The 60948-nt window shown below is 44.5% G+C and overlaps 2 protein-coding genes across 2 annotated transcripts; one reads left to right on the top strand and one right to left on the bottom strand.

Moving 5' to 3' along the window:
* The first annotated feature begins 2332 nt into the window (after positions 1–2332).
* LOC142196198 (cell division cycle-associated protein 7-like) lies at positions 2333–7307 on the top strand. Its single transcript, XM_075266417.1, has 8 exons — positions 2333–2578; positions 3010–3090; positions 3798–3959; positions 4512–4652; positions 6094–6243; positions 6577–6736; positions 6799–6866; positions 6951–7307. Exons 1-8 carry the CDS (start codon positions 2333–2335, stop codon positions 7305–7307), a joined length of 1365 nt encoding a protein of 454 aa, XP_075122518.1.
* A 13257-nt stretch (positions 7308–20564) lies between these two features.
* SP1 (Sp1 transcription factor) lies at positions 20565–36140 on the bottom strand. Its single transcript, XM_075265805.1, has 6 exons — positions 36017–36140; positions 35376–35464; positions 24933–26337; positions 23389–23557; positions 22385–22584; positions 20565–20958 (listed from the first exon to the last, which is right to left on the bottom strand). Exons 1-6 carry the CDS (start codon positions 36021–36023, stop codon positions 20642–20644), a joined length of 2187 nt encoding a protein of 728 aa, XP_075121906.1. The 5' UTR covers positions 36024–36140; the 3' UTR covers positions 20565–20641.
* Between the last annotated feature and the right edge of the window lie 24808 nt (positions 36141–60948).

Raw genomic sequence — 60948 nt, 5'->3', positions numbered from 1 at the left:
TCCCTATCAGTATGTCTTTTTTGGAATATGGGATGGAAATCCATGCAAACACGGGGAGAACATACAAACTCCTTGCAGATGGTTTTTTGTCCTTGGCAGGATTTGAACACCAGGGCTCCAGCGCTGCAAGGCTGCAGTGCTATCCACTGAGCCACCGTGTGGCCCCTTTCACTTCTCAACAAATTCTACAATAATGAACATGAGGTTCTTAGTATACATATTGATCAAGGTGTATAAGCCCACTAGCCACTACACGGCGACCTCTTTATAGTGGGTCCCTACACTACTGGGTGCGACACTGAGCAGTGACCGCCACCACCACAATACAGCACCCACAGGGAGAGCGACCCAGCAGCCCAGCAACAGCCTTGCCACCAGGCTAATCCCCCAGACTCTGGGCCACATCGCCCCAAAGGCGCCACACAGCACTGCACCATGTGAACAGATCACAAATATATTCACCTTTCCATATGGTGTCAGCCAAAAGACTTCAACACGTGAACAGATCTCAAAGAATTCACCTAACCATATGGTCTCAGTCAAAAGATTGGGCCAGTAGATGGCTTCCTTAATGTAAAAACACCTGGGCCAAAAAGGAGGAGCGCTGGTACCAAGGCTAAACAACAAAAATGGAGGGGACAGAAATGGTATGCAAACAATATCCAAAAAGAAAAAAAAGACATGGACGGCACATCCCAATCTTTTACATTGATCTTAGTATACATAATGATCAAGGTGTATAAGCCCACTAGCCACTCCACAGCGACCTCTGGTGGCAGGGGTGTTACTGGGCTACTCTCCCTTTGAGCGCTGTATTGTGGTGGTGGCGGTCACTGCTCAGTGCCACTCCCAGGAGCATAGGATCCCACTATAAAGAGGTCGCCGTGAAGTGGTTAGTGGGCTTATACACCTAGATCAATATGTATACTAAGAACCTCATGTTCAGTATTGTAGAATTTGCTGAGAAGCACAAGATCAATGTATAAGATTGGGATGTGCGGTCCATGTCTTATATTTTCTTTTTGGATATTGGATATGTGAATGTCTCCAATTTAATCAATGTATTAGGCTGCAGAAAATGCTGCATGTTACTCTTAACAGAAATGCTGTTTTCCCCATAGATTGATATGTGTTAGGGGAAGAAGGAACAGGGAAGGGGAGACTGCAAAACCTAGCAGAAGATCAGTGAAAAATACTAATGTTTTTGAGATTGTGTTTTGTGCTGCATATTTTTCGGCAGTATATTTTATTTGTTTTTCCACTATATGTGGCTTTAGCCTAAATTCAGGCAATCGTGCTGGAGAACAGCTGTAAAAAAATGGACAGGGGTGACCGTTTTCACGGATCCCTAATACATTTGAGAGCACTGAGGGATTCAGACATAAATAGGACATGACCTATTTTTTGATGGTGTGTTAATGCAGAACATGAAACAATCAGCCATGTGAATAGCCTCCGTTAACATACAGTGAATTTAATGTAGTTGGGTGACGGCCGTTAAAAAACCTGTCATGTGAATGTAGGCTTAGTCTCAGGGTGAACTGAAGTTAGGGTGTGGTTGCGGTATTTATATTTCCTATAGTCCTACAGGCCATAATGTACAGCCCAAAACACACCTTGTCTAATGTCGGCTTCTTCAACCAGGTAGGAAATGGTGCCACCTAGTGTCTGATCTAGAAAATGCAGACATGCCATCACTGTGATTAGTGAGCAGCTGCTGACAATAACTGAGGGTCCTGATTATGGGGCAGGGTCTGTGCTTGTGTATAAGGTCAGGTAGTCTGGTGTATAGTGACTAGTTTCCTCTTAAGCCAGGGTGATTGTAGTGCCGAGGCGAGCCATACCTGTACATACAATTTTCTTCATGTTTGTGCTGGTTTTGTGTCTCCTTCTGTTTGTTGTGATTCATTTTTGGTATCTCATTGAAGGTGTAAGTAATAGTAAAATAGAGATAGTGGAAGACTGAGGCGTCTTCACAAGGTCCACCTAGGACTTTATATGTTTCATTGTGAAAGGTGCTCTGGACAATGGAAACCTCTTCAAGCTTTGTTCAGATTAATGAGTTTTTGGTGGTGTGATGGGATTTGTCTCTTCCAGCAGGCACAGGGCTGTGCTATATCAGTTCACATGAATGGGGATAATACATGACTGATATTGGGGATCTATCTCCAGTGGGCTTTCAAATTATAGAACATGTCCTACTTCTGTTGGTTTTGATGGATCGCTCAATGGACTGTATATGTAAAATATATATATATATATATATATATATATTTATATTATAGTTCACAATAGTGATGGCATAATATATTTATTTTTTTAAAAGAAAACCATGCCTAGAAAGTCCTCTACAGTTTCTGTTCCCCAAAGAAGCCACAAATACTCACTCAGGGTGTCACTGAAGAAAGCAGACTACCTCCCTGAACCCAGCGAGGCTGAAGACTACAAATGCAGTTCCTCGTCTTCTGACTCTGAAGTGGAGCAACCATCAGTGGTACACTCAAGGAATTCTGAGGAAGATGAACCAAATGAATTCTTACAAAGGAGAGCCAAGAACATCAAGGATAACAAGGCCATGGTTGGTTCCAGCAAATACTGTTGTTACTAATGAGTAGACTTGATGATTCTTGGGTTTTCCAAGGATCTGTCAAAGTTAATTGATTTCATTAGAAGGCCATTCATGCTATTGTCTTGAGTGTGAAAGTGTCTGCTGTGAACCATGGACCTAGGAGAGCCCTCTCCTCTCCAGTGTGGGTCCTGCGTATCACACTTACGGTATATCCAAGAAATGGGGAGCAAATGCTAAGTTAAAATGCTTCTTTATTAAATGCTATATTATCTGCTGCCAGTTCATGTAATCCCTGTATTACATGAAATACCTCCATTAACTGCGTGTACAGAAGTAAGCACACCATGTATTTTGTAGAACGTAGAGATGTTCTGTATAGTCGTCTAGGTCAGCCCTGATCTCTAGATATAACCACAGCTTCTGTTCTTGGCATTTTACAGCTTGCAAAACTTATGGCAGAATTGGAAACTCTCCCGGGATCTCTGAAGCCAGGGCCTACTGAGCAGAACAGAAACGCCCAGGTATGACTGACCTGTGAGCTACAGGATTTTGTACAACTGATATGTCTATAATCTGGTTGCATGTGTGAGGCCATAGGACACCAATTTTTATCATGCTTCATACTGGACTCTCTGCCAGTCTCTCCCCGTGTTACTATAGACTGTTGTACTAAAATTCCCTGGTGATACAAAGGCCCATCCTTACTATTTGACAGGCAGTGACTGATGCTGAATGATTAATCTGGCGGATCTTTAGATTGACAAGGCTGCATTTATACCACCTTTTTGTTGCTAGAATTTTTCATCCCTACTTTGGTGCGTTTAAGCCGAACCCCCTTGTCAAGTATGTATGTAGTCCAACCTACCCTGTTTCCCAGAAAATAAGACAGTGTCTTATATTAAATTCTCTTCTGAAATATATGACCTGTCTTATTTTCGGGGATGTCTCATGGAGCAGGGGACAATCGGCAGTCATGCTGGCGCTTCCTTAGCGGAGCTCCGGCATGACTGCCGATTGTAGGTGGTTCAGGAGGTGAAGGGGGGTGTGGTGTCTTATTTTCGGGGCAACAGGGTAGATGTGCCATAGATGCTCTGTTTTTGACGGTGTTTAGTCATATCCACAATAGTAACCCAAAAACTTAGAGCACATATCAAACTTTTGCCCCAGTTGCTGCTAGTTTTCGAGCATTCATTGTACAGTAGCCTGTATGTCATAATTTTTACTTTAGAAGTACAAAAGACGTCCACGTGACTCTCTTGCTAAAGTCACACCTAGGAGGAATCCAGATAGAGCCACTCGCCGTGTGACCCGCTCTATGGGAGGAGTGCGGCCTGAGACTCCAGAAAAGGAAAGGACTCAGCAAAGTCTTGAGGATTACCTGCTAGAAGAAGTAAGAACCTGAGAGCTGCTGACTTCTCCCTGCCAATCTTTAAAATGTCATTGACCTGAGACTAGTGAGCTTGGTCTGCTACTGTTCCTGGTTTGTGGGCAGGGGTGTAACTAGCAAACACTGGGCCCCATAGCAAACTTTTGATGCCACTGGCGCTCAAGTACTGGTGCAGATTTCTGCTATAACTCACTATCTTTTGGCTTGTAGCAAATTTTGACAGACCGAAGTGTCCTTAGCCCACATTGATTTATGCACCTCTTCTGTAAAGTGGGGTGCAGAAAGCGGTAGGTCGTAAAAGCCCCCCCCCCCCCCCCCCCCCACACACACACTGTCTTACAACAGCAATCACAGATCTGTTTTGTGATGGGTAAACCACCACAGTCATCTGTAAAAACCTCATAGCCAGTAACCTTGTCTAAAAATTGTTTTTTTTTTTGTTTTTTTTTTAAATTTTCTTTCCACAGTACTGCCATGTGGCACAAAATTGCTAGTCGTAGATCCATCTGCAAGCTAAACTTTACGCATTTTGCTTTGTCTTCGTTCTTATAACAGAGGGAGCCAGTAAGAAGGCGATCTGCTCGACTCAGCGGTCATACCATTCCCCATGTTGTGCGACCAGTGAAGGATATCACAGAAGATGAATTGAATAATATCGCTGATAACGTGAAGGAGAAGGTGTACGACGCAGTGCATGTGAGAACCATTAACTGCTGCAGTCAGTCTCCCCTTGTGGAAGGGATCAGACTGCTTAGCCCAGTGGTGCTCAACCTTTCTAATGCCGTGACCCCACAGTACAGTTCCTCATGTTGCGGTGACCCCAAACCAAAAAATAATTTTGGTGGCTACTTCATAACTTAAAGGAATTGTGCAGGATTTAAATTTACCTTGCTTTATCAAGCAGATTCTTTATTATGCACCCTGGGATTCTGGCCTGGTTCTGAGTCCCAGCTCACATGATAGGAACCAGCCCCCAACTCCATCCCCTCCTGATGTAACTGGTGGCGGGGAGTTCACACTAGTGCAGCTGTCCGCCCTTTGTGAGTCTGTCGAAAAGCCAGACAAAACTGCTCGGGAACGGCTTGCCGGCAGTCAGTTTAAAAACTTATTTGAAGGGGTTTTTTAAAGCAAACCGCCGATGTCCATATGCAGCCTCTCCACCGTGAAACCATGCATGTCCTACTGTGTCCCTGTGGGGGGGGAAAAAAAAAAAAAAAAACTTTCACCGTGGAGAGGCTGCTTACAGACACTGGCAGTCTGCTTTAAAAACCCATTGAAATGAATGGGTTTTTAAACCGACCACCGGCAAGCTGTCCTCAAGCAGTTTTGCCTGGCTTTTCGACGGCCTCAAAGGGAAGACAGCAACACTAGTGTGACGAATTCTGAACAAACTCTCGGGTGAGGACCTTAATGTCAGTCCAGCTGCCTCACTAAAGTTTCTTCTGCATCCTCTCAATCTGCAGCCTATATTATGCCCCACAGTGGCACAATAGACTGTTACTAGAGGTTACATAATAGAGGTTACAGAGGCCAGAGTGGACCCTTCAAGCTCTATTATGCCCCACAGTTGCACACCCATGAACTATTATACTCAGGGGGTGGGGGGTGTATCTGACCCCCGAATATAATAATCGGAGCCCCAGGGGAGGTGAGGGAACATAATAAACACTGTCACTCACCTCTCCGGGATCCGATGTTAGTCCCAGCAGGCTTTGGGCCTATATGGTAATGTCCCAGATGTCACGTGGTCTGGGATATTACCATACAGGCCCAAAGCCTGTGCTAGCAGTACCATAAGGCCCCAAGCCTGCGCTAGCAGTAACAGGCTATTACTACTAGCACAGGCTCTCCTTGCGCTGGTTCAGAGAAAAAAAAAATTGCCCAGGACCAATTCCCCCCCCCCCCCCCTCTTCTGAACACTTACATAGGCAACTTTGCTAACATTGTATATCTATCCACACAATGGGTCCTCTGCATCTGATCAGTGGATAACACACTGATCCTACATCTTCATCTGCTGCAGGGTCTCCTCTGTGAGCAATGTATAGGAGACCTCATAGCATCTAGTGTCCTCAACCAGGGTGTTTTTTTTTTTTTTTTTTTTTTTTTTTGTTTTTTTGTTTTTTACACCACATAGGGTTCCACGTGTCATCAGTGCCGACAGAAAACTATAGACACAAAGACAAATTGCCGCAACAAAGAATGTCGAGGCATCCAAGGACAGTTCTGTGGACCTTGCCTAAGAAACAGATATGGAGAAGACGTGCGCCAGGCCCTCTTAGATCCTGTAAGTAAAGTAGAATCTCCCAATGCAGGCAGAATCTCAGGGAGTGTGGGCTTTGTCACACAAATCAATATATAATATTATAACTTATGGTGCAATGAATAACTCTAGTGACAAAATTCTAGCAAGTATGCCCTATTCTCTTCCGTCTTGTTGTGTAAAAAAAAAAAAAAAAAAATGGTGTTGACTGTCTCCTGTGCAGGATTTCGATGTTCTTGGTACCAGACTACATCAGTGTTTTGTCACCATAACTAATAACTTGGTTATAAGGCACATAGCTTTACTACAGCCTGCATTAACATTGACTTTTTATATTATATCCCTTATCATTCCTAGAAATGGACTTGCCCTCCATGCAGAGGAATCTGTAATTGTAGTTTTTGTCGCCAACGTGATGGACGCTGCGCAACTGGCATCCTCTTTCCTGTCGCCCGTTACCATGGCTACAATGACGTTCACTCCTATCTTAGCGGGTACCGATTTTTAGGCCGTACAAGTACCTCCTATATAACCGGACCTAAAGGCATGGCTTACTTGTCTTTGTTTTGTTTCCCTCAGCTTGCAAAGAAAAGGAGAGGCGAGTGACTAAGATGGTAGAAGATCTCAGAAGGGAGGACGCTCTTGCTGTGTTGTTGTTTTTATGTGTTTTAACTTAAAGATTAATAAAGCTGTTTTTTCTTAATATATTGTCCATGTTAAATATTGTCCAGCACTTATTTATGATCCCTTCCAGTAGGGTAAAAGTGAATGACGCACACAAAGGTTACAAGAAGTTTAAGATGCAAAGGAAGAAGGCCTCTTCTAAAGTCCCAAATCCATTCATTAGATTTGGACCTCCAAATATGGTTCTAAAGGTAGACCTCTTCAACCATGGCTCTAAACTGATCCTCAGAGGGATATTTATTAAGACTGGCATATTAAACGTCTTCATGGTGCCAGCAGAACAGCTGCCTCCTCTGAGGCACATCCCTCTTTATAAAATGGGCAGTTCTTCCATTGGGTGCTTGATACAAGCTGGCATAGAATACAGCACAACTCCCACGTTTGCTTTTATGAAAGCGGCGTAGGAGACAAATGCAAGTTATAGCAATATTTGTCACAAACCCTTTTAGGCTGGGGCCCCACGGGACGTAAACGCCGCGATTTGCCCACAGTGTAGAGTGGCTACTGCGCATGGGCGAGACAACTGACACTGAATGCACTTTATTTTCATTCCATTCCTGCACATGTGCAGTGGTGATCACTACACGCTATTGTGGACTTGTAGTCCTCTTTCACTTGTGTCTGGGTTCTATCAGGTATCTAAGCTAATGACACTTTTACACCTGTCTTTTATTGGCTCATTAAGCTGTATTGTGTCTTTGTACACTTTGGAGATATGTCACTTATCTTTACATATTTATATATCTTATGTCACGTTATCATATATTGTGTTTTTTCACTTTGATATGACACATGGCTATGCTAATTAATTCTTGATAAATTTTGTTGACACTATATATATAATGCGCGCACACACACACATATCACTGTTGTAATACTTGAAACCGGCTCTTGGAGCAGAAACGTCGCAGTATGAGGCAATAAACCTCCTTCACTTTTTTTTTCACAATTTTTGGTGTGCCGTCTGCTTTTTTGGAGTTATATTGAATGGGACAAATCCTTTTCCCATTGGTGAGCACCCTATGCCTAGACTGGTGCAGTCATATATAGGTTTTGTGATAATTATATATATATATATATATATATTTGCAGCAAACTGGTTTATTTAAAATAAACAAGAAAATAAATAAACCTTGACTTCAGGCACAAAATGAGCAAAACAAAATACAGCCTTAACTGCAGACAAAAACAAAATAAAAACCTGCTCGTCTGAGTCACTAGCTTAATAGAACGGATAATCTAACTATACAGATGGCTTACTTCCAGGCACATGAACAAAAGAGGAGCAATATAGTATCACCTGACTCAGGATTACAGGACAGAACCCTACACCTCCTCTCACCCCAGGGAACTGCCCTGAAATGCAGGATCTGCAGCCTTTTTGTCCCAGTAATGAGCCAAGGATCTACACCTGGGCTGAGGCCTACTCTAGATCTGCCCTGGACCATACACATGTCAGAAACCTGGGGCTACTATATCTGGACTCCAGCACTTCGCCTGTCACCTTCTCACATACACCCCCTTCCTTTGTTTGGACCTGTAGAGGCAGACACTTTTGACCCAAATACAATTGGTCCTGGATAGAACATCGCCATTTCCCTGCAGCTTGCCTGCCCTGTGTTGCACAGTGAGCTTAAAGTTTTGCAGGGTCAGAAACCACCTGGCGACTCTGGCGTTTCTCCTCTTAGCGTGGCACATCCATGTTAGATGGAAGAGGTCAGTGACCAGCTTAAAGTGTCGGCCCAGGAGGTAATACCTTAGGGATTCCAGGACCCACTTAATGGCTAAGCACTCCCTCTCCACAATGCTATAATTTCTTTCAGGTGGTGTAAGCTTACTACTCAGGTAGGTGACATGGTGCTCTTTCACCACCCACCATTTGGGACAGCACTGCGCCTAACCCTACATCCGAGGCATCAGTTTGAACCACAAACTCTTTGGTAAAGTCAGGTATGACAAAAACCAGCTGTTTACAGAGGATTGACTTCAATTCTTGGAATGCCTCCTCAGCCTCTTCACTCCATTTGACCATGACAGAATTAGTCCCCTTAGTTAGGTCTGTCAATGGGGCTGCAATAGTAGCAAAATTTGGGATGAACCTGTGTTAATAGCCCACAAATCCCAGGAAAACCTTTACTTGTTTTTTATTTAAGGACCGAGGCCAATTTTGAATTGATTTACCCTATACAGAAACTCCTTGTCTGCCCCTGGATACTGGGGTTCACCATTTATCACCTTTACATTTTCTTGGCATGAGCCAGATTAGGATCTCTCATTTGAACAGTCCCAAAATTGTGAAGGGACATCTCGAGATCCGGCATCTCGGGAACTCCCTCCTGACCTTCCGCATCACCAGGTAACACAGACAGGGGAAAAATTTTTACCATCTTGGATCACTCCTACAGCTGGTGTTTCCCTGTCAGGATCAAAGGGTTCAAGGTTAACCTTAGGCAAGACATCATCAACATTTGTAGGACGTGGTAGCCTCTGTTTTTTCCACATATCCCAAAACAGTGGAAAGTGCCTCCGTATTATCACACTATGCAACAGGGACTTAACCACGTCCATTTTGTGAGAGGCAGTGCCAGAGGTAGTTTTTATGGTGACCTCTTCAATAGGATACTATGTACACACAAGACCCCAATAGTTTGTCCATTGTACAGCTTCATGGTGCATCAGGGTTACCAGGCTCCCAGAGTCCAGGAGAGCCAGTACTGCATGCCCTGCTACAGTGACATTGCACATCTGTGGTTCAGTTGCAGTTTCTGCCGAAGAAGCAGGTTGTGCAAATAGGGACACCCGCCTGGACCTGCTGCGGTCCATGGGCTCAGTCGTCAGGGGACAGTAGGCAGCAACATCACAACATCTGAGATGGTATGGATCTCCATTTTGAGACTGGGATTTAAAGTTCACAGTCCCCACTGCCTGGTTCCTCTCTGAACGTCCTCCCATCACAACCTTTATCACCCCCACAGTAGTTAGTACAATCTTACCCATCTTGAGAGTAACAGGTCTAGGAGACTTCTGCAGAAGATTTTTAATTCAAATCGGCACGCCGCACAAAAAAGGTTGCCTACCCCTGCATTAGCAGATCGGGAAACAGAATGGCCCAAATGCAGATGTGAACCGGGCCTCTGTATATTGAGATGTTAAAGTCCTTTAAAAAAAAAAAAAAAGGATAGCAGCATCTGAATAGCTTTTTTAAGGCTATTCAGGCATATGAATATCAAAAAAACTTGTTATTCAAATGTAGAGCCCCTTTAAAGGGGTTGCCCAGGAATTACAGTTTTCTGCAAGAAGGAAGGTGAAAAATAAGAAAAAGAAAACCCATACTCGCCTGTCCCTGGTCTCTAGGTAAGAAGAAAGGGTTATTTTTTATAATGCGGGCACTGAGGGATTTGGAACAGGGCGATTTGGGACACTAAAGTCCCGGACCATAAGGACCTGTGGGTAGTTTATTGTCCTAATTCGACCTGATAGGTTCCCTTTAAGGTGTTCCTGTACAGTGGGGCCCCCTTACTATTTTGCTATGTGGCCCTATGGATACTTGTTACACCCCTGCAGTTACAATCCACTGCAACATGTTTAACCCTATAAATGCTGCAGTCATCAGTGAATGCAGCGCCTATTGAGTGTAACAGTGGGAGGATGGTGTCATTACTTCTTGTGGCCGTCCCCATAAGACTATATATCAATCTGTCATTTATTTAAAACTCAAAGTTTTTCTATTTTCTGACTTAACCCATAGAAAACAAGCCTGTCTGCAGTTCTAGCGCCCTCTATGGAAGAACCCTGTGTATGTGCCAGTTAGCTATGCTGTGTCCAGTGTAATCCAATGGAGGGCCTCTGGACTGGTCTATAGTGACAATCTCTTAAGAAAATCAGCTGAAGTGGTTACCTTCCACCTCTGCTTGTATACACCGTGTTTTGTGCATGCATTACCCTATGTGTAATGTATATAATGTGTGAATTAGGACTTGCCAATAGGCGATGAAGAACGTGCAACCTGCAAAAAAAAAAAAATAACACAAAGACACACAAACACTCACATATACACACACAGAACAACAGACAATCCAATACAAAGAACAATAATATGCCTGTGCGGCTGTAAAGTAAAGAAAATCCAAAACGCTCCTTGGAAATCAATCACAAGTCGCTGCGCTCCTCCTATAACACTGACTGGCAGCTGAGAATTCAAACCACAATCTGTGCAGGTGCCAGGACTGAGCAGTCTCATGCCAGTCACATAAACACTGGATGGAGTTGGTTTGCAAAGATTTCAATGCCACATTTAAAATATATATTATGGTGTGCCTCAATAAATTAGATAATCATCAAAAAGTTGTTTGTTTTTCTATTGTAATTTAATTGAAAAAGTGACCCCCATATATTATATTGAGTCATTACATTTCCAAGTGTTTCTTTCTGTTCATGTTGAGGATTATGGCTGACAGCCAAGGAAAACCCAAGAACCATTATCTCAGAAAATTAGAATATTATATAAGACCGACTGTAAAAAAAAAATTATTTAACACAGAAATGTTGTCCAAATGAAAAGTCTGTCCAGTAAATGCCCTCAGGTGCAAGCAGCACTATTCTCTCCAAATGATTCGCGCGGACACAGAGCGGCATCCACACGGACCCATTATAGTCTATGGGGTTCATGTGTTTTTTTTTAGCTAACCGCTTTTTAATGCGTATAGGTTTCTGTACGGGGGTTCCCAACCAGACTCCCTGAACGGAATACCAAACGCAGATGTGAACCAGGCCTAACTCTTATGTCTGCTTTCCTGACAATATTTGATATGCTGTAGGATAAAAGCTCGCAGTGCCGGTCCCTTATTATATGCAGGAGGTGGACGAGATAACAGTGACATTTCACCCACTATAATAGTACTTAGGAGAACGGAGATCAACGCTAGAGAAGGAGCGGTCAGGCAGCTTTTATGTGAATGGACTGAAATCCTTGAGGCTGAAGAAGACCTACACAGCTAAATTTTATATAAAAACATGGGTTTTTTTAGACATTAAAAGTTTACATAACCTAATGTAAAACAAAATACCAAAAATTGCAGGGCACTTCGCACACAGCACAAGGGCATGTGAAAACCCTAAAGGGCAATACTAGTGTAAAAACACCTAACATGCTATATGATATAATATAGAGGCACTTAGTTATACAAATTTGATCAAATAGTATGGAAGCCCACCTGCCATGACAAGGCGACTTCATTTATATGGGAACCCACACTAAACAAACAGACATACCTCTCTTGGACTTGGTCAGGTCTACAATGTGAACACAGGGCAAGTTATATAACAGTATGACAAGTGGCATTGAGCTCTATTATGCCCCAGTCTATTGTGCCACTGAGGGGCATAATATAGGCTGTATGGGCCGCTGTGGGATATATACTGTGTGTATATATATATATATATATATATATATATATATATATATATAAAACTATATATATATATATATATATATATATATATATATATATATATAACTATATATATATATATATATATGTATATATATAAAACTATATATATATATATATATATATAAAACTATATATATATATATATATATATATATATATATATATATATATATATATATATATGGGTTGGGTGCGTGAAGAAGTGAGGAGTCAAAAATGCCTGTGTTGCAAACTTTATAGAGTCAAGTCACAGCTGGAAGAAGTGGTCATGGCGATCCAAAGGGAAGAGACGGGAAATGTGGGGAGACGTCTCTTGTGAGTATTACTGCACAAAATATTACTGCACTGTATTTATTGTAATGTTACCGCTAGCACCCCCGCAAGACAATTTGTATGAATATTCTGAATATTATTCCTTATGCATCTATTTGATTATAAAGCTTATTATCTGGTTTGTAAAGAAACTCGCCAGAAAGAGGTATAAACCTGGGACAGCGGGACTACAGGTTGTAAGGGTGGTTGGGCACACACTGTCAAACATGACGGTGAAGGTATCCCTCTGACGGTGTTAGATTGATAGGTATATAAATGGTATAACATCCATGGGAAATGAGGTGAAATTTCCAAAAAGTCCTCAGGAACTGACTAGCAGCTCCTAATATATCCTTAGTTTGGGTTATATGGTTTACCAAAGGTGGGAAATGTAGAGGATGCCAGCTTGTGCTTGTAGCCATCTTAGGGCCCGTTCCCACGAAGTAACGCGACGCTCATTCTGACACGTAAACACGTGTCAGAGTGAGCGCTTCAAAACAAAATCCCATTGACTTCAATGGGTGCCGTCTTATGCGCTACACATTGAAATCAATGGGAGGCTTTTTAACCCATTGATTTCAATGTGTAGCACGCGTAAGATGGCACCCATTGGAGTCAACGGGATTCTGTTTTGAAGCACTCACTCTGACACGTGTTTATGTGTCACTTCATGGGAACGGGCCCTAACATTTCTTTTTTGGGAGCTGCCCAGAGCTCATCCCCTCCTTGCAGAAAACATATCTATAATGGGATGAAACGTCTTGTCTTTACCTATGTTACAACTTTATACCCAATCATGTTATGTTAAGTATACTAATCGCACCTTCTCTTTGCCTATGCAATGTATAACCACATCTACAATGTATAAAAACCTCACCCATCTGCCATTAAGATTAGAATCCATGTCGGTCACAATCAAACTGTGCGAGTGTGTTTCTCGGAGTCGGCTCATATGCCAATTGTACTCATAGTACTCATTCAATACAGATTGCGCTCACACTCCTTATTGCTCTCCTCTTGTCATCAACGAAGTGCTAGCCATTACTTTACACCACTACAGTATATAGGTGCACATTTGCATGCCTTTTAGTGGTATATGCTTTAAGACAATAAATACTGTGTAATGTATGTCTAAACATGGTGTGAACCTAGTCCAAATGAGGAATTTTGCCTGGAAGAACCTCTCCTTTCCCACTTTCTCTTTTCCTACATTGATCCCATGAGCTTTTGGCTTGTACACTAGATGACAGTTCTGCTCAGTAAGCTCTTCATAGCACATATAACAGGAAACGTGCAGCTATTGTCATCCACACCAAGCTCTGTCATGCCTGCTCAGAAAAGATTAGAATAAATGCTTTCTTGGCCAAGAGTATAAAGTATATGATGAAATCAAAAAAGACAAGCTTTCTTAAAGGGCTTTTACACTTTTATAAATGTGATAGGCCATCAATATGAGACGTGTGTACATAGAACTAGAAAACCCTTTTTGGCTGAGGCCTCACGTTACCGAAACGCAGCTTTTTTTTGTTGCAGATTTTGCTGCGGTGTTTTGAACCAAAGCCAGAAGTGGATTGAGCAGAAGGGCGAAGTATGAGTTGACTATAGATTTCCCATTTCTTTTGTTTCCATACTTGGCTTTGGCTCAAAAAACCACAATAAAAAAAGTGCTGCAGTTCCACAACGTGGGGTTTAGCTTTTAAGTTGTCAAGCGGAAGTTATTAGAGGGACTCCTTATAGAATGTCAGGAGTCCATCATGTCAGAATCCTTAGGGCCCATTCACACAACGGTAAATGAAGAGGAATCCCTCCTCATTTACTGGTGCAGGACAATGGCATTCAGTCCAGATGAATGGGCCTCAGTAGGGAGTCTCAAGCCACATCAGCCATGGCAAGATCGAGCAGGATGCTAATTTTTTTCAGTGTACTGCTGCGATCTTTGCCCTCCATTGAAACAATAGGAGGCAGAATCTAGGCAGAATATGCCATTGGTATGTGAACTGAAGCGGCAAGGGATCGGTGAGAGATATTTCAGTGTTTTGTTTTGTTTTAAATTACCCTTAGAAAAACCTTTCAAGGTCACATTTGTAAGGATTCTAAACATGTCCTACAGTCAGTTTATATTTGTAAGTAAATCCTACTTTCATTACAGGTAGATTGACCCAAATGTTGTTAGGGTATCAGCACACAACAGTGTTTCATCCATGAAATTCGGTCCGTGCATTAGCCAGATTTATAGACTTGAATTCATGCTGGGAGGGGGACACTAAGGGTTGGTTCATATCTGCGTTTGTATTCCATCCAGTTAGAGTCTGCATGGAGACCCCCAAACAGAATACAAACGCTCTGCTGTAAAAGCACACGGATCCCACAGACTATAATGGGGTCCGTGTGCTTGCCGCGCACAAATCATTTGTGCGGGCAGTGTGCGGCAAGCACACGGACTCCATTATAGTCTATGGGGTCCGTGTGCTTTTACAGCAGAGTGCTTGCAACTGCATTTGTATTCCGGTCGTGGGGGGGGGTTTGTCTCCATGCGGACTCTACCCGGATGGAATGCAAACTATCAAGACTGTATGAAACCATCAAAGATCACCAGGAGTCCCACTCCCAGCGTGAAGTTCAAGCTGGTATATCTGGCTAGCACACAGACCACGTCTCAGCTGAAATATGGTCGTGTGCAGCTACCCTTAGGGTGAATTCACACTGAGTAAACGCTAGCTTATTCTGAACGTAAAACACGTTCAGAATAAGCGGCGTCTAAAGCAGCTCCATTCATTTCTATGGGAGCGGGGATACGAGCGCTCCCCATAGAAATGAATGGGCTGCTTCTTTCACTCCGTGCAGTCCCATTGAAGTGAATGGGGAGTGCCGGCGTGTACGCTCCGGCATGAGCAGAGCTTGCCGTATACGCCGGCACTCCCCATTCACTTCAATGGGACTGCACGGAGTGAAAGAAGCAGCTCATTCATTTCTATGGGGAGCGCTCGTATCCCCGCTCCCATAGAAATGAATGGAGCTGCTTTAGACGCCGCTTATTCTGAACGTGTTTTACGTTCAGAATAAGCTAGCGTTTACTCAGTGTGAATGCACCCTTAGTCTGAGTCATTACACTCACAGTCAGGCCAGGATTTGTGGCCATTATACAGACAAAAAAAAAAAAAAAAAAAAAAAAGGACCTTATAAAACTTGTAGTAAACTTGGCCTCAGGCTAATTCAAATGAAAATTAAAAACTATGTTAAAGGGAAACTGGAGAAGTCATCTCTTACAAGAAAATTACATTTTTGTAAGAAAACTCCTACCAGTTCTAACAGTGTTGAAACCGATCTCCACCAGACATGATTTATGAAAAAGGAAGCCATGCTTTAAAGGGGGGGGGGGGGAAGGTTGTCCAGGGGTTTGTTTTTTTTTTTTGTATGGGGGGCAGAATAGGTGAAATTCCCCCCATATTAAACTGTTCCTTGTTTTTCTGGTGTCTTCCATCGCAGTCCTGCTGCTCTCAGAAGTGACCGCTGAGGCCAATCTGTGGGTTCAGGAAGCCTTGACTTGGGATGATCTGTGTCCTTAGACAGATTGGCAGCAGTGGTCATGTGCGGCGGGGACGTCTGCCAAGACGAGAGCAGCAGTACTGGACTGCAGTGGGAGACGCGGAAGCACAAGTGGCAGGCAAGTATGACTTTGAAAAAAATAAATAAAAAAAAAAAAAATGCTCATCATCGACAACCCCTTTAAGGGTTACAGAATGTTGGACCTAAACATACGATAAAAGTGGAAACTCGTTTTGAAATGGTTATGGTTTGGTTTACAGTAAATTATGGTTTTTGTTGAGAAGACCAAATAGGTTGTGTCATCAATGAAACAAAAAACTACTGTAGAGTAATAAAAACCCAGCAGGTTGGATAGAGCTCAGAAGAGACTTTATTAAAAACAAAAAGTGTAATTAAGTTTACAAATGCGTTATAAACTACAGTAATTGTCACCTTTGTACAAAAGAATGGTTTTAAAATGTTTCCCATGTTACACCAGGATTTAACAAAAAAAAATAAAAAAAAAATCATAGAACATTACAAAAATTTCATTATAGTCTAGCTTGTATTTATTGCCAGTGTTAGCGTTTTAGGCACGGTTTATACATTCCCAGAGGTTTTAGAAAAGTTAATGGCTTGAAGAATATTGCCCCAAAATAAAAGTAAGCAGAGGAAGAGACTAGATCAGATTAGATTTAGGAAAGCATTAAAAAAAAAAAAAAAGCCACACAGAGGAAATAAACATTATCTACAATTCATGCCATTAGCTTAGATTCCAATGTTTGCATCGCTGACATCTCACCCATGTACCTGATCTATTAGGGAACAAGGGGCCTGGACCCCAGAACACACCAGCACGTAATCCTAATAGCAACCCGCCTGACAGTCAAATTACACCAGACTAGTAAATCTTTGCCTTTCGTCATCCATGACACGATGGGGTGTGCTCAGACTGTGGAAAATGAAGAGGCATTTGAGGCTCAGGTTCTCTTCATTTTCCTGATCAGCCCCAGATAAATGAGGCTGATCAGCTGTCTCACACCGCAAGGTAGGTGGCAGATCAGCTGAAAAATCTGCAACTACAGAGGACATTTTTGTGTGTCCTACTCCGATCTTTGCCTCCCATGTTTTTCAATGGGAGGAAGACTCAGATTGGATTTTTAGAGAAGATAGATGCCAAATCTGCCTCAAAATGAGCACCAAATCCCGCCATGTGAACACATCCCAATACTTGAAACCTTGATTATGTTCCAACATTACATTCTCCTGGAAATCCCGTTCCATGCAGACACTACGCCCGTCCAAGGCAGATCTCATCTCCTAGACCATCACATCATCATGGACCACAACTTTGGCACAGTTACTCCTCTCAAGTTACTTTTTCAGTAAGCCCATTTTCAGACAGGTATTACCATAACCACAAGTCTACTACAGCCCTGCACTCACAGGCTTGTAATATCCATTAGAAGCTGTGAATTTGGATTAGTCTAGGAAACCAGTTTGTAGCATGGGTGTAAAAATACCCCCTGTAACATCTAAAAACACTGTCCACCTATAACAATTACTCTTCTTCATCAAAGTCATTGCTTCCCAATTCATAACCTTATAAAGACAGCCTAAGTCGGCCACTACATAGCACAGCTCACCCACGTTCGGTATTGTGCATTCTTTCAAAGGTTGTCCAAGATGAGAAAAACATGGCTACTTTCCTCCAGAAACAGAACCACAGTGGCCCAACTGTGCCTGGTTCAGTATTCAAGTGAACAGCAGTCACCTCATTTACATCACATGGAATTACAATAGAAGATAACACCTCTATAGATAAAACCACAGCCATACATGTCACAGCTTATCTACTCCCCCCTCCTCCACTGAGCAAGTCTAGAAAACTCCCCCATAGATTTCAATGAGTTGGCTTCAGATTGTTGCTGCCTATGCCTTTAAAGGAATATCAATAAAATCAAATTGTGTAAGAGGCCATTTTTCTTGTGGCCATGGGCATGCGCAGTCGGCTCTGCCCGAGGCCTAGAATTTTGACTCCAGCGCCAGAAGAAGACGCGTGAAGAGGCCGTTTCTGAAGATGGAAGCAGGGAAGCCCCCAGAGCTGTTTGAGTGCTGGGGCCCACCCCCAGTGCTGTGAAAGAACTCATTTGCATACCGATGAAAATCAGGATTTCTACAAAACGGTGGCACAGAGAAGACATCTAAAGTTAGGAGAAGAATAGCCTTTCCTAAGGCTATTCCTTTGTGTGATCGACAAAAAAAAAAAATAAAAAAAAAATATGATTTTAATGGTAGAATCCCTTTAAGGAGAAAGTAGCCATGTTTTTCTAACCCTGGCAGAAGTCTAACAATAGGTCTTAACTATATGCAACACTACCGCATGGAGAAGTCTGGCTGCCATGACACTTGTATGAACACATCGGATTGTACATGAGCCAAGTCAGACAACAAACAAGCCTGTACAAGAAACCTCATAACCTGGAGATACAAGATGGAGGGTTATTGGTTGTCTGCACAGTAAACTGAAACAAACTGAGTCTGACAGAAATAGAAAGCAGACATTTTATTTACAGCAAATAGATGGGGGTCACAGATTTCATGAAATAAAACTACGAGCAGTTACATAGGTATCAATGCTGACAATCCAGTACAATGTATAAGACGCATGACAACAATTGAGGAGGGGAACAAGGTTAAAACAACTGGGTGACGCAGGTGACAACGGCTGACTATAATGCATAGCTTGAAACTAATCCAACTTGTTTTCTTGTATTCATTATTTATGGTCTGGCCACGTAATGGTAAATTTAAGGCACAATTATTAAGAAAAAAAAATGCAGACAACATCAAATGCAACATTGCTATCCAGCCCGAACTGAAACCAAGACCTCCACCTCTCTAGTGAACGCAAGCTCCACTATTGTCATGTCATACACCACGGCCTTAGGAGATCGCTAAACCTCTATCCTGTAAACAGAATACAAGATGACCAGAAATACCCACTGTACAAAAATACATTTTATTTTCATAGGTGTAGGCGGCGTGTATAGATTTATATAAAAATATGTAGGTGGAAGCCCACACCAAATACAGTTTCCAAAAAAAAAAAAAAATTATATGTATATTTACACAAGTTATTTCTTTAAAAAAAACAGCTCTCCATAAACATTTGCAAGTGTCTCAGAACATGTGCGAAGGGGCTCAGACACACAGAACGGCTACAATGAGAAATTCTAATTCACGCAACCATGAAGAACCTAAGATTTCTTGGCTTATTCAGATATCCTGCGTTCTGTATGCAGTGACTACTCTTTCCTATTCCTCCGGTTATGGGGGAAAAAAAAAACAAAAAAAAAACAAAAAAAAACAAGAAATTTAGAGGCAGCAACATGAGTCTGGCGCTTTACTGTCCAGGGGATGCTTCATAAGAACTTCAGTTCTGACTAGACCACCGGCGGATCCAACTAACCATGCAATACAGAACTGGCCATCAACGGTAACTGTGTACACACCGGCTCGGCCTTACCGCCGCCATACATATTTTATTGGCAGACAACCTGTACATAAGGTAGACCTATTACATTATAGTAGAGACAACAGGACCGCTATGGATCACCATTATTTCTCCTGTTCATTGGGAATGTGATATTAATGGACGACAGGACAGAGAAAAAACACACAAAGAAACCCACAAAATGCCTGAAAAATCAATGTAGAATACAATCTATCCAGATTACAGATTAGCAACAAAAATAAAATGTACTAACAAGATAAGGCTAAGCAGAGTGACCAGAGAAAGTTTTGGTCTAAGCACTTGTTATAACATTCAATTTTTTGGCTTTTTTTTTTTTTTTACTGTTATTTCAGGTTTTAATATCCTCTATATATATATGCGTCTTGTTAAAAATGTATTGCTTTGACAATAATTATAAAGGTTTTCAACGTTTACAGGTGTACCTTAGGTTTTCCTCTGTTTCTGAAAATATAAGAAAATAGAAATATTTATTATATATAATATATTTATAATAAAAAAGGAAGAATAGATAAGTCCTGGCGAACATCTTCACAACCTTCACCCGTCGCAGCGGCTGCTGGTTCTCAATCGTCGGGTAACTCTCAGACACAACCAGGTCAAGGTTTAATAACTGGAGGTTTTCCCCCCCATTTGTACAGATACATGGTTACTATTCTCCCCAACAGGAAGCCCTGTAGATTTCGGTAATAGGTTAATCAATGAGAACGGATGGGGGCGGGGGATGGGAGGAAACGACTTTCTACAGAGCGGAGTCTCCCCACAGTGAGGCTGGGAAGAAAGTTGGCACAAAACTTCCATGTCACAACCAACGTTTGACTCTTTTGGACCCATCATTCTTTTACAGCTCAAATGCCAATACCCAAAAAACACATTTGCCCAATTATTTACAGTCCTGTCTGAACGAGACCCCTCAGAAGCCATTGCCGCTGATATTGATTGACTGCAGATCTGCCACTTGCATGACGTTTATACCGCTACTGGCGAGACGGGCAATGCCTTCAGGTGATATTGCTTCCATGGCTACCATATTGGTGGTAATGAGGGTCTGAGGGGTGGGAGTGGAGGCTGCACTTCCATCAGAGCCTGTCCCTGTTTCCATTGGAACTGTGGTCATGGCTACTGGTCCGGACTGGCTTTTCTTGTTTTGATGTGTCTTTATGTGCTTGGACAAGTGATCACTTCTCATGAAGCGCTTCGGACACTCGGGACACACAAATTTCTTCTCACCTAGAAGTCAGATAGAGGAACGTGTTATATTACCCTTTCTATATTACATATTACATTACCCTTTACCTTCTGCAAGATCAAACAATTGAACGTTATCAGCTTATGTAACAGTGTGCAGCAACTGACTTATGTGAAGGAACACTAAGCCTAGCAAACCACAGTAAAAGTAATGAGCACATAACCTTGCCCTTACTGTGCATCAATCTGCAGGATTTTATATCTGGCGAATAACTAAGAAAATCCTTTATACAGAATGGCTGCTTTCATTCACCAAGCTATAACACTACCTGTAGCAGCCACTAGGGGAGACTTGTCTATTTCATCATTACCCTTCGATCACATCTGCATTCAGTATTCCGCATGGGGACCCCCTGAAAGGAATACCGAACGCAACTGCAGTAAAAGCACACGGACTCCATAGACTATAATGAGGTCTGTATGCTTGCCGCCAGATCTCTGCAGCGATCATGCGGACAGGAATGTAAATTGTGAACTATTTTCCTGTCCGCATGATCGCTGCAGAGATCTGGCAGCAAGCATACAGACCTCATTATAGTCTATGGGGTCTGTGTGCCTTCACTGGCACACCACTTGCAATTGCATTCGGTATTCTGTTCAGGAGGGGGGTCCCCATGCGGACGCCCCCGGACAGAATACCAACGCAGATGTGAACAAGGCCTTAGCATTACAGGTTTCTTCAGGGAAGATTTCAACCTTTACTTCCACAAGGTCCTGTTAGAAAACTTTTGTTTCGGAGCTAGAACCGATCCTGGGTCAGAACAAGGGCCCAGCAAGAGTCACTCTGCTCTTGATTATCAGATAAGTACCTGTACTATGGAGGCTGGCAGAATAAATTATACTAGTGAAGTCAAGTAACTAGCAATAAAAAAAAGTGAGGGAAGAGGCAGCGGAGTGACTCGGGTGTCGCCTCAAATCAAGTGACCCAGAAATCTGTGGTTTGTCCCAAATAGATCCACAGAGGAAGTTTTAGGCTAAGGCCCAAGTAGCAACTAAAATATACACAGCAAAACACACACTACATTTTTTTATGGAGTTTTTGCTGTATTTTTCTCTACCTTTTTCCTTCCGCTAATAAATCTAGAGAGAAAACGTTCCTGATTCCATAGAAAAAAAACATGCAGCACTTCTCCATAGCTCTTTTTCTCCCCACAATGTGTGGATGAGATTAAACAAAATCTCATCCGCTTTGCTGGTACTGTAAAACAGATCCCCCCCCCCCCCGCTGTTTCTGCAATGTGGAACCTTATCCTTAAAGGGGCTCTTTATGTCACCACTATTTTAGCAGCGCACCTGTCCATTGCTCTGGGTCCTCCGACAGACCAGACAACTAATGTGAACTTAGCATTAAGTATATTGACATTGGTTGGTATAAGCAAGGATGGCAGTGCTGTTGCACACAACTTACCAGTGTGGGTCCGCTTGTGCCTCTGTAGCTCATCGCTTCGAGTAAATCTCTTTCCACAGAACACCCAAGTGCAGACAAATGGTCTTTCTCCGGTATGCCAACGTAAATGAGCCCTCAGGTGAGAGGTTTTCCCATAAACTTTGCCACAGCCTGGGATATGACAGATATGCTGCTTTTTCTTGCCTGGATCACTGGAACTCCTGAGTAGCATAAAAAAGGCATTTCAGACAAGATATTTCATGATCTGAGTCTGCAACAGGCAGCAGGTCTTTCCACTCTGATGATAACTCATGGCTATGACAGGTCAAATACAGAAGTGACATAACCGGCAATGCTTTGGAGCCATTGGAGTAATGTTTTTCTGAAGACATGTGGTGCCCTGATAATACATTGACTCTTATTTTCTAGAAATGACTCTTTGGCTAGTGCTACATACACTGCAGGCAATGCTCATTTTTTTGGTAGAATCACAGAGACTGATGGGTGCAGAATATATACAACATATACCTGTCTCATTTTGCAGCTTGATCCATGCATTTAAGTTTATGGGTCAGTGAAAACCAGGAGGTGGCACATGTATCCCAACCTATGGTTTCCCCATAGATAGAAATGTAACAAAGTCTACGGAGGAAAACCCCACAAACTTTGTTTAAAGCATGACGGAAAGAACGGAGATATGTTGCCGCCATGTTTTCCTGCAGTGCTTTATAGTTGCGGGTTGTCCCGTGAGGCCTTAGCCTCCATCTTGAGGTTGATGTCATGTAGGAAGGCACCAGCCAGACTATACAATGCTTTTAGGGTTTATTCAGACATCCATAATTCTGCATATTATACGGACCAGTATAAGTAAATTCTAATTCCCCAAACTTGTAGCTCCTAACATTAGTGTATATATTCTAAAATCCTGCAGAATAAAAGCTTCACTTTCACATGGACTAGTGGTGCGGTACTCCACAGCTCATGACTCCATTAAACAGACACTGTTCTATATTTGTAGTTCATACCTTCCCTCGCTGTCCTTACAGTAAGGACAAGTACAGGCCTCCCTGCGCATTCTCCGCCCAGGCTGGGGTTGAGGATCTGGGCTGGTTTCACCTTCTTCCATAGCAGAATGATCCTCGTGTAACCCATCAGGACCAGCAGCATGAAGGCTTAAGTGTCCGCTTCCATCTCCTGTATTGGTAAAGGAAAAGGTCAATGTGGCACAGATACATCTAAGCCTATACCTAATAGGAAAATTAAAAAATTGCTTCATGTAGTCACACACAGAGGGGAGGGTTAAAAAAACAAAACAAGGGACCGCTTGAGCTTAATTTACAGTATATTTTTTGCAGACATGATATTTTTTAATTCTGGTGTAAACTCAAAATCAAGCAATACACAGTGCCCCCTTGTGGCCATGTCCCTGCCTGAGCAGTGTGCACAGCACAGTATGTACTGTGCTATACTCCCACTGAAACCTTCCAAAGACAACACTTAGAGGAGCGTGTAACATGGTTTTACTGGATCTGTAAGGAATCCGACAGAAGAAGCTAAACATCTAGAGGTGTAAGGCCCACACACTATAAGAGGTGCCCTAAACCTACCGCTGTGATACAGGCACTGTATGTGCATGACGGCTTTATTTCACGTAAATTATTTGCTTTACATCTTTTTATCTGACAAACATAACCCACACTACCCCTGCCAAAGTCCTTAAAGCTATTTTTTAGGGAAAAAAACCCAAACCCCAGACTACTGCAGAGTGGGAACATAAGACATCTTTATTCTACAGCAGTCACTACTAGTCGTCTATTTTTCCCCCTGAAAATTCCTTTAAAAGTTCAAGTTTTAAATGAAATTAAAGGGGTTTTCTGCTACATTTCGATCAACACAGGGAAGAGGCCATGGCATCCGTGAGCGCCATCACCTCTTCAAACAGACGGGTGTTGGACCCTATCCAATTCTGCGTCTACTCTAGTTTTAGGCAAACCCCTATTGGCAGATTTGTAAGGAGACAGTGGTGCAGCAGCATATGGACAAACCATTGTATTACAAGTTTACTTGTTAATACTGTTATTTTATTAGCACTACAAGTGTAAGGTATCTGCAAACTAAATGCATTATATTACATGGCCACTGCTGTACAAAGAACCAGTAAAACCAGTGCTGCCGCTGCTACAGAACATAAGGAACGGAAACAAAGAACAAACACCAAGGCATCACTCCAGGCAGCTAGCTACCAAACAATGGAGGGGATTGCTTTGTGTGCGTCTTTGATGGACTATTTTAGGTGTAGCATGCATGCAAAAGCTGAACTGTACACAAAAAAATAAATAAATAGCAATTCATGCGCAAGTTACTATTACCTGAAGAACACACATAGGACTCAGCCCTAACACCTGAACAATAGTGAACACCATGTGCTGCAATGCCCTGTAATAGACAATATAGCAAAAGGTGCTACCCTAAAGATCAGTGGGGATTCTAACATGAACGCACACAACTTCTCTAACAGCATCTGTCAGATTTTGCATGTGGCAAACCCAATACCATGTGTAAGACTTACCAGTGGCATTAGTAATGGTCAGAGGAACCCCTTGAAGCTGGTGGACTTGTATCCCGGAGGCTCCTAAGGCACCTAGGTTAATGGTCTGAAGGCCCGGCATTGATGAAAGCTGAGCGGCATTCACAGTCACTGTTCCGGCTTGCATAGAGGTAGCAGCATTGCCGGACTGTCCCAGAGATACACCTTGCATGGGGGCAAGAGTGATTGTCTGAGCTTGAGGATTCTGAATCTGCAGGTTTTGTAACTGGATGGTTTGCCAAGTAACCTGCCCATTGGGCCCCACGGTCGGAGTACGGATTATGATTGGACCAGTGTTGGGCACAGTTTGGATCTGAAGGTTCTGTAGGGCATCTTGTGAGATGGCTTGTGCACTGAAGGTTTGGCCAGAAAGTTGTGCAGCTTGTAAAGTCTGTATAGTCTGTCCACCCTGGACAATCTGAGGTTGGATGAGAATTTGTTGCTGCTGAGATTGTTCTCCGTCTTTTTGCTGGCCTTGTTGCATTATATTGGACTGAACAGAATCGGTAACCAAGCTGAGCTGACCGCCAGATCTCTGGGAACTTTGGACCTGGACATTGGTTCCGGGGGTGTTGCTTCCACTGCTACAGTTCAAGAGATTCACGCCGCTAGTAGTAGTGCTGGTGGAGAGATTATTGGCATTGGTAAAAAAGGTATTGGCCTGAGAGGTGACAAGCTGTGAAGAGCTAACACATGAAGTAATGGGCTGCGAGTTATCCTGAGTGCCACCGCTCAGTGTCACTGACTGAGATGTGGGGGTCAGAGAAGCTGCATTCACAGGGAGAAGGGTGATATTGCCATTGAGAGCAACAGGAACATTTGCCAAATACTGGGTCTGTCCTGAGAGGACGTTGTTGGCTAGATTTACCCCTTGAATAGGGACAGCTTGCTGAAGAAGGTTGGGCATGGCAGCCAGGATGTTTCCTGCCCCGGTGCGATTGGTAGTAATTATTTGCTGATTGGTGGTTGGGATGATCTGCAGCTGTCCGGAGGCGTCCTGCTGGACATTCACCTGAGGGGCAGTAGTAAACTGCAGCTGCTGTCCGTCCACTGTTTGGAACTGGGGTATAACCTGATACTGAATATTAGGCATTACTCCCTGAAGACTGGCCAGTACTTGCTGGTTCTGCACGTTTGGGGCAGCGGCTACCACAAACTGTCCTGGGGCTATTGGACGGTTCTTTGAAGAGCCATCTCCTACACCTTGGTCCTTGGATGGAGTTGCTGTGGATATGATCTGCCAACCATTGGCTGTCTGTGCTATTTGGGCAGTGCTCAAATCCAGCTCTGTCGCACCGTGCTGCTGGCCTGAACCATTCCCATTTTCAGGAGGCTCAATCCTACTACAAGTGGCAGCCAATAAAGCCAATGGAGAAGGCTGGGAATCCTATTCAGAGAGAAAAGAAATAAGAAAATTACATTTACAGTAAAAGACAGCAGCTGAAGTGTAGGGCTCATACAAGGGGATTTCTGGGAGGTTTGTTTTTCTGATAGCTGGGGTGAGGTCATCCAATCCTCATACTACAGTATATGGAGTTGGAAACAGATGGCTCCCTACACTGTAAAGTGTTAAGAAGGCATGGGAGCTAAAATGTCATAATGGAACTATACAATGTGCAGAGCCATCTGCTTCTGGCTCTGTACACTATCATAGGGATTGGATGCAGCCCTAAACTGCCCACTTGTGCAGGAGCCAGTTGTTAACCTCCAATAACACATATTCAGAGGGCTATCCTAAAGATAAGCCATATAAAATACAATAATGGACACATTTTCTGACAACTATAACCTGTTACCACAGTGGCATACAGCAGCCAGCACACACTGTGGATGGGTCTAGCAGATCGTACAATTAAGATGGATTTACACTCACCGGCCACTTTATTAGGTACACCTGTCCAACTGCTCGTTAACACTTAATTTCTAATCAGCCAATCACATGGCAGCAACTCAGTGCATTTAGGCATGTAGACATGGTCAAGACAATCTCCTGCAGTTCAAACCGAGCATCAGTATGGGGAAGAAAGGTGATTTGAGTGCCTTTGAACGTGGCATGGTTGTTGGTGCCAGAAGGGCTGGTCTGAGTATTTCAGAAACTGCTGATCTACTGGGATTTTCACGCACAACCATCTCTAGGGTTTACAGAGAATGGTCCGAAAAAGAAAAAACATCCAGTGAGCGGCAGTTCTGAGGGCAGAAATGCGTTGTTGATGCCAGAGGTCAGAGGAGAATGGCCAGACTGGTTCGAGCTGATAGAAAGGCAACAGTGACTCAAACAGCCACCCGTTACAACCAAGGTAGCCAGAAGAGCATCTCTGAACGCACAGTACGTCGAACTTTGAGGCAGATGGGCTACAGCAGCAGAAGACCACACCGGGTGCCACTCCTTTCAGCTAAGAACAGGAAACTGAGGCTACAATTTGCACAAGCTCATCGAAATTGGACAATTGAAGATTGGAAAAACGTTGCCTGGTCTGATGAGTCTCGATTTCTGCTGCGACATTTGGATGGTAGGGTCAGAATTTGGCGTCAACAACATGAAAGCATGGATCCATCCTGCCTTGTATCAACGGTTCAGGCTGGTGGTGTCATGGTGTGGGGAATATTTTCTTGGCACTCTTTGGGCCCCTTGGTACCAATTGAGCATCGTTGCAACGCCAAAGCCTACCTGAGTATTGTTGCTGACCATGTCCATCCCTTTATGACCACAATGTACCCAACATCTGATGGCTACTTTCAGCAGGATAATGCGCCATGTCATAAAGCTGGAATCATCTCAGACTGGTTTCTTGAACATGACAATGAGTTCACTGTACTCCAATGGCCTCCACAGTCACCAGATCTCAATCCAATAGAGCATCTTTGGGATGTGGTGGAACGGGAGATTCGCATCATGGATGTGCAGCCGACAAATCTGCGGCAACTGTGTGATGCCATCATGTCAATATGGACCAAAATCTCTGAGGAATGCTTCCAGCACCTTGTTGAATCTATGCCACGAAGAATTGAGGCAGTTCTGAAGGCAAAAGGGGGTCCAACCCGTTACTAGCATGGTGTACCTAATAAAGTGGCTGGTGAGTGTATATGAGGAAGCACTTACATTTTAGCCAACCAGAAACCCCAAAATTCTTGACCAAGCAAATGGCTCTCTGTCATTGACCATCTCAAGCGCTGAAGGTCACTAGACAAAAGAACACACAAGCACCTAGCAAAGAACTAGGCAACTAAACTTACACCGGGTTCAACACTTTTGTCACAGAAAGTGGAAATCCCATATGCAAGACAAAACAATAGAGAACGTCCCTGTCCTCAAATAGCATCAGCCATCAAGGCTGCAGGGTTTATGCCAAACAAGCCACGTATAAGTGACTTCAGATGGTTCTTTCCACAGTTAAAGGGGTTGTCCAGGATAATGTGAAATCCATACACTATTGTAAACACCCTTCCCCTCCTACTTTCTAAATAATTGTAATAAAATAATAATAATAAAAAAAAAAAAATTATGGTTACCCATGTTCCTGGGGCATTTTTTGATTATCCAGTGACAAGCCATTTCCCCATTTCCAGAAACAGATTGTCACTACTACTCCTCCCCCATCCACTCCATTATACTAAGTCTCCAGGCTTCTTCCAGTGAGACAGCACATCCATATATACGCAGAGGTGGATTGTCGCTGCAGGAGAACAGCTCGCACAGACAGTACAGGAAGGGTCATTTTATAGGAAGATATGAGAAGGGAACGTATATAATATGGGGGTTGGGCTAAGTAGGTAGGGAAGGGTGGTACAGCTAGAGAGAGAGGGAGGGGAGTGAGGAAGGAGAGGAGTGAGTAAGATGAGAGAGGTTAGTAAGGAAGCTACATAGCATGAAGCACGTAAACAAAAGCAGGAGCTACTAGGAGCTCCCAGAGATCATTCACACACCCTAAAAGGTATATGGGTGCATTTATTAACACATTAACAGCACTAGCTTTTTAAAACAAACATTTTTTGCCTGGAAGACCCCTTTAAACCAAATCACCAGCCAACCCACCTTGCTCCGTGGCCTGGTCCATGAATTATTATAATTTTTTTTTTTTACACTCAACAAAAAAATACTATATATATATATATATATATATATATATATATATATATATATATATATATATATATATACACACACACACACACATACACACAACTCGATACTAAGAGAGACTGGTGGGAGAGAAAACACAGACCATTGCGCTCTTACTGGGCATTTCTGATAGTTGAGCAAGGCGGTGTGCCAACCAGAAACTCCAATCTGAGCTGGAACTGTCTACCACTCCCAAAGTTCAGGGATAGACTGTGATATGGCAACACACTGGCTGACCGACTGGCAACTAAGGCCATGTGGAGTCGGTATACAACAATGGTGTGTACACTGTGGAGGAAAAAGCCAGGTGGTGCACACCTCAAGACACAAATGCGGAAATGGAACAATAGACTTTTAATGGGATGAGATCCCTGGCTTTTTCCTCCACTGTTCCACAGGGTACACGCCATCAATACTAAGAGAGACTCTACATCAATAACTAAAGTCTCCCATGTGCTCCATTATGGAAGTTTTTGTGTCTCCCAAAACAAGACCGTTCTGGGATGATGAAACTGTATGGACTATACCACTAATTTTAACTGGGGGGATGGGACGACAAACTCGCATCACATCTACTGCTGATTTAACGGACTAGTGTCACAGAGCTATAAATGAAGATACCAGTGGAGACTCCATAACTGTATACTTGTGGTCCCAGATGATTTTGGAGAATACAGTAGAAAATCAATGTGTCCTGCCAGCATGTAGAGATGATACTGTCTCTAGCAGTCCATATGATGATGTGCTAAAGCATCACAGAATTGTCAGTAAAACATGGAGGCCAGGGGAAATGTGAAAATCAATATGGAGTGTTTTTAGAAGCAGACAAGATGCAGTGTTGTAACAAGTAAAGAATACATAAAAGTGCAGCATGTGAGGTTACAATGAGGCAGGGGGCCAGGGATGTGACTTGCAGATCAGCATCTGATCTGTAGGGACTTCACAACAGACCCCAGACTGATCAGCTGCCCCAGCAGCCTCCAGAAGCTGCTGTAGTCGGCAGGTAACCTATGCAGTCTGCTCCTATTCACTTAATATAAGCAGAGCTACCGTTCCCCAGGACACTGATATTCAGTGTATGGGGATGCAGGCGCTTCCTATTACTTGAATAGTAGCATCCACCGCAGCAGCTTCTCATAGGCTGGCAGAATAGCTGATCAGTCCTAGGTGTGGATGTTGGACCGCCACAGGTCAGATGCTATCCATGGGATAGGTCACAATATGAAATATGTACTAGAAGCCCCCAAAAAACCTTTAGGCTAAGGCCCCATGTTATGGAAACACTTTGTTATTGCAGATTTTGCTGCTCTTTTTGAGCCAAACCTACTAGTGGCTACACAAGAAATGGGAAACGTAGGAAGCAAAGTATACTTCTCCCATCCTGGCATTAGTGGGGAAAAAACAAAAATTGGAAACAAAAAAAAAAAAAAAAATATATGCAGCTTTTCTACAATGTGGGGCCTTTGCCTTAAAGACTGCACACAAAAACAGAACAAATGTCAGTATGTAGCACGCTCCATACAAGGGGACTCTTACTCTGACATAAGCAAACAGACCTGGATCTTTATGAAGGCTACAGAGCAGCAGCGTGTACTAGTGATGGCAGGCCACACAGACACTGCTAGGTTTTATTAATCCTATACAAAGCGTATCCTAAAACGCTTTTTTGGACACAAACCCTTCTATTTGGCATTCATGTTTAGTGGATCGCATACTCAGAAGTGTATATAGTGGGTTATTAGCTAGTAAATAGGGGTCTTAATTCTTCCCAACACAAATCACATAGGGACTGTGCTTGGTGTTGCAGTTCAGCCCCAGTCAACTGATCTAGCAACTACCCAAAAGCCCCACTAATCTATAACTGAGGGTGCCATTGAAGTCATTAACTTGAGGAACAAACCTTAAAGGGCTACTCCTCATTTTATAAAGTGACAGCATATGGCTAGACTATAACCCAGGGAATACAGTGGACACAGTGATGTTCTCTCCCTGCACTGTGTAAGGACCTGCAGCAAGGCCCCAGCTAAGGCTCCATGACTATGAAAGCGCTTGGTCAGTGTGCAAGCCGTGATTTATCATCAAGCACACTGACCCGGCAAAACTCAGGGAAGGTCTTAGAAATGTTCGGTTTGCAACCCAGAAGCACTCCATATAAATGGGTCTGTGAAGGGGACATAGTTATCATCCTACAGGTTTGTGTCCGTGTTGCTGAATGTAGCTGGCCACAGGTCCCTGCACAGATAGTAGTGCAGTTGAGCGCTAAACCCCTTTACCCCCTCAGGATCCAAGCCATATATTACATATGTATAAAATAAGAATGCTCCACGTCTAGTGTCACAGCACTTTCCCTGAAGGACCTCTAGCCTTCCCTCTACAGAATAATTTCCACTTTTCTATGGATAAAAAGAAAACTGCTGCCAAGACTACGTTCACATGTCACGGATCTGCCTAAGGCAAATCCAACATGTATTTCGAAAGAGTTTGAGCCAGAAATCCAAAGCTGACAAAGCTTTCTGCCGTGCATGTGCTTGCGGATCCACAAAGCGTACGGCCCCATTCACTTGAGCTAATTGGTGGCTTTTCGGGAAGAATCCGTTGAAATAAAGAAAATGCTCTATTTTTCACCAAGTTTACTTTCCCGAGGCATGGCCAATATATTGTACAGTGTCCTCTACGATGCAACAAAACCTTCATCAAATCCACAATGTGTGAACAGGTCCTAACCATGAAAGTTTAAAGAGTCCCATACTAACCAGGGGGCAACACGGTGGCTCAGTGGTTAGTACTGCAGCCCTGGAGTTCTGAGTTCGAATCTCACCAGGAACAACATCTGCAAGGAGTCCCCCCACTAACCGTGGCAGAATCACATCACAGTTTTTTCCTGCGTTGCTTTTCGCAGAGGCTCTACAGTTTGCCTCTGCAGACTTTCTTCTTCAATTACACCTACAGGGAAACCGCCAGCTTTTCCGTAGATATGACTAATACGGTGCAATTTCAAAACCTGCAATGGTTTTAGAAATCGCTGCATTTCTGCTCCATGTATATTTTTTTTTACAATGTGTGGATAGAATTCGCTAGAATCCCAATCCACTTTGCAGGGACAAAAAAACCCCAAACAAACAAAAAAACTCATGATGTTTACACCACATGGGGTTCTGGTCTAAAAGTTTTCCAGTTTACGTGATTGATGAACCATTCCTTAACATACATCATCAGTTAAAGAATGGCAAGTTTCTAATACCCAGGTCCCTAACTGATAAGCTGGTTGAAGAGACTGTAGCATTCAGGCAAGCTCTGCATCATCTTCAGTATTCACAAAGCACAGCGCCACACATCTGTGTAGTGGCTAAACTTGGCATTGCAACTCAGCCCATTCACTTGAATATGGGAGAGCTGCGATCAGGAAATTCCACTGCTGCTTCAACCAGCTGATCCATGGGTGAACCAGGAGTATGACCCCCCATGGATCTTCAATTGAAGAACTACCTTACGGACAAGTCATTAATTTAAGCCTAAGTCCCCACGTTGAGGAAACAGCTTATTTTGTTGCAGATTTTACTGCGTTTTTTTTGAGCCAAAGTCAAGAATGGCTACAAAAGGAATGGGAAATATATAGGAAGCTCTTACACCTTTACCTTCTGCTCAATCCACCACTGGCTTTGGCTCAAAAAACCACAACAAAAAAAGCTGCATTTCTGCAACGTGGGGCCCCAGCCTAAAAGTCAAAAAATCCAGTGATCAAGCACAGTGTCAATAAAACCGAAGCAAAATGAGTAGTTGCGTCTGACCACTGGTATGGATAGTCAGTCACACATTTATCACCCATTCTATGGACAAACCTCTTTAGGGCAGGGGCACCAAGTGGCGCAAACGCCATGATTTGCTTGCAGCAGAAATGCTGTGGAAAAAAAAAATTGCGGCGTTTTCCAGTCAGAGCAAAGTGGATAAAATTCTATTAAGTCCCATTCCTATTTTTTCGGTAAAAACCGTGCTGTGGATATGCCGCCATATAATGCCAATTATATCTACAGAAATGCTGCCGGTTTCCCCATAGATATAATTGAAACAAAGTCCGCAAAGGAAACCTCTGCAAACTTTCCTTCTAAAGAAAGCGCTGCAGGAAGAACCACGATGCATTACCGCTGCAATTTTTCCCACAGTGCTTTTTTTTTTTGCTGTGGGACGCCACTTGGGGCTTTAGCCTAGGGCTGAGGTCACATGTTGCATAAAAGCTGCGCTTTTGTTGCAGATTTCTCTTTTTTTTTTTTTTGCAAAACCCAGAAGAGTCTTCAAAATTAACAGGAAACAAAGGATGCATTTAGGATAGGGCTACATTAGATTATGGCCACAGATGGTGTCACACATCCAAACATCACCCTGCAGCTCTTTTACTAACATGACCCCCTAGTCCAGTGATGGCTAACCTTTTGCGCATGATGTCAAAATTCGTTAAAAAAAAACAAAAAAAAAAAACTTAGCTTAACTCGGGTGCCGTATCACATCTTTTTATGACCCTCTCTTATACCCACCACACAGTAGTGGCTGATAATTTTTACTCACTTGTCCACACTCCAGTCCTGGCCGCCCTGCACTGCCGCCTTCAGGGTGTGCTGTAGAAGGCGCTGAAGAACGCCAAGACACTGTACGTAGCGTTCCAGTGTTCTGCAATGCAGCAAAGTGTAGCACCGCCTGAAGGAGGCAGTAGAAGGCGGCTAGGACAGAAGTGTAAACATTATCAGCAAGTACTTATTGCAATAACACAAGTAGCTGCTGATTTTTTTTTTTTTTTTTAAATGCCACCCCCATCCCCACTTTATTCCATATGGCGGGGCCTTTGGCCATCACCTCATGGAGGAGGGGGGGGGCCCTGCAACTTGCTTCGGACAATTTGTCCCTTAAAATGTCTTGGAGTCACACGCATCATTGTTTTGCCATCACTGCCCGAAACCAAAAAAAGTTGTGTTATGTTTGATTTGCAGTTGTGGTATATCAGGGAAACGCCAAAATTGCCATCTACTCTTACGCCCAGTTCACATCTGCATTCGGGCCCCTCCGTTCCCCTATTCGCATGAAATATGTGGAGAGTAAAGTCCTGCAAGCAGCACCTCTCCACATTTTTTGTGCAGTAACCTCACTGACCCCATTACAGTCTATGGGGTCCACAGGTTTCCTTAGGTAACCGCTTTTTTATGCGGACAGGTTTCTGTTGGGAAGGGGGGGGCCTCAAGAAGACTCCCAGAATGCCATTGTGATCTGGGCCTATGCCTTATACTAGGCACTTTTATATCCACTCCTGCTTTAGCCTTTATAAACTACAGCAAAAAAATCTGCACTGTGTGACCTCAGCCTAAAGGCTATTTCATATATACCTATAAGCCAGTAAAACCTGCCACACACGGACACAGATAATTGTCATCTGATTAACTAGCAAGCCGGGTGAGGAATAGAAGTGAGGACACAAGCAGATCATGTTACACAGCGAGGGTTAATAAAGATGACGCACTGCACCAGGAAGAACATGCAGATTCCATATAGAATGATCTGAGATGGAACGTTCTGTGGCCGATCACATGACTCTGCACATCGTATAATAGCTCACTCACGTCAGACACTTAGTAAACAGACTGCCAGTCAGTACCAGCTCACATTACACCAGGCAACAAAGTGACACACAACCTATATAGTCCACATAACAACTCCTTAGCACTATATAGGAGATCGCTGTCACTGCCTGACCAGTGGTGCCCAAGGTGATCATAAGAACATGAGCCCTTTGTACCCCATATGAATGCGGCCCCATATAGTAATGGGATTGGCAACCATAACGCAGCCATATCTCAGCTGTATGGGGCTGCGGCAGGATGCCTATATAATCCATGCCAATCCCACAACCAGTGGCAATAACAGAAATACCCCTTTAAATAATACGTCTGGTCACGTGATCAGACGACAGCACAGCAGCAATGTTCAAACCACAACACATTAACCCATTCACTGCTAACAGCCTGATCCCCCCCCCCCTTCCACATGACAGGTGAAGCCGTCCCATCCAAGTGTGCCAGCATGTAAACAAACCAGCATGTCAGAGAGGATCCCAGAACAGGAGGGACAGGGCAGAGGAGGATGGGTTTCTGGAGCCAGCCCCAAGTGGGCAGTCAGAGTTAAAGGGGTGGGTGGGTTGGCAGGCAAAGGGTGGGAGCCAGGCTGCAGCGCAGAGACACCAACTCCCCGCAGCCACCTCCTTCCTGCATGTGTGAGAATAGGGGGGAAGGGCTGCCCAGGGCGCTCTGGGTGGGTGCACATACCTGCCCCTTCTGGACAAATCCGCCTCCTCCTCCTCCCGCCCGGCTCTCTGACTTTCCAGAAGCGATCTCCTCGGCGGTGGGCTCCTGATCTGCGGGGTCAGACAAGAGGGAAACAGTGTGATCAGTACTCTACTACACATCCTGCCACTAAAGTGCGCACGACACAACATGGCGGGCAGGCCGGGGAGCTGCCACTTCCGGGACAGGGTGGCGAGGCCCAGAGGGAGAGGGAAGCGCTGGGGGAACAAGTGCTGGCTGGGGGCATGTTAGGTGCAACAGGTCAGGGCAGAGGGGTCAAACAGGGGAGGTGGGGGCAATTATAGGCTTCTACCCCACCCACCCAGGGGGACAGCGAAAAGGGCGGGAGAGGTGGAGAGACGGGAGGGAGGGATCCTCGCCACCACCTCCGATTGTGGGGCAAGAAAAAGGGGGCGAGGTAGCGAAGGGACAACGCGGGTGAGGGCGGATTTTAGAGACTATACATCCCCCGGTCTGTCCCGGTAACTCCAGCCTCACCCTCCGCGCTGGCACGGCCTATAGACGCCGAGCGCACACACACGGCCGCCTCCTCCCCATGTCCTACTCGTACTAACAACTAGCGCACGATCCCGTCCGCCCCGCTTTATACCGACATCACTTACCGCTCATCTTCTCCCGAGCACGGCCTCTTCACACAAACCTCGCTCTGACGATAACAACCTAACCTGCCTGCCGCGCGGCGGAGACGGATAGCAGGCGTGGCTACGGGCGGAGATCGACAGCCTGCCTGACCACTCCCGCTGAGGGGCGGCTCCACCCGCCCAATGGGGTGGCACGGTGGGCGGGAAAAGACCCAAGATCGACAGCAGAAGGAAGCCAATGGCAGCGCGTGGGCTCCGCCCCTCGCCACGGAGTGACGAAGTTGTACAACTGGGGGAGGGGAAAGAAGGAATGTGGCATGGGCGGGAACAAGGGCGTCGCTCTCTTCCTCTTCTCCTGCTGAGTTCCCCCTCCAAAAATTAACCGACGTGCTTTCTGACCAATGAGGGAGCGAGATAGGCGAGAGGATCAGCTCAAGAGAGCCAATCAACGAAGGACGAAAAAAATTATAGCATGTTACAGTGACCGGCGATTAGATAGTGTGGTTGATCGGGCATAAATTTAGGCGCCATTTCGTCGAATTCAAAGTTACCCGGTGCAGAAGTGCTGCGGCTACTCGGCTGGCATGTAATGTTGGTAGTCGGCCGTGGTACAGGGTGACTGTGAGCGCAAGGGGTTCGGCAGCAGCTGAAGTAACGCCTTATGGGTCAGAGTTATTGCACAACACGACCCCATGCGGCTGCCAAAAGTTGTAGCTGTTTGCAGTGAGGAAAGTGAGCCCACAAGTACACGTGTCTGTGCGGCTCTTATTAGGGCGGCCTCACACACAGCGGTTTTCTTAAAAAAAAAAAAAAAAAAAAGCCACTGCAGTTTTTCATGCTTTTAATTATTTTTGAGCTAAAGCAGCAGCTGCTCTATTAGAGAGACGTATCAGTCCATAGGCTGGGGCTGTATGGTGACTGAGCAGACATGATGGTGTGGCGCTGCGACTCCTTCACAATGTAAGTGAATTGCGACCCTGAGGTGCTGCGACTTTAGTTACTAAACCATCACACAGTGCGCCCTCTTTTTGGGAATTGAACTCACAGGGGTCGCAATGTGACTCCATTCACTTAAGCTAGTGTCTTGGTTAGTTAGAGGATCAGAACAATGGACACTCAGGCTGCCAAAACAGCAGACATTAGGTGTCCGTTCTTTTAAACAGAAAACAACAGTCAAAAAAAGTCTTGGCACATTTTCACTCGCTAATTTTCAGCAGCCTTATGTGAGTGAAGAAGCTGCAGAAGGATGATTTGCAGACAGAAGTGTAACTTGAGGGGGTGCAGTCACACTGGGGCCCAGGAGCCCTAGGGGGTCCATGAGCACTGGCATCAGTATTGAGATTACAGCTTCCATCTGGGCCCATAAATCAAGGAGACCCAGATTACCCCAACCACACTAAGGTGGATTAAATGGGTTGTCCCATCACAAGGATCCTATCTATACTGCTTGTTAATGTGAATGTAAGACTTTTCCTAAATACACTGCTTCAGCAAAACTGCTTTGTTTGTCCACTATCTTACTTTATTCAATTGATTGTTGACACAGCCCTGACTTATCTGCTCAAAAGTCAAGTGATGTATCTGCTGCTCTCAGGGGGGAGGGAGGAGGGGCTAAGTGCAGGGGAGCGAGCCTGTGTATCTAGCTATTCCTGTGTCTACACCATGTGACCTAGCTTCCTGCTATCAGATAGAGGAGAGGAGCTGCTTTCATTTCTTCTGTTCTCCTAGATATCAGGTTAGCTAATTCAATTGTGTTCATTATGGCAGAGACAGGCAGTCTCTGTATGTAACACAGAATGGAGTTGCTCCTGCCTGTACTTCATAGTCTAATATTGTGCATACAGTGTTGTTTGAGGACCTTTGATGACATCACAGGCCCTTCAGACGCCCCATAGGATCACGCTATGTGGTGGGTGGAGCTACATGCTAATTTGGGGGCGGAGCTAAATGGCAGGTTGCACGTGAAACCCCACCAAATGATCAAAAAACAAAATAATATTGATAACCAGTGAACGTGCCCAATAACAGAAAAAAAAGATAGGTGAGTATCTATCAAGAACAGAACAGAGCGTCCCTTGATAGATACTCACCTACCCACCAAATGATGCAAGAAACCAGGAAGAAAGATTTTACAGCAGTGAAGACTGGTGAGTATGCGACGTGGAAATACCCCTTTAAACTACTTATCACCCGTAACCATCAATATGAAGAATTCACTGTAGGGATGAGGTAGGGGGCTCCGGACCAAAGATAACACCGGGACCCAGAAGACTTTAGTTACACCACTGCTTGCAGATACATGGGGGTCCAACTGCTCAGCATCCTTTACTGATCAGAAGATTGAGGGACTTTAGTCACCCATTCTGAATGGAGTGGTGGTCAGGTGGCACGTACACACCGCTCCATTCATTTGGATGTCAGTGCTAGAGATGGCTGAAGTACAGAGCTTGGCTATGCCTGACACTGCTTGACCACTACAGAATGGTGCAACAACTGCTTTCACTTTGAATCTATTCTGACTCATCCAAACACTGCGACTCCCAATCCCTTTTCCCCTAGAAAATTTGCTGCATTTACCCATCCATAGATATATATATATACAGGGGAGTCAACAGCAGAAATTCAAGTGCCATTGCAGATCCGCTCATAGCTATCCCCCCCCCTGTTCTCTCTGACCATTTTGTGTGTGGATACCCAATGCGGTTACAGTAGTATTTTTTTCCTCACAACATCAGAATACAATTGTTTATATGTGAAATACTCATCGTTGCATTTTCCCATTAGAAAGAGCTAAAGGCAGCCACTACTTACTGGCAAAATAAGCAAGAAACCCCCCACTATGAACATAACCTTAGATTAAGATAAGATAATCCTTTAATATTCGCACAGTGGGGAAATTTCAGCATGTTACAGCAGCATAGTAATACAGATACAGGATAATACACAGTAATATATTACAGACGTAGACACACATACCGTATATACTCGAGTATAAGCCAAATTTTTCAGCCCAGTTTTTGTGCTGAAAAAGCCCCCCTCGGCTTATACTCGAGTCAGCAAAAAAAAAAAATTTTTTTTTTTTTTTTTAGTAGGGAGGTGGGGTCTATGACTAACCACAATATCAATGTATAGAATCTCCCATAAAATAGTGCAAAAAAAAAAAAAAAGATATAAAAAAAATTAAGTTCTAAATCCCTCCTTTCCCTAGAATACATATAAAAGTAGAAAATGACTGTGAAACACAAACACATTAGGTATCCCTGTGTCTGAAAGTGCCCGGTATACTGAATATAGGGGATCTGCAGTGCTCCTGTTCCGTCGGGAAGGGGTTAATAGGAGCACTGCAGATACCCTATATTCAGCCAGACTGAATTCCAAGTGGGGGAAGAAAAAACAGTCTTCAAGCTTAAGGAAGGGGCAGACAGACAACCAAAACACCCCCTCCCCTTCCCCAGCGTCTATTGCACCCAAAAACTCCAACCATTTTAATTTTTGAAATTTTTCAGTAGCTTCTGCATTTCCCCCCTAGGCTTATACTCGAGTCAATAAGTTTTCCCAGTTTTTTTGTGGTAAAATTAGGGGGGTCGGCTTATACTCGAGTATATACGGTATGCTGAGAAGAGAAGATATACTAGGAGTCCATAGCAGCTGAGGAACAGAAGAAGGAAGACTTCATAATCATTAGTTCTCTGTGCGGAGTGATCTTCGCTTGGTCTGATGTAGATTATACAGCCTGATCGCGGTTGGAAGGAAGGACCTGCGATAGCGCTCCTTCTCACACTTGGGGTGAAGCAGACGGTCACTTACAGTGCTGCCAAGTGCCATCAAGGTCTCATACATGGGGTGGGATTTGTTCTCCTGCATGGAGGTCACCACAGACAGTATCCTTCTGTCACCCACTACCTGTACTGGGTCCAGGGGGCTCCTCAGGACAGAGCTGGCCCTTCCGATCAGCCTGTCAAGTCTATTTCTGTCCCTGGTTGATATACTGCTCCCCCAGCAGGCCACACCGAAAAAGATGGCTGAAGCAACCACAGAGTTGAAAAAGGCCCTAAGAAGTGGCCCCTGGACTCTAAAGGCCCTTAGCCTCCTGAGCAGGTAGAGTCTGCTGTGGCCCTTTCTGTGCAGCGCCTCCAGGTGATCAGCCCAGTCTAGGGACACAAGGCGGGGATACCATGCAGAATGTCAAGAGAGGACATGGCACAGTGAACCCAGCCGGAATTGTCTGTATTTTACTGTTACTTTGAGATGAAATTTCCGGGTGACTGGCCTGCCTTTTCGCCTTTGCATTGCAAAAGTTAAAAACCTTAGTCAAACCACAGAATTGCAGTAAGTCACCGACTGCTTTTACAAACCCTACAGGGTAAGGCACTTTGTTCTGCAGGGTTTTTTTTTTTCTGCACTGTGTGGATGAGATCTGTTTACATCCCAACCACTACAATGCTACTGTACATTGCAATGGGCTGGCCGCCAAAAATTACATGCTGAAAACTCACATTGTGTGTTCCAGGCCTTATTCCGATTCCTGCTGTGGTTGTGCAGTAGTTCTACACAAGGATTAGCCCCATTTTCACTGAAGTCCCAGGTTACTTATTTCCTTAGGCTGCTTTCACACGGAGTAACGCTCCATTCATTCTGACACGTAAACACATGTCAGAGTGAGCGCTGTAAAACAGAATCCCATTGACTTAAATGGGTGCCGTCTTACGTGCGTTACACAGTGAAATCAATAGAAGGCTTTTTAACCCATTGATTTCAATGTGTAGCGCGCGTAAGACGGCACCCATTGAAGTAAATGGGATTCTGTTTTACAGCGCTCACTCTGACACGTGTTTACGTGTCAGAATGAGCGGGGCATTACTCTGTGTGAAAGGAGCCTTAGTGCTGCCAAAATGCAGCCAGGAAATTTTTAGTTGTATGTGAAAATGGTTGTGGAAACCTGTGATATGGATTGTTGTCTCACTTGACATGAATTTTGGCACAGATTCCATGCAGTAAGGGTGCATTCACTTCTTTGTTGGAGGATCTGTCTGGAATCCATCTAACATCCCCCAAATTATTGCTTGTCCTGTGAATAAACCAACAGGTAGCCAATGGATCACATTGTAGTCATTCATTAGATGGATCTGTCTTAATACTTAGAAGGTCTGCAGCGTATTTGTCTCGTGGTATTAGCCCAAGGCTAGGAACCAATGTGGTGAGTTCACACCTCTGAAATTACTGGTGGCTAATCTGCTGCGATAAATAGTATCGGTAATAAATTGGATTTAAAGGGGTTTTCCCACAAAAGCAAGTTATCTCATAACTTGCTTTCGTAAGAAAACCCCTGTAAAGAAAAATCCTATCCACACACTGCAAAAAAATAACAGAACAAAGTATCTTGCACTGTGTTTTTGAACATACAGCATATCAATGATTACATTACATAAAATATGGGATGACACCACATCATAAAGTAAGGGGCTACTAGCCCTCACACACCAAATATATACAGAAGAAAAGGAGAAAGGAAAAGACCCTAGAGGTGTGAAATATAAACAAGCTCACACTCAATGTAGCCTATACAAAATCAATCTTTATTTACATACAATAGACAAAGCCACACATTGGGCTAGGCTCCTGTGTTCTCCGTCTGCCTGAGATCCCGTCTGCCAAAACAGCAGTTGTCCACAGACCTATTAGACTACTAGCCTCTGCTTGCGTTCGCCTGTGTGTTGTTGGCATTAGAGATGAGCGAACACTGTTCAGATCAGCCGATCCGAACAGCACGCTCCCATAGAAATGAATGGAAGCACCTGCGACGCCGGCCAGCCGGCGGCAAAGTCAGCGTCACAGGTGCTTCCATTCATTTCTATGGGAGCGTGCTGTTCGGATCGACTGATCCGAACAGTGTTCGCTCATCTCTAGTTGGCATCAAAAATCCGCCTATATTCAGCAAATTGCTGCTGTCAATGATCCGCCTGCTCTGGTGTTTTGGCAGCTCTCAAGCTGTCCTGCTGCTGAATTTGTTCTTCGCGTCGTGCCTGTGACACCATATAATGATCGTGTTGTCAGCGTTGATGATCCGGCGTTTCGGCAGCTCTATGAGGAGTAGTAGTAGTAGGATAATGGGATCTCCTAGGTGTCTGTCTGGGTTTCTGCCGTTTTTATACTGAAACCGGCAGAGAGAAAATTCCTCTATGCAGGACTTTTCTCTATACTGATTTTCAGTGGAATCTGCTGCAACACAGATGTGAACCTGGCCTGAGAAAGTGAGGTCCAGTCATGATAAACTGGTAAGAAACCTCGTTCTACACCCCCTTCACACATACCAACAGCATATATACATATATATATTTATTAGCTATAGCCTGCGACTTCGTCCGCTGTCCCCTCACCCTTGCGCGATCCACCTGCAGCGCGGCCCATGGCCCTTTCCTTGCATCCTTGCTGCTTCACCTCTGGCCCTCCCCTTTCCCTCCACCGCGGCCCATGGCCCCCCATGGCCCTTTCCTGGCATCCTTGCTGCTGCACCTCTGGCCCTCCCCTTTCCCTCCACCTGCACCCCCGGCTCTCCCCTTACAACCCACCCGCGTCCCCCTTTCCCCCTCTAGAGTTACAGTCACCTCCTACATCTACCTCTTCCCCCCAGCACCAGACCTTGGTTCCCCCCCACACACACTTGCCTTTTGCCCTCTGGTGTGAAACCCGACCCCCCCCCTCTCTAACCCCTACCACCAGCATCTCCCCTAAACCAGCAACCCCCCCACCCCTACCGATCACCTATGCCCCACCATCCCTCTCCCCCTTAAGCAAGCCGGCGATCCCTGTTCCCGCAGCACAGCTGACTAAGACGGCATTTCCTCTGCCGGCGCTGCTATGTTCGTGTTCCACGCCGGCACCCGGAGCAAGCTGATCTGTCCTGATGTCTTCTGCCGGTGCGTGGGCGCTGTGCTGCTCCTTTTCCGGTATATTCCTTCTCCGCGTCGGCACCTGGACCAAGCTCCGGGGCCGGCGTCATGTTCCTATGGCAGCCGGGAGCCGTGCGCAGGGTCCCTGGGCTGTCGGTATTTCTCTCCTACTGCAGCCTATGGCACGTAGCCTGCAGTAGAAGCGCCGGTTTTATGCTATGCTATACCAGCGCTTCTATTGCAGGTTACGTAGCCTAGGCTGCAGTAGGAGCAAAAGACCGACAGGACGGGGACCCTGCGCAAGGCTCCCGGCTGGCATAGGAACATGACGCCGGCCCGAAGCTTGATCCGGGTGCCGACGCGGAGAAGGAATATAGCGGAGAAGGAGCAGCGCAGCGCCTACGCACCGGCAGAGGACATCAGGACAGGTCAGCTGTGACTGAGGCGGCGTTAGGATTAATGGAGACGATCGTTGCGGACACTGGCCACCCCCCACCCCGCTGGACTCACCTTGTGTATGGTGTGTAGTCCGCAACATCTGCCGGTCCTGTGTAGCCGGCCGGCATGCCGGCAGTGTGTAGGCGGCCTGGGATGGCAGCGGTGGCTGGAGCATGTGGGCTGCCGCCATGTTGACTACGGTCTTCCCGGTCAATCGGCTTGCCCACACTTTGCCGGCAACGTATGGTGCTGCAGCGCTGGCTCCCTAGCCTGCCCACACCCTGCCATGCACCAATAGGAGGTGCGTGGAAAGACCTGGGCTGGCAGAATGCCAGCTCCTACATCAGAGCAGGAGAGAACTTTGGAGGGTCGCGGTGGCGATTTGGGGTGAGTGACCCACATTTAAAGTAGCCTATTCTTCCGTCCTGGGCAATATGTCGGTGTGTGTGAAATTTCAACAAAATCCATTCAGCCGTTTGGCTGTGATTGAGGAACAAACATCCAAACACACAAACCCACAAACTCACAATAATATTAATAGGATATATATATATATATATATATATATATATATATATATATATATATATATATATACATACATATATCTTACAGTGCTAAGACATACTGATACGGAAAAAAATGTACATTGTGCTCCCTATATGGGGCTACCAATCAACATTAAAAAAAGAAAATGAGCCTGTGTGTAATTTGATGTTTATGAATAAAACCTTTATTGTGAAGTAACGTGCTCCCCTCTGAGGCACTTATCTCCTCTGACATGCACAGAGTTTGCTGTAGGAATAGGAGGACAAGCTTAGGGCCGGTGTGCGGCAAGTATACAGACCCCATTATAGTCTAGGGGGTCCATACGCGTAACTGCACAGTCGCTTGCAGTTGCGTTGGTATTCCGTTCGGGAAGGGGGGGGGTCCTCATGCGGACTTCTTCCGGACAGAAGCAAACGCTAGTGTGAACCGACCCTTAGAATGGAGGTCTGTAGTAATCAGGTCTATAGTAATCACCTGCATTGTGAGTGACCTGTTCATAAAGGAAACACTGTGGGCATCAGAGGAACAGGAAGGAGGTCAGTGCTCCAGAGGAGAGCAAATAAATAATTGTCAGTAAGTTATTCAATAATGTAATACTCACAGACTTAATATTAAACGGAAGGGACAAAATTTGTTTTTACTTTAGTGGTTCTCTAAGTAACAGAGTTTAACAATGACAGACATAACAAGTATTTCAATATACAAGCAGTCTCCCCCCTATTATATGTCTACATATATGTTTGGATATATGCCAATTGGTTGTATGAGGAACTTGTGTGCCAACTGTGTATACTGTATGTTTGTGTGTGTCTCTTGGGTGGCTATATCTCGATAATGTATACCATTTATTTCACCATTGGGGAGTTTTTCAATTTTTGTGTTTTTTTTTTTGTTTTTTTTTGTCCCCCATATAATATGTGTTTTTATATGTTTTATGTATTAATATAATAAAGATGTCTGGTATGATTTATATTTTTCCTGGGTGCTTTTCTTTGTGGTATGACCACAATAGGCGGAAAACGCCTGAAGAAAGGTCATGTTGCTTCTTTTTCTGTGCTAGCAGAAAAAAAAGCTAGCATTCTACATAGACTAAGGGCTCATTCACACGGGATCGGTGGGGGCGAATTTTGACACAGAGAGTGATGCGGGAGTCGCGTCACTCTTGGGTCAAAACCCGCCTGCCACAACAATCGCGGTCGCGGCTTTCCCCTCCGTAGCCGGAGGGTGCAGCCGCTAAGCGGAAGCCGCGGCTTCCGCCTGAAGAAAGGTCATGTCGCTTCTTTTTTTCTGCTAGCAGAAAAAAAAAATGCAATCTACATAAACCACTATTGTAAAGGGGCGGATTATGACGTGGATTCCGCTGTCAAAATCCTCCTCCATGTCACCGTGTGAACTAGCAGTTTTGGAAATTGCAACATGTTAATTACACCTATGGAAGTGACAGCGGTTTCTATACTGGTATAATTGAAGCAGAAAGGTTTCCTCTGTGGACTTTCTGTGAAAAGCGCTGTAATAAAAACCGCCATACATTGCCACCGCAGTTTTTCCTGCAGCCCTTTTTTGCTGTGGGACGCTACATGGGGCCTTAGCATAAAGCTGTCTTGCCAGTGTTTTAAAGTTGTGAAAGTTATCCTTAGCTACAAAGGCTTGGGGTGTGGTTTTATGTCAGTCTGTGTATATGAAACCATTGCTGGCAAGATGCCAAAAACTGTCAGGATGGAAAGAGGAACAAAATGAAAAGCCATTGTAAAGCCTGTTATTTGCATGTGTATCTATTTTCAGACATTCCAGAAAATAGCATTTGTGCATAAACTAGGACCTTTAATAATTTCAAGCATTAGGGCATGTTCACATGTGGCTGATTCATTGATTTTGGAGACTGAAAATTTAATTTGTAAAGAAAAGTTAAAAATGTTATAGAGTTGTTTTTGCACCCTATGCATGCATTAGTGCAAGCCCCATTCAGATGAAATTTCTGCTGCATGTCAATAGGCTCTAAGGGGGCTGCACAGTCCACCTTCCTCTTAAAGAATGGGGATGCATACCTCCCAACTTTTGAAGAACAGAAAGAGGAACAAAATGAGCAGCAAATTTAGCTCCACCCACTGTTATGTTGACTCCGCCCATTCTCATTTATTTTTCTTGTGCCCCTACACAGTATAATCCTCCTACAGTCACCCGTAAATTATATGTCCCCCTCCATCTCTCCCCCAGTTTCATATACCCCTTCATCTGCCCCAATTTCATGTTCCCCCTCCATCTCTGTTCCCAGTTCCATCTCTGCGCACAGTTTTATGCCCCCTAGATCGGACGTTATATATATTTAGAGCAGGTCCTATACAATATTATGACAGAACCTAATAAAATATAGTAAGGAAGCATTGGATGACCCGCAAGAATTGGAAGCCGTATCCGCCTCAAAATCCTGACCAAAAAGACGACTCCCATTGAAATCAATGGGAGCCGGTTTGTTCCGGTTGCCGGAAAAAGATGATGTTCATTCTTCAGGCCGATTCACCTCGCGATTCAGCCTGAAGACACTCCCTCCTCCCAATTAGGCCCATTCATTCAGAGTGTGTGACTGGATGCCGCTGCAGTGCCTCCGCCTCCGGTTCTGGATCAAAGAAAACCCATGTGAACTTACCCTTAGGCTGCACGTGTTTTGTCCGTTTTTCTCAGATTAGTTGCTAGGTGTTTCTAAAAAAAAAATATAGAAGATAGCATCTGGTTTTTTTGTGGATACAAAAAGAAAACCTAATGGCGTACAGCAGATCAAAGACGGAAATAAACTAAAATGTCCAATGTCTGTGGGAAACGGGCTTGTTGGTGCCCCATAGGAGGCCACTTCTTGTGATTCGGGGAATACCAGCAGTGGGACCCCAGTGATCAGTTGTGGGTGATAACATTATTATTATTGGACGTCTTATAATATTTATTTTAATTAGACTTGTTAATACGTTGTAAAGGAATATTCAGACTCCTTTAGTTTATACATTGTTTCTTGCATTTTAGCACTGCACCCCTTCATTATTATTCATGGATGATCACAGTGTGAACACCACCATACTTTGCTTCCACTATTGTAGCCTTTTCTTTGAAGACCTGACTGTACCCTGTTAATTATTGTCTAGTAATCTCTGACATTTCTGAAATTGTTTATCCTTTCTTTAGTTTTTCCCCTGTAAATAACCTTAGAATTAATCCCTTTTAGAATTAGGGCCCATTCACACTACAGATACGCTGACTGATTCTGAACGTTAAAACACGTTCAGAATCAGCGCGTATAAAGCAGATCCCATTCATTTCTTTTTTTTTTTTTTTTTTTTTTTATAAATTCTTTATTTATGAAAACAAGGTCACAGAGGAGAGAAAATAAAAGATATATGAATCAAAAACAATCACATAACAAAACACGGGGGACCCTACCATAACGAGGGTCGCCCGACAAATTCAAAGGCCGGACCTCACCACAACCAACAATACGGGGGAGGAGCGGCCGACACAGCGTCACTACATAAAATGAAAAAGGACGAAGGGGGAACGGAATGAAACAGGAGAAAGCCATCTGGAGGGGGGGGACAAGAGGTAAGCTGGGGGGGGGGGAGGGGAAAGAGAAACGGGGGGAAGCCAACAGGGAGGAGAAAGGAATAAACAGATGAGGGAGGGGGAGGGAGGGAATCAGGGAAGAGAAGCGGAAGGAATGGGCGGGGGGAGGGGGAAAAGGAAGGGGCAGCGAAAAAAGACGAGAGGGAAAAAAGTAGACAAACAAACAAAAACAGGAGGACAAAAAGCAAACACCTGCTAGAACCGAGCTTAGCTAGCCCAAGCTCAGGCAAACACCAATCAGTGGGAGAAAACCCACTAGAGCAGGTCTCAGGGGCACGCCGCAGAATGCGCCCAGAGAGCCGCTAGAACTAACTAAGTGGGGGAGAGGTAGATCAGAATTCAGAGCTACCCATTCCCACACCGGCAACACAGCAAAAATGAAAAAAGAAAAGGGGGTCGCAATTGAAAGCCAGCTGAGGGGGCCAGCCACAATTATAGAGAAGCAAACAGCCCACACCCCGGCCAACCCGGGCGCCCCGTGGAAGAGGCAAATAAAAGGAGCACTCCCAAGCAGGCCACCGTACGGCGAAGCCTCAAAATGTAGAGACAACGACGCAGGGAAAGCATACACGGAGCAACCCTGGCAGGCCGGGGGGCAGGAAAGAGGGCGGGCAACGCCGTGAACACACAGGGGGGAGGGGGGGGGACAGGAATCCACCCCATGCACCCCCATGGCACAAAACTTAGCATGAGGAACAAATCGCGGGAGAGACAAAGATACAATAACGATGAAATACAAAAGAGCATAAAACAACGAAAGTCAGGTGGCCTCAGAGGACCCAGCACAGTCTAGACTATCGACCCAGATGAAATGTTCTCCAGAGGGGCCCCCAAGGGGTCCATCCCACGGCGTCCCTGTCGAGGCAGTGGGGGTGAGGAAGGGCCAGCAGCAGATAGAGGGGACGGGAGCGGGAACTCCAGCCAGTCCGGCAAAGTTAAGTCAGAGATGTCAAGAAAATGGGCGAGATCCTCCACCTGGTCAGGGGAATGTAAAGGGAAGTTGGCGCCATTTCGGCGGATCAGGAGATGAAAGGGGTGACCCCAGCGATAAGTAGCTCCAGAGTCCAGGATTTTGCGGAAAGTAGGCTTCAGAAGACGCCGCATCGCCAGAGTGCGGCGGGAAACATCAGGGAGAAGGGTAATAGAGCCGTCTAGGAACGGAACCGGTCCATGGCGCCAGGCCGCCTGAAGAATGTCCTCTTTCTCTTTGTAAAAATGCACCCGGCATAGGACATCCCTAGGATCGGAGGAGGAGGTTCTTTTAGGTCCGAGCACACGGTGGATCCTATCGATATTGATCTCTGTATCCATCGGTCGGGACAGAACGGTGTTGAAAACCGAAACCGCAATAGAGCGGAGCTCTTTGGTGGCAACAGCATCAGGGATGCCCCTCAGTTTAATATTGTTCCGGCGACCCCGATTCTCCTGATCGTCTACTTGTAGGATGAGATGGCGATTAAACGTGCGTTGAGTAGATAAAGAGTCCTCCACTGCAAGGAGTCGTTGATCGATAGAATCCGTGCGTTGCTGTTGAGACGTAACAGAAGACGAAAGGGAGTGAAGGTCCGCCTTGAACCCTGTCAGAATCTTGTCTTGTTTCTCCTCCACTCTGCGCACCATAGCCTCTATGTCTTGTTTAGTGGGCATAGCACGGAGCAATTCCAAGATATCCGATAACTTAGGGCGTTTAGGTCTCCCCTGAGACAGGGAGGCATGTGAGGAAGAACCAGAGGAATCAGAGTCCACGGGGGCCCGAAGGGCCGCCGGAGTAGAAGAAAAATCCAAAGCACAGTCCGGGGGTCGCTGAGGCCTATGGGGGTCATCCCAGGTGGATAGGGAGGAGTGCAGAGTTAGGGAAGCTGACCCAGGGGGGGTCCCAGGAGGGAGAACCGCAGGCAGAGTGGAGGAGGCCTGGAAGGTCAGAACCTGGGCCACCGGAGCCAAGGGATCATCAGGGCCAGGGACCAGAGCTGAGGAGGGGGCCAGGAGAGGAGGCAAACCAACAGTGTCCAGAGGGAGAGGGGAGCCATGTTCCTGGGGCATTCCACCACACTGGGGCACAGGGGCAGCAGGGAGCGTCCAGGGACAGCCAGGGCCAGGCACAGTGGAGAGTGAGTGGGGGAGGGGGGCCGCCATGCGGTCAGAGGAGACAGTCCCAGAAGTAGGGCATACCTTGTCAGTAGCAGCCCCAGGAGTCCCCATGCCAGGGGAGAGCAGAGCGGAGGCAGGAGAGGAGCCGGACAGGTCCGTAGCTGGAGCCGACCCAGACGGACGGAGCGAGGAGGGAGCCGGAGCGTCAGGCTGCAGGCAGGGGGCGCGCGCCGGCGCCATTTTGGAAGTCCCCGCCGGAGAGCTGGAAGAGGCCGCAGCGATGAGAAACCTCGCTATCGGAGGATCCACGCGGGCCGGAGTGGAGGATTTTCGGCCCACCCGTCGGACCATCGCGTGGCAGGAGTCAGGAGAACGTTGGGACCGGAGAAAAGAGGTGAGTTGCCGACGGGGTCCGGGAGCTCAGAGAGACCACGTCTTCACAGCGCCATGTCCTAGGCCACGCCCCGATCCCATTCATTTCTATGGGAGCCGGCATACGAGCGCTCCCCATTGAAATGAATGGGTTGCTTTTTTCTCTACGAGCGCTCCCATTGAGCGCCGGGCCCCTTCACACGGCAAGCCGTACATGCGAGTGCTTCCCATTCATTTCAATGGGGAGCGCTCGTATGCCGGCTCCCATAGAAATTTATGGGATGTGCTTTATATGTGCTGATTCTGAACGTGTTTTAACGTTCAGAATCAGTCAGCGTATCCGTAGTGTGAATGGGCCCTTATGAAGGTTTTTTTGGAATTTTAAGTCCAGAGATGACAAATAGTGCAGCGTGGAATTTCAAGAAACAGGAGATATTAGTGTAGATAACATGAGTGCACTAGAGTCAGCATACACAGAACAGAGGTGTGCACTCAGCCATGAAAAAGTACTTGTGTACACCCGGGGGTAATCCGTTTTCATGAATCTCCCATAGATATAAATCTATTGAGGGATCCATGTGAATGGCCTGAGAAATAGTAAGCTCTATTTTTTCTTGAAACGTTCACATGGACTATTGGAACAACAGTTGTGTGTATAGATCCATCAAGGTCTATGGGGATTCCAGCACATGGCAGTGAGATCCTATCGTGTGAATGAGCCCTTAATGGAAGGAATCCTAATTTCATAATGAAAAAATAGCAAATGCAAATTATGTTCAGAGATAGGGCTGAGGAATTATGACACAATCACAATTAAGTGAACATCCAATCTCGATTACAATTAAAACCCAATTATTATAAGACACTCCCCTTTTTGCATGCCCCCCCCCCTATTTATATGCTATACCATGCCATTGAATTATAGTGTTTATCATTCACATATCAGCGATTCTGATTGGAAAGCGTACAGTTAGTGACATATCCTTTAGCCTATGGCAGTGTGTTGATAATCGAGCGGACTTTTGGTTTTGGTTATTTTGTGATTGCTCAGCACTACTCAGAGGAGACTATTAGGCTGAGGCTCCATGTTGCAGAAATGCAACTTCTTTTGTTGCGGATTTTGCTGCATTTTTTTTTTTTGAGCCAAAGCCAGGGGTGACCACAAAAGGAATGGGAAACATGTAGGTCGCTCTTACACTTCTACCTTCTTCTTAATCCACTCCTGACTTTGGCTCCAAAAAAAATCAACAAAATCTGCAACAACAAAAAAAAGCTACGTTTCCACAATGTGGGGCCTTAGCCTTAAAGGGATTTTCCAGATTAAAAATATCCTAAGAATAGGTCATCAATACCCCATTAATCAACTGCTATCACTCTGGTGTAGTTTCCTTTCAGATGAATGAGAGTTGATCTGTAATATTCTGGTCTGCTTATCTTCTGAGAACATCTAATTAGTGGACGTTCTGGGTGTCTGACCCCCATTGATCTACTCTTGGTGATCTGTCCTTAGTTATTGTTATCTTTAGGTCTGAAAGCCCCTTTAAATTTACTCTTCAAGTGAATTAAAGGGGTATTCCCATCTCAAGGATTCCATCTATACTGCTAGCTTATGTAAATTGAAGAGTTTGCCTAAATATATTGCTTTAGCAATCCTACTTTGTTTTCCTGCTACATGGAATTATTGCTCCTATTGTTTACACAGCATTTCCATAGAGCCTGACCTGTGTGATAAGACAGGACAGATTATGTCATTTACTGCTCAGACTGTTATCTACAGCAGTTTGCTGATAAAGCCTGTCTGTTATCTCTCTATGTAACCACACAGATAACACTGAGTCCATTCTGTAGAAGCATGTGCATATTATTCGATCTGCATTTATATGAGATTAAGAAGTGAGAAGAAGAGACAGCAGGCAAAGGGAGATGGAAAACCCCCTTTGAGGCTAAGGCCCGCTTGGCGTCCCACAGCAAAAAAGCGCTGCAGGAAAAACTGCAGTAGCAACATATTGCGGTTCTTCCCACAACGCTTTGTACAGAAAGTTTGCATAGGTTTCCTCTGCAGACTTTCTGCTTCATATATACCTATAGGGAAACTGCCCGCATTTCATAGGTATAATTGAAATGCTGTGATTTCCAAAACCTCGACAGTTTTGGAAATCGATGCTTGTCCACAGGTAGCAAGCTACGGTCACTGTATGGGGGGCACTTACTGCATGGGGTTCAGTAAAGGGACAGTATATTGTTGGGGAGGTAACGAGGGCAATTGCTTTGTGGAGGCCTGTAAAAGAGGCAGCATAATGTGTGCTAGCCAACAAATTGGCAATATACAACAAGGGAGGCATTATACTGGGTGGGTTGAGGGGGGCAGAAAAACGTTTGCTATTGGCCCAATATTTCATTGTTCCTTGGAACAATAAAACTACAAAAAAAAAAATATCATATGCCTTTTTAATTCTTCACAATATTGTAGTTGTACAGATTTGTTGCTAAACTTCTTGCTCCTTGGGAAATAAGAAGTTACTAGGGGCATAGTGACTGGTAATAGAGGTTTGGCTACCGGCCCTATTACTGTGGGAGCTATGTTGCCAGAACACTATACATGTTCCCCTTTTTGTATGGTTGTTGAGTGATACCAATGCAGCAATGTTATTTTACTAATGAGACCTGGAGAGGAAGTTTTCAGAAGACTAAAACATCTAAAACTAATTCTCATATTTTTTTATTCTCTAACATAGCGTAGAAGATGGAGAAAAAAAAAGGACATGGACCACATTTCCCTATATTATACATTGATCTTATGTTTTTCAGCAACATCTACAAAACTGAACATGATGTTCTTAGTATACATATTGATCGCGGGGGTTTAATTCCAATAGCCAGTTCATGGCAACCTCTGTATAGTGGATTACTACTCTATTGGGTGCGGCACTGAATGGTGACCACACATCCATAGCTTAGTGTCCACAGAGGGGCTGCCCAGCAGCTCACAATTTTTATTATAACTACCGTATATAAAGCTACTAGCATTTGTCCGCGGGTCGTTGTTGGGAACAATGCGCATGTGCCCGCGGCCCCCTGCTGCCCACCCCCCAAACCCCTCTTCCGTGCCAACCCCTCACGGATGGCACACCGTAAACTCCCCCCGAAGGCCCCCTCCCACGCAGCCCCGGAGTCCCCCCGGGCCACCTAAAGCCGTCTTGCGCACCCCCCTCCTCTCTTGCCCCCTCAAACCAAGGCCCCGGACGCCCCCCTGGCCCCCCCAAACCGCTCTCCCGCGCGCCCCCCTAAACGGCTCTCCCGCACCCCCACGGTTGGCCCCCTGGCCCCGTACCCTACAGTCCCCCGGGGTACTCACACAGCTGGTAGACCCGATCCACTTGTCGTGCCCCGCAGAGCCAGGTCGCGTGTCCGCGTTGCTCCTGAGCTGGGAGGATGCACCATAATCTCAGGGGCGCAGACTGTCCACAGCAGATTGAATTGTCCGGCCCCGCGTAGCCAGGCGACATGGCAGCGTCGCTCCGGAGCTGTAAGCAGCCGCCATTTTCTCCGGCTCGCACATTGTCCATCGGCCCGCCCACAGAATGCCGCAAACGTATCGGGGCGTGCACAATGTCCATCAGTCCGCCCACAGACTGCCGCGAACCTATCGGAGCCCGGCTGAAAGACCTGGTATGACGTCATCTCAGGTCCTGCAGCGGAGATGGAGCATACTTTCGCTGGTAGCGCTCGGGATTTTGGGGCATTGTGCCGGCATATCAAGTAGCCTATGTTTCCTTCCCGGTGACCATCTAGGTATGTGTCAAATGTCAGCCAAATCTGTTCAGCCGTTTGGCCGTGATTGAGGAACAAACATCCAAACACACAAACATACAAACACACAAACTTTCAAGTAGGTTGTTCACTTTTTTTCTATTCTTCTGGTTCATCAGAGGGTCAGGACAATCAGATCCATTCTATGATAGACATGAATATAGTCCAAGGGACTATAACAGAATCCGTGGAGTGTCCTATTTTTAAACTGAAGTTGCTGGATGAAAGTGTCAAGCTTGCATCACTTTTTCATTGTGTGATTTTTGATGGATCCCACACAGATGTGAACGAAGCCTTACCTGTCCAAAATGTCATCACAATTGAATATATGTAACCTGTTCTCTAACTCTTAAAAGACACAAAAACCGACTGCTTTGTGGCCTTTGAAGAATGATATTGGATGATCGTAATATTATCTCTATAAACTTCACAATGCAACAGGCCTTCAACAATACTAACTTACACGCTGCTCTCAATGACAATGGCCTTGGATGGTAATGGCTTTTTTCTTTACAATATAACTTTCAGAAATGTGTGTCCTCATTGTTATATTTTTATGCCCTTATATAGATATTAGACTCTGCCCACAACTTTGTCTGCGTGTTGTTGGCGTCAATGATCTGCCTATATTCAGCAAATTGCTGCCGTCGATGATCTGACTACTCTGGCATTTTGGCAGCTCTCAAGCTGTCCTGCTGCTGAACTCATTCTTCACACCGTGCCTGTGATTGTTCCGGCAATTCATCAGCTCACTGGGACGCCATATAATGATTGTGTTGTTGGCGTTGATGATCCGCCTGCTCCAACACTTCAGCAGTTATCAAGCTGGCCTGCCACTGAACTCGTTTCTCATGCCGTGCCTGTGATTGTTCCGGAATCTCAGCAGCTCACTGGGATGCCACATAATGAGGGTGTTGTTGGCGTTGATGATCTGCCTGCTCCTGCATTTCAGCTGCTCTAAGAGCTGCTTGACACCTAGTTTGCTCAATCCTCCTCAGCTCCACTTGAGAATTCTGTTGACTTCTGGCTTTCATAGCTCTCGTTGTTTTAGAATTTTGCGACAAATTAGATTTTCTTTTTCCTGGCATGTTTAAAATTGGCAATTTGCTGGCAATGTTTGTACACAATGGACTCAGTGTTATCTGTGTGTTTACATAGAGAGATAACAGACCTGTCTTTATCAGCAAACTCCAATTAGCTGATTCTCCTGGAGGCAAGAGCAGTGTAATATAGTATGTGAACATAAATTCATAACAGTCGTGAAGCCATGTCATTTATCGGGACAAAAAGTAGCCTATGTGTTAATCGAGGTTACAAACTATCTATGTACCAAATTTCATCCAAATCCTTTCAGCCCTTTTTGATTGAGTAATAAACATCCAAACTTTCATATTTATAATTTTAGTAGGAAGGATGGTATATAAAGAAATGTGGCTAATAAGTGCTTGACATGGTCACGTGAAACTGGGCGACACTTCGTTGTAGTGACAACAGGAAAATTAATTATGTAAGTAATTTTTTTTTATTTCCTACCTTCATGAACTATATGAAAGTAATTTTTAGGGTTTTTAAAATCCTACATGAACAGATTGATATAAAGTATATTACTATTTTTGGAGGGGGTAAAAGTTGTAGGAAATTAATGTATATGTGTAGACTAAAGCTTAATGTAACATCATCCTTTGGTAATATAATGATAAGATACCTAGAACATGCTGATGTACACATTTCATTCATATTCACTTCTGCATGCCTACTCTGCAGCTGTCAGTGACTTCCTGCTATAGGGAACCTAGCTGTCTATACATGTTATAAACACAACAGCTGTCAATAATATATGTCTCTTAAAGGGGTATTCCCATCTCCAGGATCATATTTAACACTTTCCTGCCACCCTCATTTTAAATTTTTTACTTCTCACCTTCCAAAAGCCATAACTATTTTATTTTTCCATTCACAGAATTATATGAGGGCTTATTTTTTGTGGGACACATGGAACTTTATATCGGTGCCATTTAATATTCCGTATTATGTACTGGAGAAACTGCAAAAAAAATCAGTAAGGGGTGGAATTCAATTAAAAAACTGCAGTTGCACCACTTCCTTTTTATGGTGTCTACTGTGCGACAAAAATGATATATTCTACAGGTCATTATGATTATAGTAATAATATATATATATATATATATATATATATATATATATATATATATATATATATATATATATATATATTGTCAGGGTCTGGGGATGCTAGGTGGGGTAGCATAGACACAAATGTCCAGATTCTTTAGTTCAAAAACAAAGGTAGAGTTTATTTTCACTCAAAAAAGGTAGTGCAGCAACAAAGGAAACAATACGAAAATAAATCCCTGCCCGGCTAGGCTCTAACTAAACATAGACTAGGTTACCTCACCTAGAATAACAGAAATCCAAAAAAGCCAGTAGAATCATTCAGGACACAGCTCCAAATGACCTCTCTGTCAGCTCTCCAGCCAAGCTCTGCCAAAGTGTTGATGCTAGAGCTGGCTTCTTAAGCCTCCTTGACAAGGAAACTCTCTGCAGCTGAGTTGCTGCTGGAACATCCCCAAAGTGTGGACTGGAGGGGGGTGGAATGACAGGTCCCACTACCAATCCTACCTGTCATTCCTAAAAATCCAGCCCAGTACTGAGCAATTACCAAAATTACAAAAATAGTTTTATTCCCTTGTAAGGCCGGGGCCCCACGGGCTGGAAATGCCGTGATTTGGCCACAGCGGAAATGCCACGGTAAAAATCGCGGCGTTTTACAGTACTTGCAAAGTGGATGGGATTCATGCGAATCCTAAGCCCACTTTGCGGAAAATATCACAGCGCAGACGCTGCGATTTCCAAAAAGTTTTGAAAATCGCAGCATGTCAATTATATCTACGGAAACACTGGCGGCTTTCCCAAAGATATAATTGTAACAGAAACTCCACAGAGGAAAACTCTGTGAACATTCTGTTCAAAGCGCTGCGGGAAGAACCACAATGCGTTCACGCCGCGGTTGTTCTGGCAGCATTTTAGCGCAGCCTTTCTGGCCCGTGGGGCCTTAGCCTAATTCAGGCATTTTTGGATTGGGGATACCTAATTTGTGTATGTTTGGATTTTGTTTATTTTTATTTAAGATACGGAGGGGGGCAGTTTATAGTTTAAATTTTTTTAAAAAAAAATAGCTTTAAAAATTGGCATTTCTGTGCTTTTTACGATCTCAAGGAAATTGTAAAGTATACAACATAAAAAAATGGTGTTATTGATGAATGTGAATAATGGATCAACCATGAACAGCTCAACTTGCAAAACTGGTAAGAAGTAAAAAGCAACAATTAATCTTTAGCTATGTTAACTGAAAACTCACCCGGAGTATAGCAAGTGTTGTACGTGTGTTTTTACTACATATCCGTGGGTTCTAAAAGGTAATTTAACAGACTAGATTATTCATCTGTAAGTGGCTGTTTGGGCTGATAACACACTGAGGCCCGGTTCACATCTGCAAATGGGAAACCGAATCCGCATAAAAAAGCAGTTACCTTAAGAAACCCACAGAACCTACAGACTATAATGGGGTCCGTGTGGTTTCCACACCTTAAATGTGGAGAGAAAACTGCTGCTTACAGCGCTTTTCTCTCTGCATTTTTCATGCGAAGACGGGAAGGGAGTGACCTGAACGCAGATGTCAACCGGGCCTTAGTTAGCCTTCACACGGAGTAAACTAATTTATTAAAACGTAAACTTGTTCAGAATGAGCAGCGTTAAAACACATCCCATTGATTTCTATGGGTGCCAGTATACGTGTGCTACCCATAGAAATCAATGGGAGGCTTTTTCACCTATTGCTTTCAATGTGATACGCGCGTATGCCAGCACCCAATGTAGAAATCAATGGGATCTGTTTTGACACTGCTCATTCTGAACGAGTTTATGTTCAGAATGAGCCAGGAGTGTAAACTCCGTGTGAAGGCTCCCAAAGTGATGTTGTGGATAAAATTTACTGAGTAACATACTGAGTTGGACTTCTTATACTAGGTTCACACTACCATTGCCAAGCTATTCTTCTCGTCTGTCAGGGGATCAGAACAATGGAATGGTGGACTGCAAAAAAAGAGGTTACATACATTGGGTTTATGTTTGTTACACTGCAGAAAAGCTGTCTGTCGACTGATTTCCTACACAGACAGACATTTTTGCTTGTATCTTGCTGAATGCCTTCTTTAGGCTAAGGCCCCACGGCACGTTCTGCAGCAATAAAGCACTGCGGGAAAAACTGCAGCGGCAATGCATCGTGGTTCTTTCCACAGCGCTTTTAACAGAAGGTTTGAGGACTTTTCCTCCGCGGACTTTCTGTTACAATAATATCTATGGGGAAACCGCCATTGTTTCCGTAGATATAATTGACATGCTGCGATTTCCAAAACCGCGCCGTTTTTGGAAATCAGGGCGTGTTTGTCCTATTCCCATGCACTTTTCCTGTACTGTAAAACACCGCGATTTTTCCCACGGCGTTTCCAGCGCAGGCAAATCACAGTGTTTCCAGCCCATGGGGCCCTATCCTTAAGACTGAGTTCTCATGTTGTTGTTTTTTTGTTTTTGTTTTTTTTTACTTAAAGGGGTTGTCCCATCACAAGGATCCTATCTATACTGCTTGTTAATGTGGATGTAAGACTTTTCCTAAATACATTGCTTCAGCAAAACTGCTTTGTTTGTCCACTATCTTACTTTATTCAATTCTTTGTGGCCACAGCCCTGACTTATCTGCTCAAAAGTGAAGTGATGTATCTGCTGCTCTCAGGGGGGGAGGAGGGGCTAAGTGCAGGGAGCGAGCCTGTGTATCTAGCTATTCCTGTGTCTACACCATGTGACCTAGGTCCCTGCTCTCAGATAGAGGAGAGGAGCTGCTTTCATTTCTTCTGTTCTCCCAGTTATCAGCTTAGCTAATTCAATTGTGTTCATTATGGCAGAGACAGGCAGTCTCTGTATGTAATACAGAATGGAGTTGCTCCTGCCTGTACTTCATAGTCCAATATTGTGCATATAGTGTTTAAGGACCTTTGATGACATCACAGGCCCTTCAGCCGCCCCATAGGATCATGCTATGTGGTGGGCAGAGCTACATGCTAATTTGGGGTGGAGCTAAACGGCAGGTTGCATGTGAAACCCCGCCCATCAAATGACGCAAGAAACCAGGAAGAAAGAAGATTTTACAGCAATGAAGACTGGTGAGTATGCGACGTGGGAATATCCCTTTAAAGGGTTTGTCTGGGCAAAAAGTTTATTTTTCAAAGTAGGACAGGGGAGGTTTAAAAAAATAACATAAAATCATATTCAACTCTCTCCGATGCCTCCCAGCGCAGTCTGGTCCTGCCAGTCCATTGTTGTCTTCTGGTCAAAGTCCCCGCTGGACGTGAGCGCTGAGGTCAATGATCGACCACATTGAAGGGCATGGAACATCACTACGTGCCACATGTCCCTTTCTAAGGCCGTTTGATTGACCTCAAATTTTTGCCCAGACAACCTCTTTAAAAACTACGTTTTTGTTTTTTTTAAAATTGCTCTGTTGGGCAGCACATGTTAGGCCATCATACGTCCGCATATCGCATACGTGCAGTGTCCGCATTTTTCTTGGGACTTTGTAGGTCCGCAAAAAACTAGCGGAAGCACGTCCTTTTTTTTTACTGATACTGATGTATCACAGAAACATCACACCAATGAAAGCCTATGGGTCCGTAAAAAAGAAAAACGTGTGACAGCCATGTGTTAGCCGTTTTTCACAGACATATAGAAAATGAAACACTACTTTTTACAGATGTCACCATGGACAGCATGTCATCTTCAAATGTACAGGAGATGCTGTTTGTGAATAGCACATCCGAGGATACAGACGTGTGAATGAGGCCTTACTGTGCATTTCATCTGAATGCTAATGGTTATTAAAATGACAACCTCTGGGTTACCGCCATAGTAAAATATGATGTTCACGACAGCAATTAAAAAAGCACGCAGTTCTTAATCTAAAAAGCAGCATGTGAATCCAGCCTAAGGAGAAATTCATTCCTAAGAGCGCTTCACCCCATCAGGTCTCTTATTGCTTACTTCTACATAAGTAAGATGCCTAAATTCCTGTAGATCATTGCTCTGTACCTGCTGTGTACAATGTTTGGGTACACCCAGCTTGTCTATGGTTACTTACAGCCGCCCATTTGTTCACCACGTGGCTGGGCTTTTCCTTTGCTTAGTCACTGTGTGACTCCTATGAAAACTAAATCTCCACCCTGTAAATAAGTGAACTCAGTCACCAGCCCTCCCTTTCAGCTGGTGCACTTGTAGCGCTGCGGTAATGAATGCTGGGTATTATTGTACAGGCCATCTCCTTTCCTCTAATTGTTCTCACACTTTCAAGGGTCATGTGTTTTCCATGATAATGCAGTACTACTTGAAACCACTAGAGGGCAATTCTTCTTGGAAAATGTTTCACATGTCAAATCAATTTCACGATGAAGAACCAAGAAATAATCTTCAGAAAAAGCTGGATCCAGTGATCTGGCTTCTGGGAAGTGTCCTCAAGTCACTGCTCAGGAATCTGATATAGGAAAAACAACATTTTATGTAAGAAGTAAGATATCTGGTGACAACATCTTATGTGGAATTCACTAAGAAAATGTTGTTAATAATATATATATATATATATATATATATATATATATATATATATATATCTTAAAGTTGTGTATATATATATATATATTGTGTGTGTATATATATATATATATATACACGTCTGTATATACTGTACAACTTTATAACATACGCTAAGTTCACACTAGTGCTGCCTCTGCTGTTCTGATCCATCAGAGAACCAGAGAGATGGCCTGCTAAAATAATGGTAACACATGGAGCCCCACAGAGGAAACAGTGCTTTATGCAGGTGTTATTACTCCTCTGATTTTCAGGCGGATTTTGATGAGGGTCTCCAATGGCCTGATTCGTAAAAAGATGATATTGGACATGTGCAATTGTCTGCCAGCAGAGGGCACCAGAGTCATTGTGGGGTTGAGCTTGTGAGCAGGATCGGAAGAGGTGGGAATAGAGTGTCAGCGGAACAAGTGTGCAGTGCATGAGACATTGGAGTACATTTACTTTTATTTTACGACATTTTGGGTTCACAACTTTTTAAACACT

This window comes from Leptodactylus fuscus, chromosome 2 (assembly GCF_031893055.1).
Source record: "Leptodactylus fuscus isolate aLepFus1 chromosome 2, aLepFus1.hap2, whole genome shotgun sequence".
Lineage (NCBI taxonomy): Eukaryota > Metazoa > Chordata > Amphibia > Anura > Leptodactylidae > Leptodactylus > Leptodactylus fuscus.
Note: the sequence above shows the minus strand (reverse complement) of the source record. Positions and strands in the feature narration are given on the sequence as shown.

Bases quoted from the DNA above. Each gene is read 5' to 3' on its own strand.
- LOC142196198 (XM_075266417.1), top strand. From the start codon at position 2,333: ATGCCTAGAAAGTCCTCTACAGTTTCTGTTCCCCAAAGAAGCCACAAA. The intron at 6,244-6,576 runs GTAAGTAAAGTA...TATCATTCCTAG, and splicing joins GCCAGGCCCTCTTAGATCCT to AAATGGACTTGCCCTCCATG. The intron at 6,737-6,798 runs GTACCTCCTATA...TGTTTCCCTCAG, and splicing joins CCGATTTTTAGGCCGTACAA to CTTGCAAAGAAAAGGAGAGG.
- SP1 (XM_075265805.1), bottom strand. The intron at 22,585-23,388 runs GTATGAACTACA...TATGCTACTCAG, and splicing joins TGTAAGGACAGCGAGGGAAG to GAGTTCCAGTGATCCAGGCA. The intron at 20,959-22,384 runs GTAAGTTGTGTG...TCTGACTTCTAG, and splicing joins GCACAAGCGGACCCACACTG to GTGAGAAGAAATTTGTGTGT.